The 65,585-nt window shown below is 33.7% G+C and overlaps 3 protein-coding genes across 3 annotated transcripts; 2 read left to right on the forward strand and 1 right to left on the reverse strand.

Annotated features, from left to right (window-relative positions):
• Positions 1 to 49: 49 nt before the first annotated feature.
• On the reverse strand, positions 50 to 6,868 carry LOC132719846 (uncharacterized; the record flags this gene model as incomplete). The annotated part of the gene is given in 6 exon segments (XM_060703779.1): positions 50 to 191; positions 3,704 to 3,736; positions 4,232 to 4,345; positions 4,808 to 4,862; positions 5,694 to 5,774; positions 6,722 to 6,868. Coding segments are annotated over 6 exon segments (467 nt in total), but the record flags the coding sequence as incomplete, so codon positions are not given.
• Positions 6,869 to 13,408: 6,540 nt separating this feature from the next.
• On the forward strand, positions 13,409 to 29,014 carry LOC132719847 (major facilitator superfamily domain-containing protein 6-like). Its single transcript, XM_060703780.1, has 5 exons — positions 13,409 to 13,484; positions 21,431 to 21,551; positions 25,570 to 27,099; positions 28,244 to 28,441; positions 28,729 to 29,014. The coding sequence occupies exons 2-5, from the start codon at positions 21,467 to 21,469 to the stop codon at positions 28,800 to 28,802; spliced, it is 1,887 nt and encodes a 628-aa protein (XP_060559763.1). The 5' UTR covers positions 13,409 to 13,484; positions 21,431 to 21,466; the 3' UTR covers positions 28,803 to 29,014.
• Positions 29,015 to 40,178: 11,164 nt separating this feature from the next.
• Positions 40,179 to 44,171, forward strand: LOC132719848 (major facilitator superfamily domain-containing protein 6-like). Its single transcript, XM_060703781.1, has 4 exons — positions 40,179 to 40,399; positions 41,010 to 42,539; positions 43,597 to 43,794; positions 44,098 to 44,171. Exons 1-4 carry the CDS (start codon positions 40,315 to 40,317, stop codon positions 44,169 to 44,171), a joined length of 1,887 nt encoding a protein of 628 aa, XP_060559764.1. The 5' UTR covers positions 40,179 to 40,314.
• The last annotated feature ends 21,414 nt before the right edge of the window (positions 44,172 to 65,585 follow it).

The following is a 65,585-nucleotide window of genomic DNA, read 5'->3' on the forward strand; positions in this document are numbered from 1 at the left end:
CTTAAGTTTCACTAAAAACTTTACACATGTAATTTCCAAACGAAAAAGAAATCGACAGCTGCGCGCCTGACATTGCCCTTTACAATCGTCATATTGGGTTTCCATATTATACGCAATCACAAGCTCATTTCCGACGACGGCGTCCAGATTTTCAATTGTGTCAAACTCGTTCTGGTAGAATTCACTGCAGTCTGCAACAAATTCAATTATCAAAAATTAAGATCACATAGCAATGTCTGATGAAAACAAGTTACTTAAGAATAGATCGGCTATCTCTCACTTTATTATGCTTAACTCGCCATTTATTTTAAACAACTGTGCCAGTCTGATTAATATAAAAAGTCGATTAAACAGGTTAACGTGACAACAATTGTTTACAAAACACTTGTATGCGCAGTGTATGAGACATATTTGCAAGTGCGTATGCTCACTCATTATTATTATTTTGTAAAATATCAAATGTACATTGTTCACAAGGTAATATTCAAGAACACTTTTATATTTGTGCTTTAAGCTGTGTTCTTTTCAACAGCAAACAACGTACATGTACAATTCTATATAAAAAAAGAAATCATTAAAAGCTGCGAGGAGTTGGTAATGCGTCATATTTCGTTGACATCAATGACGAAAAAAAAAAAGTCAAATTATTTCAGCGCATAGCAACAATAATATTTAAAAAAAAAACAGAATTTAAATCTTCCGCCGTTATTGGCGACGCCGGTGAGCGGCGTCGTCTTATATGGAATACTTTTTATTTTGGCCTATGGAAGGAGCTGTTATTATTAGCAGTTAATTTCATGTTGTGTTAATTATATCTATTTTGATTCGTAAAAATCAAGTAAACAAATATGTTGTTATATTTGTATTTAATAACTTTATATAAAAAGCATGTGCATTGTGATATTATTTTCACGAAATTGCAGGCTCAGATTAAACAGCTTGTCCCTTTGTTTTATTGACAAATACTAAAACCCGGATTTCGAATATCGTTGTGGTCTACATTGATGCTCATTCATTTATTATATTTTCAAAACTTTCCTACAAGAAGAAAGTTCACCTGCAAATGAGTATGTAGGATAGGTAATGGACTGTTGTAAACGATTATCCTATTGATTTTATCCATATTACGTTTATCTGTTGAACAGAATGGCTGTTTTTACAAAGTGTACCAGTATCCGGATGTTGACAGCTATCCGATTTTCTGCAATTACTGCTGTCACATGGCCATCTACTTTTTATGAATACTTTACCATTAATTTGCATAGCATAATTAAAATGAGCCTGCAACATTTATTTAATTTTGATGTTTAGGGTGTTCTTTTGTGTGTTTCATGTTTTCTTTATTTCAAGGGAAGTTAACTTCATGTTTACTAAATTATTTGTTCTTTTCTGTCTATCTTAGGTATTGATTACAATTTTTGTTTTATAAAATTTACCAGTTGTAAGGTCATCAAAAGCATAGATGCCCTGATGAGTGAATATTGATATATATATACTTTTACTGGCTTTATATACCCAATATTTCATATTTATTTAATAGAAACTTGGAATTATTAATGTTATGTGCATACATTTATATCTTAGTATATTGGTATGATGAGACTTATAATATTTCTGAATTTAAAGAGTTGCAGTTATGTCATTATTATTAAAGAGATGAGACTTTCATTTAAAGTTATAAATGATAATACATGTATTGATTGAAAATGTCCTGAAACTTGGATCAAGCAATATAATTGATAAAGCCTCAAAAAATCATGTTCTGAATAGTTATTCTAATTTTTTTCTAACATGTGCATAGTTTGAAAAGGACAGCTTCTGCCTTATCTATTTGTAATGGAGGGACACCGGTCTCAATCTCCAGGTCTCCTGAGTCAACCCCACAACAGACTTTTCATAGAGTAGATTGATACTTGTCCTTGAATAAATTTGTACACTAAATGTTATAGTGGGTGATTTGTGCCACATGAAAACCAACAAAGTACAAAAAGTAACCGGGCGCCAGATGAAAACATGAAAATACAATCTACCACAAAGTGGTTCGTTTGTTGCATTTTCATGTTTTTGCCCGGTGCCCTTGATGTAAAATACAAATCAGCCTTCATAAAATTTCTTATCATAGATATTGTACATGTATTAGCACAGTTATATTTCTCTTTCAAATTGACCTGTTATAAATAATGGCACAACCAATAACTGTCTTAGCCCTTTTTAGTAAAAATAATTATTACAATAATAATTATATAAATTGTTATTTTAATTAAGACTATGAGTATGTAAGGTTTTTTTTTTCTTATTTATTAATTAAGAATTAATTAATTATCTGTTAATTTAAAAATCTAAATATCTGTCACGGTTTAGAACTGTTCACTATTTAGGGGAGAAAATGTGTAAGCGACCAGATAGCTCAATCGCTACAGCCGCGGTACATTATTCTGTGGGTCACAGGTTTGAGTTCTGGTCAAGCTGAAAGTTTTTCTCATCCTGTTACTGCAAATAACCATGAGTTTAATTCACTATGCTCTGTAAACATCAGAAATTCAAGTACATGAATCAATATAGTGGGGAAAAAGGTTTTAGGTTTAGAACTGTTTCATTATTAAAGAGAAAATGTGTAGCCGGCCGGATAGCTCAGTTGGTCTTCTGAAAGTCATGGGTTCGAGTCATGATCAGGCAGTTTCAGTCAGGGTTTAGAAGTGGTTTTTCAACTGACACATGTTTGATTCATTTAATAGATTGCATTTAATTTGAAATGGACAAAGGCAGTTTTGCTTGATACTTTTAAATCTACAAAAAGCATTTGGTACAGTTGATCACACTAAACTGCACATGAAGAAGTTCTTTTTTCTTCTTCTTCATCTCTTCAAGCATCTGCCATATGTAATTGACATTCTTGCATGGTTCAAGTCTTATCTATGATAGCAGCTGGTGAATGTGGCTGGTACTCCTTCTCTCTGAATACCTATGGTGTCCCCCTGATGTTCATTTTAGGTCCTCTTTTATGTATGACATGTCTGCAACCCTAAGCAATAAGCTTTTATTATATGCACAGGCACAAGTATCAGACCTGGGAAGAAAAAATATTACCAGATTGATAAAAAAACCTGTGTTCATCTTAAAAGTGTCACAAACCAAAAAAAATGTAAATGATGACCCCCTTTAAAAACATACTTTAAGTTAATAGTATATTTTTAAAGGGGGTCATTATTTACATTTTTTTTTGGTTTTTGACACTTTTAAGATGAACACAGATTTTTTATTAATCTGTTAATCTGGTCATATTTTTTCTTCCCAGGTGTGATACTTGTGCCTGTCATTATATGATGATGACTCAGGTATCCTTGTATCTGGTAAAGTAAATCTTAAGATTGGTTTATTGACTATAAGTTGCCTTTGCATCTTGGCAAGACAGAGTCTATTCTTTTTGGTTTAAGTTTCAACATAAACTGGGCCAAGCCTCCAGGTCACATGAAATGGTACTGCTATAAAGTACACATCTTTTGTTAAGTATTTAGGTGCAAACCTGGATCAAATTCTTTTGGCGTCGCCCTTTGATGCTTTGCATCAATGCTTTTCTTGTTAGAGCCTGAATCGCTAGTGAATTTATATAACGCACGAGTCATTACAGTCCCTGTCCAAAAACATTTTGAAATAAATTTATTGGAAGTTAAAAAGATAAATAAATAAATGAATAAATGCTCACCTTTATAGAGCGCCCAATTGTCAACGCCACAATCTTGAAAGTTAAAGCAAAACACACATTTTAACACACCATGTTGTTTATTTGATTTGCCAATTTTGAAAATTAGATTATTTAATCAATTAGTCAATCAGTCTGTTATCTTAATAGTCAGTCAACGTTCATTCATTCATTAATTAATTCATTCATTCATTCATTCATTCATTCATTCAATAGTTCATTCATTTAATCAACCAACAATTAATCGTTCATTCATTCAATCAACCATTCATTCATTCATTCATTCATTCATTCATTCATTCATTCAATCAATCAATCTATCAATCAAATTCTATATCATTTTATCATTGATTCAATTTTTTTATTCATTCAATCAAACACTAAATCAACGTTTCAGTTCTATTTATTTTATTTGTTCAATCAAACATTCAATCATTTATTCATTCGTTCATCAAATCACTCAATTATTCATTCATTTAGTCATTCTTTTAGAAACTCGTAAAACTGTTAATTTTGAATGTTAGAAATTACCGCTAGATTCAGGTGCACATTCACAATAATCGCCATAGTAGCCGGCCGAGTTTGAGCAATTGCACGCCGCACTGTTACCGACCCTGTAGCACTCGTCCCTGTGGTTGCATGCGCCTGAAATAAGTAACACACACAATATCTTTAACGGACTTGCCCATCTTTCATTTTTTAACAAAACCATTCATTATTCTAGGGGGCAAAATAAAAATATGTATTGATAGTATATCGAACAGTGCTGACCATGATAGCAGATAGCATGTACATGCCTGAAGATCTTGGTATGCACTGGTCTTATGTGTGTACCAGCTAGCGTGCTAAAGCAATAACTGAATTCTGTACTTGAGCATACACATTTTTGTTAAGTTAGGTTCAACGCAAAAAGAGATGCAGAGATTACAAAGATGTGTCAGAAAAGTATCCTTCTATGGGATGCGTAAAATTATGTGAATCGTGCAAAATTTAATTCATATCGAACGTTTATATTTTTAGATATATAAGTTGGTGACGGGATATACGGGAGAATATAGCCTGAATGACATAGTTATGACCCGAGGCGCTACATGCATATGTACTTACAATATAAGCATATTTTGGCGCCCGTAGGTCCTAAACAATATTTTGCTCCGGGACACTGAAAAATAAATTATTCATTTAAACAATATAACTATTATTGTTATCATAATTAATCATTATCATAATATTATATTTTTATTATCATTATTTTATTATTATTATTATTATTATTTCATTATTATAATTATTATAATTATTATTATTATTTTACTTTTATTATTTTTATTATTATTTTTGGTTTATACAAAATTTATTTTAGTTCGATTGTGTAGGAAGCTATAACCTTATAGACACACTTTCGAATCCGTTCAAGAAACCAACCAGTACTGAGCAATGAGTGTTAAGGAAACAACGACTTGCCCCTGACGGGATTTGAACCTATGCGGCTAGCGATCATGAGATTACTAGTCCGAAGCGTTAACCACTCGGCCATGCCGCCACTTTATTATTATTATCATTATTATCAACAGTTTCAATATCACCATCATTATCGTCATGGTCATCGTCACTGTCATTATAATCATTAAAACAATCATCATCATAATCATGAACATCATTATCATCATCAATACAATCATCGTCAACTTCAACATCCTCCTCATCATCATTATTATAATCATCATCATAATGATCGCAATTATCATCATTATTATCATCATCATCATCATTTTCCTCATTATCATTATCATCATCATCATCATTACAATCATCGTTATCTTCATCATCATCGTCAGCAGCTACAGAAACATTTAAAGTCAGTATTTTGATGCTGAAATGTTTTCATGATTGAATGGACTGTTCCAAATCCAAAACCGAGGACAAATCTTTAGCACAAATTAGCAGGTTTCGGGCTAAATTATCATGAATTTTATAATAATAAAAAACTTACGTCAGAATCCAAAGTACAGGCTTGTAGATTTGGACATTCTGCGTTTGATTGTTGTATGAAAACAACCGAGACTAGAAATAGCTGGAAGAAAAGATAATGAAGTGAATGTGACATTGTAATTTTGTTTAAATATAAATTATCTATTTATATCATGTTACAATACAATTACAACATACAGAATTTTTTTACAATATCATGATAAAGTGGATTGAACTGAAACCTTAAAGCTAAATGATGCACTTTTCCAAGATAAAAATAATGAAATACTTAGTTTTAAACAACACAGAATTGTTTTTCCAATGGAAATAAAAGCTGAAAGCCGCTTCAAGAACACCATTCATTATGACTTCCCGTCTATACATTTCATTTGCCGGTATTTTGTTTATCAATCAAACTGTGTTTTTCTCATCAAGATCGTTATTATTTTTACATATAATATAGTTGCCATACAGTGTTCGTTATTTTGCTTGTTTATGTGCTCATTGACTTAAAAATGAATTTATTGAATGGAATGGAAAAAAGGTCACTGTCTGCTTACACCATGCAACTTATCTAAAACAAATTAACTTCTCAATACACGAGCCTACCGACTTACTAACCCACAAAACCAAAACCAACAGAACTAGTCATCCATTAATCGAGTAAAAAATCTACCGTTTAACAAGCCTTCGAATTAACCAGTTCACTAACCAGCAAACAAACCTACAATCCAGTTCAATAACTAATGATCAAACTAACTAACAAATTTAACCAACGAAAATAAATAATAAAACAGTTCCTCTTCAAAGTGACCAGCAGGTAAACCTCACAACCATATAATAATAAGCCAATCAAATTTTCGGGCCATCAAGCAACTTTGATTATCATTGTTATCTTTGTCTCTTTTATAATAAGTAAATAAAAAATTCAGTATAATCATCATCATCATCATCATTATCATCATCACATGACATTTATATTCATAATTGTTTCAATAACAAATAAACATATATTTTCAAAACAAAACAAATATTAAAACTGTTACTTACTATTGCCAAGACATGAAGATCGAGCTTGTGTATGCTAAGCATATCTTATATTTTATGCAACCTTTCCTGAAAGACTTCCTACAGGAGAATGATCATGTTAAATGTTAAAATAGAAAGCTACATGCCGATACACAATGACATATGTTACATGATTTTAATTATCTTCTCACTTCAAACAGTTTCTCATATAATTTCCTAACTGACAACTTTTAATTACAAAAAAAAATGTTCTAAAAATCCATCATTGAGTGTCAAACAAAGTCTAGGTACCGTGATTGAATTTAATAACATATTTCTAGCATGAATATCTAACAGAACAGAACAGAACAGATATTAGCACGTATACATAATCGATATCAAAATAAAGATACAAAAATAGACACGTCAATTTTATTGTTGGTTTTGAATGCATTTGCAGGTAGGGCTGGTCGTCATCATCAACAACAACAACAACAACAACCACAAATAAAGTTTAATAAGCGCCGATCTATAATGTTATCTAAATTCCCGTAAAAGATGAATAGTTAGAACATTAACGCTTTTTATCAATAATAACGTTTTTATCGGATGTTTGGGGGCATCCGTGGCCGAGTGGTTAAGGTCGAACTTCGAACTACTTGCCCCTCACCATTGAGGGTTCGAAAACCGACATGGACTTTGGATTCTTTCATATGAGGAAGCTATCCAGCTAGGTGGTTCTATTCAGGTGCCCGTTCGTGCACGCAAAGTCACCTGAAGTCTTCTTTCACCAGTTAAACTGGAACGTCGCCACATGACCTGTACTGAACAAACAAACAAATCCGCAGTTTGACGGAAAGGGCCAAGAAGTTGCAATGGATTTAAAATTATGCCCGCGATTATTCAACAGTCAAATAACGTAAATAAAAAACTACTAAGTTCAAATCAACAAGATAGCAAATTTTTGAACACGCCTTTCATGCGATTGTTGATAAAGTGGTGCAAATTCTTGTTAATGTGGGGCGAGTAGTTACGGAACGGAGCGAATATTGGGTGGGTGTGCGGGATCCTGGGATCCGGAAATTATTTGAATGCGATCGAATGCACATGTATTATATTTTCATGATTGATGATAAGCTGTATATGCTTAAGTAAAAATAAATATTTTGTTCTATTCTTTTCTATAAGGAAAAATAATAAACTAATTACTGTACACAGTATTGTGTTGATATTTGTGGTATTAATGGTGATGAAACGTAAAATATTTGATTATATCGAAAGTAGATTTAAACGTAAGATAGAGTTATACTTGAAATGCGGGAATAACAATACATGCACTTACAAAAGATTTATCCTTTAAAATAAGTTTGTTTTATACACGATATAGCTTAGCTTCAGCTAATGTTTTTTATATATAATATCATTTATTTTTAATTAAGATCATAACATATCATGCCTAACAAAGTTAATGATAGACAACCTTTTGAAACATGTCGCAGATGGTGATGGTCTATTTCTGGAATCTCTCTATTTCAAAAACTACCCCGGCTATTCTTAACATTATATGACAGTAGGTAATTAGCGGGATCTCTATATATCTAATACGATTCAATTTTTCTTACCATTTAATGACAAAATGTATCATTTATTTTAAATACTAAAACAAAATATTTCATTTCATAAAGTATTTCGCTATGACCGTCATGTCTTAAGTTGTTTTGTACAAATACTTTAGGTCGGGTATCTCATGTACGCGAAAACCATTAAAGGAACTCCACTGAGGTTTATAAGCCTAAAACATAGTATTTTATTTTTTTCACATAGATAAACATGAGCACTTTAAACAGAAATATAAATAAAATGTAACTAGGAAATATACAAGAAATACATTGAAAATCATATGTTTGTGCTATTCTCAGTCCGATTTTAGTGAAAAGCGTTTAAACGCTTTTCCATTTTGGGTCATTTTTCACTATTATAAAAATTATTCTGGAAAAACGGAGCGAGCTATTGGTCTGAAATTTTGCACATAAGTTATCAGTATAGATCTACATCAAATGTAGTAATAATCTCAAAAAAAAATATTTCCAGTCCCGTCATGTCAAAAAAACCTCAGTGGAGTCCCTTTAAGTAACTTCAATAGAAAAAGTCTATTTTCTAATTTCCTGAAAAATTCTTACGTACCGAAACACATTTGTTACAGTATCAAATTGCAGGACTTAGATGTAATCGATAATTTATTAATGATACCTATGGCAGGTGGTCAATTCCCTATATATTACTATAATACAATCCCAGATCCCGACTTTTCTTCAAGCAATCCTGATTGGGCGACTCGTTTTAATTTCATATTTAGTTGTAATGTAGAACCTTACACGATAAAGATATCTGTACAATAGATCCGGATGTACTAACATGCTTCGCTAATGAAAGGATAAGTTTCACCTTTTCACCTTTGGTATATACAACCCCACGGTGATAGGCCTTCTAAAGGGTTGTCATTCCTGAGGTGTTATCACCGTGGCTGCGTTGCCGAAGGCTATCACAGTGGGTATTCTTGTGATAAAGACAATCTAAAAGGCCATGGGCTGGGTCAGTCTTATTGCATTCAAAGAGGCTCTCAACATGGGTTAACACAAGTTATATATCCGGGAGATTTCCGCGTAGCAGCGTCGTATTTTATAACCGGCTTTCTATTCCTTCTATATATATATAAAGTTTAAAAAAAATTGTACTAAACACGATTCGTTTTTGTACAACTTTGGAGGGTCTTAATTGCACAATATGAGGACGAAAGCAGTAACACAAACATTATGTCCGAGAGATTGCCGTGTGGCATGGTCGTTTTTTGGACCGGCAATTTGTTCTTTCTGTATATAAATCTCGTAAAAAAACACCATATTCTAGAGGCAACTGTTAAACACCATTAATTTTGTCTGATTCTTTTGCAGATTCGTTTTTGTGCAACTTTGGAAGGTCTTCTTTGCACAATATGAGAACCAAAACCCTAACACAAGCTATATGTCCGAAAGTTTTCTGCGTGGCATGGTCGTTTTTTGGACCGGCGCTTTGTTCTTTCTTTATATCAATCTCGTAAAAAACACCATTTTCTAGAGCAAATAGATAAAGCACCATTTGTCTGATTCTTTTCGTGGCTTGGTCGGTTTTTTGCCCGGCAATTTGCTGTTTTCTCTATAACCGTAGATTGGTTGAAATTTTCAAAAGCAACGTCATAGACACGTCAACGCCCTTCTTTAATTTCGTTTTTCATAATTTTGATCCATCACAACATTATAAGAAAGTTATTAAGTGGTGTGTGACAAAAACACGCTTTAGAGCACGTTCTTACATGAATTGACGGCATGCACAAACATTAAAATGAATGATACGTACTTAAAGGAGAAGAAAAGTAATGATCAAGTAGATTGTATTAATTTAGAGGATCGTCCTCACAGCAATATAAGGCTACAACCTCTGACGACACAGGGAAAAGGATAGCAAGAGGGCCGCTTAACATTGTCGCTTTTTGGAACGTCGATTAGTTCTTTCAATAGATAAAGTCATCGAAATTTGGTAAAAAATCTAACTTTCTATAGCGAACTTTAATACACCATTTGTCTGACTCCACTGAAGATTCAGTTTTTTCCCCTTAGTTTAGAATGTCACCGTGGGTGAATTCGCAATAAGAAACCATTCAAAAGGCCTATCACCGTGGGTCGTGTAAGCTTAAGTGCATTGTCTGTCACTGCGGATATGATTGCAATAAGGACATACTACCGTGGGTTGGGTCAGCCTTACTTCATTCCTTGAGACTAGCACCGTTGGTGAATTCGCTAGAAGAACCCTCTACAAGGCATGTCCCCGTGGGTCGTGTGATTTTAACTGCACTCCCTAAGGTTTTCAATGTGGGAATGTTTGCAACAAGAATCCTCTAAAAGGCCTATCACCGTGGATTCAGCCAGCCTTACTGAATTTCTTGAGGCGATAAGAACCGTTTAAACGGCCTGTAATCGTGAATTGCGTCAGCCTTGCAGCATCCCCTGAGGCTATATACCTTGGATGAATTCGCTGTGAGTCTTCTCCAAAAGGCCTATTACCGTTGGTCGTCTGTGTTTTACTGCATTGTCTGACCCTATCTCTGTGGGAATGAATTCTTGCGCTAAGAACCCTATAAAAGGCCTATCGCCGCGGGTTATGTCAGCGATACTGCAATTCCTGGGGCTATCACCGTGGGTCAACTTGCAGTAAGAACTCGCTGGAAGGCATTTCACCAGGAGTTATGTGTGTTTAACTGTATTGCATGGTGCTTTACCCGTTTGTCACTTTGCGATAAGAACTCTCTAGAAGGCCTATCACTGCGGGTTGTGTGAGTCTAACTTTATTTTCTGATGCTATCACCGTGGGTTAATGATTGATATAAACCCTCTCAAGCTTGGGTCTATCACCGTGGGTTGTGTGTGTTTTACTGCATTGCCTTAGGCTATCACCGTGGGTCAAATTGCGATAAGAACCCTTTAAAAGCAATATCCCCGTGGGTTGTGTGTGTTTTACTGCATTACCTTGGGCTATTACCTTAGGTCAACTTGCGGTAAAAACTCTGTGATAGGCTAATCGCATTGGGTTGACGTGTCACCGTTAAAGCATTAATTGTTTGAGGCTATCACAGTGTGTCAAATTGCGATAAAACCCTTGAGTAATGAAAGCTCTACTCCGTTGCCTGAGGCTAGCACCGTGTGTCACTTTGCGAAAAGAACTTTATAGAAGGCCTATCATCGCGGGGTGATTTAGCTTAACTTCATTTTCTGAAGTTATCATCGTGTTGTTTTAACTTTAGTACATTGACTGAGGCTATCAACGTGAGTCAACTTGCGACAAGAGGCATCTAAAGGGATTATGACCGCGCGTTGTGTCACTTTTACTGCATTGTCTGAGGCTATCAGCTTAATTAGATCAGTTTGCGGTAAGAGCCCTCTAAAAGTCCTATCACCGCTATCACTCTCTAAAAGGTGAATCACCGTGGGTAACGTCAGCCTTGCTAGTTAAGGGCCTTTCTCCGGGGGTTGGTTCAGCCTTACTGCATTACTGGTAATTTGTGAGTTTATAAAGATGTCAGTCCTGTGATCAGCATAATATTTCAATGAAAATGGTTGGGGGTGGGGGTAATCCTCTTTGAAGTCATTTTGCCAAATTTAGTTAACCTCCCCTTTATGACAAGCTCATTTATTTTATTTGTCAGCCATTTCGTTCTGCTAGAAATATCATCTCTTTATCATAAAACTCAATTTTAGATAAGGATAAGGGGCCATTAATGATTTCACATGTAATGTATATGGAAAAATCAATATGTGAATCTGACGGGTCTCCCTAATTACCGACAAGAACCGTCATGAACCGACAAGAACGGTATCCACTATTTGTTGATGTAATATGTAGTTATGTTAAGTTCTACCAAAGACTGCTAAGTGGAAATGTTAGCAAATTACTATCTGCTGCCTTTAGTGAAAGTCAAACATTATTTACGGATAAAAAAGTTTGCTGGGTTTCTTGTGTACAACATTGTTTTAAGCATTTAGGTATATTTGATGCTGGTTTAACCAATAAGAACTTAGTAAATGTTGTTAAACTCAAGTTAGTGAAAATGTACCAAACCAACTGGTGTTTGAATATCTCAGGTACTGAAGGGAAACTTAGAACATACTCTTTGTTTAAACAAAGGTTTTGTAGAGAAGTGTACTTTAGACATATTAAGAACAAAGATATAAGAACTTTCTTCACCAAGTTTAGAGTAAGTGCACACAGATTGAATATAGAAACAGGCAGATATAAAAAGATCCCAGTAAATCAAAGGTATTGTAACTGTTGCTCTTCCAATCTTGTAGAAGATGAAATTCATTTTTCCATGTGTTGTACAAAATTTGATAGTAATAGAGAACTACTATTTAGACAAATTGAAATATTAAATAAGAACTTTTATATGATGAATAATAAGCAGAAATTTGTTTGGTTAATGTCCTCGGAAGACCCTAGAATCTTGAATGTCTTTTCTAAATACTTACTCGAAATTTATAATAAAAGAAATCTTATGTTAGGTAGTACTATTAATATTAGTAATAAAAATTTGTCAGACCATTGAATGTATATGATTGTACCTGATTTATTTACTTCTTATTTTAACATTACTATGCCTGTGTTTTTTGTTTTGTTTTTTCCCCAATAATACGAATTAAGCTTTAGTTACTTTATTGTCTTCATTTCTACCATACAATACACAATTTGTTGGTTGATATATTTTGTTTCATGCCATATGTTTTATGCTTGTGATTATATATGTCATATAATATGACCCTTGATTGGTGAAATAAAATTATTCTATTCTATTCTAATAATTATTATTTATTATACGACATAATCTTAATAAAAATAAATTATGATTTAACACTTGTACACAAATTCTTAATGTAATATCAATGATACGAAGATGGCCGAGTTCTTGACGGTGAGAAACTGAGACTGACTTCTTGTCGGTATAGATATTTGCCAATACTGTAAACATGGTTCAGAACGAATTTATTATGTTTTTTATGTAAAAAAATATTAGGAATTGTAATTATTAAATGATGAATTAGTGAAATTAATTCGTATTTTCCCATTTTTACTTCTTGTCGGTTCCTGACGGTTCTTGTCGGTAATTAGGGAGACCGGAATCTGACCTTTATCCTGTCCGAACAACAACAACAACAACAACAATAATGCACACTGGCTACAAATTTGTTTCTCTCCCTTGAAATACTCAGTAATTAGTTATGTAAGTATGAATTAAATGTAAGTTATAGTAAATGTTTGATATAAGGCTTGCTTCAAGTAGTTGTTTTTTCTAAAGGGTAGACGAGATATGTCATTATCTAGATTTCCATTGTTTCATGACATAGTACACGGATGTTCATATTTTAAACAAATACTTGTGCACAGTGATTTCTCCCAGCCAAATGACCAGTGATGACTGTTTCCCACTGATATTAGACACTTTATTGTAATGCTTTAAAATGCTATATTTTCTTCTAAACTGCCATACATGTGTGAGTGATTATTCTAGACATGAAAAAGCCTAGTCCAATAGATTAGACGTTACAGGCTTGTTATAGTTTTATGTTGGTCAAGCCTGACGTCTAATAGTTATTGCTCATAAACGCGTAGCATTTTGAAAAAATTAAAAAATGTCTGTTGACTTGCCTTTCAAGCTTTATTCAAAAGCTTATCTTCTGTTCTTTCAATTGCATGGTCTATCATTAACAAAAACTTTCAAACAATGCACTTATCAATTAAAAATAAAATATAAATAGCAGTCTATTTCGCTCATCGGCCATACTGGTTAAGTAAAGCGTTTTACAGATTGATTCCAATTTTTTGAACGGAAAAATATATTCGAACACACTGGCGGTGCATGGGCAATTATTTCGTTGAAAAAATATTCCGTTAGATTGTTCTGACTCATTTAAACGCTTGCATTTGAATTAGCCAATCAGATTTCGCGCACTGTATGGCGGCCATTTGTATATCGGCTGTACAAGAATTAAATTAAATGAGAGGATATAATCATGACTTTTCGGACGTGACAGTTAAATTATTTTGTTAAAAGGTATTCATTTTTTAGTTTTGTTCATGAATAAGTCAAAATTAATGTAAATACACGCTGTTTTAATTGTTTAAATTCATTAGATCTAAATCGATGTCTAATGTCATTTTTTTTGCTACACGATTTTGCAAAGATCTGTTAAGACCTAACGTAACATGGAAAATGAAAAATGTAAAATATCAGATTAATGAATGATAAATATTAAATAGGTTACGTATAGGTCTTATAATTAGGACTAGAAAAAGCCTAAAAGGGGTGTTACAGCAGTGTGCAGGCAGGCAGGTTAGGTTAAGCAGTTAAGGTCTTCAGCATACCCGTTTATATACTATGATTGACATCACACATCAGATGAAAAACAAAAATGTTAAATAGCGGCTTATAACGTTTTGGAAGCCAGAACTATGTGCAGGCGTAACTTAAGATCTTTAGCGTGAATACTGAAGACAGGCACATAGGGAAAGTCCACTAATAATCGTGCCAGGAATCTGACACGCTCGTTTTCATTCATCAAACATGCCATGAAGTAAAGTGAAGCATATCTTGATAAAACTATCCCCTGGTCATATGTTTTGATTCTCGTCTATTTTGACGTTATCTTTGTTTTGACCTTACTAATACATTTGGTGAAAATAATCTTGAATGACATCATAACTTGCTGACTGCATGTATAATTTACAACATACCATTAAATCATGTGGAAAGACAGAGACCTTATATCAGCTAAAAATACTTCACCTTTATCATATGTGCTGAATTTTTTCATCTTTTTTTCTAATTAATGAAAAAGTCAATTACATGTAATGTTTATGCAAGCTATAATTTTGCAAATACGTCCTTTGGAAAATCTTTACCTATCCTTTTCTATTTCTATCCTCATTTTAAAATGTCTAATGATTGTCATGTGACCAAAAGTAGAAGACCTATCAAGAAACTTAAGACTGATTTAGTTCTTCTCAAACTCTTATACAAGCTACATCAACACGGCTTCCAAGATAATACATTGCAATTGGTCAAATCATTCTTGATACATATAGCTCGCCGCCATATTGTTGTAGTAGATGGGGAAATGTCAGATCTATGAGGTCCCTGTATCATCTGGCGTCTCCAAAGGGTCTGTCAAAGGTCCCGTTCTCTTTCTGTTATATAAAAATGACCTGCCTGAAAATTTAGTTTTACAGGTCCTGTTATTCGCTGATGGCACTGCTGTTTATATAGCTGTCAATAACAAATCCCAAGAGAAGATCTTACAACAAGACCTTGACAGGTTACAGCTATGTTAATAAAGCAAATGGGACATGGAGTTCAACCCCTCTAAGTGTACTATGCTAAATATGAACAAGTCAAAACATCCATTCAAGTCAGCATATAAACTACGAGGGATGATCAAAAATTAACCGGACTTTGTAGATGATTCTTTACCTGTTAAATGCATTTGCATAAAAATACACGGAACATAAATCGGAATCTATCCCCTAAATGATACAAAAAATACCAAGAAGAAATATTAACAAATAAAAAAGTTATGCTGTTATTGGCATGCACATGTAAAGCAATGCGGCGCACGGTATAACTTAAAAATTGACGTTAAGGACGTCACACGCGTATTGTCTTTAACGGAGCAGTTTTAAATCATTCACGAAGTAGACCAATACGTGTTCCATATGTTGTTGATGGTGGCGGATCGACTGCCTATATATATCTCTGTACAAGTCGGTATCATATTGTATTGTAATAGAATGGATGATGATACAGAGCTCCTGTAATGACGCAAAGTCCCGTTCTTACCTTCTGTAAAATAATTGCTGGATAAATCGCACATGCGATAAACCATATTATGTCTTTCATTGATTCATAGTGTTTCTGAATGATAATGTATCATACATACATTCGGGAAAATAAAAGAATAATATAACTAAGAACAAAATTGCCATAATTTTAAAATAAATAAAACGCATAGCCGATTTTAAACCCTGACTGTTAAATTGTTGACACAATTTCTACATTAGACTCTTACTTAAAATAATAAAATAATGTATACAAATGTAAACCAAAAATATAATATATGTTATTAATACATAAGCAATTATCATTTCAAAATCCTTAGTGTTGACTGAACCGTCCCTTAGCTACTGTCGAACATAGTTGAACAATTTCCGCAGTCAATTGACTGTCATTTTTTAACGTTTCGGCGATTGACGTCACCAACGTCCTTGAAAATTTCTTCTTTTTTTGCCTCTCCTTTACTTGTTTTTCATTTCTCTATTACCCTTTCTTAATCCTTTATGCTAATAAAAAACTATATTGTGGCTTCTTGGATCTTTTCCCTTGATAGCCTTAATCTTTTTCTATGATTTAAATAGTTTCTCCCCTTACTTTTGACAAACTTTTCTTATTGATCGATTTTCTAGACGTTCCGACGACATACTTTTAACGCGAGTTTTTCTTTAGCAAGTGACGTTTGAACTGTGATTGCAAATATAAATATGGTTTAAATGAAGTCATGTTTTCTGACAACGTCAAAGATATGGCTCATGACGTTTTGGTGTATTTTGAAATCTAAAAGCGCCATATTGTAAAATATACGCATCATAAAGCGCATGATGTTAGCGCAAATTTACGCACTGCGCCGGGTGTGCGTTACCATGGTTTTTATATTCGCTGTCATGGACAAACTATTTGCGTTATCAGATTAAATATATAATCAGTTTTTAGGTATTGTTTTCCGATTAAGTGTGATATATAACAATAAGTGATAGGATGAAAATTCTTCAACTGACAGTCACAGTCCGGTTTCATCCCTCGTATATTCACTTCATGGCCAAGTCCTATGTCAATGACGCAAAGTACCTGGGTGTCACTTTCTCCTCTGTCAGATCTAAATTGGAACAAACATGTCAATCAGGTTACCTCTAAGGCTAGTAAAACTCAAAACTTTCTTAAAAGAAACATCCTTTCTAAAACTTCAAGCGTAAGGGAATTTGCATACAAAACCTTGGTTACAGGGTGTCCGTTTGACCCTTGAAATGACTCTTTGACCCTTCAAAATTCCAAAAGGCCTGATTTGACCCTCAGGACTTTTACTGGAGGGTCAAAAAATGAAATTTTGTTAACATCATAGGGCTTTTGCCTTGTAATCGGTAAAACTTAGTCAAAATGACCCTCAGGATTTCATGGCTAGTGAATACCCTGGGTTAGACCCCAGCTTCAATAATTATACCAGTTCTCAGACTTCCCGAAAGTTGAAAAAAACTGTCAGACATTCGGTCTGACAAACCATGAAAATCTGTCGGACCGAAACGAAATCTGTCGGACCAAATAAAATTGATCAAAATCAAAGAATAACGTGTGTTTGTATTTCTAAGACACTTTTTGTTTTTAATTTATATTCCTTACAGCGCATTTTCATCTCCTCCCTATCATACACCAAATTCACTGTCTTGCTTCTAATTTTCATTAAATTTTGTCTCAGGTCCTTCTGTTTATCCTTTTACTACTGTTCTGTGCGTTCCTCTGACGTAGAATTTTGATTTTTCCCAAGGTTTGGCACCTTTAGCGACGCCATTTTGTATACATGCGGCTTGGATAAAAGCCGGACAGTCGGACCGATCCGGAATAAAAACTCGTCGGACCTGATCAAAATTTATCGGACATGTCCGTCGGATCGACATATTTCGGGAAGTCTGAACAGTTCTGTCAGGTTACCTTACACTCAGCAGAACATCCACAAAGTTGAAATGGTCCAGCGCAGAGCAAAAAGGGAAAACTGTTTTTTTATGCCACCGCAGCATCTGCGATGCGGTGGCATATAGCGATTCACCTGTGTGTATGTATGTGTGTGTGTTTGTTTGTTTGTGTGTGTGTGTGTGTGTGTGTGTGTGTTATATAAATTATATAGTGAACTTAAAAAATCTTCTTGTGAAAAAACTACTAGTTCAATTTTAACCAAACTTGGCAGGATTGATCCTTGGGTGAAGGGGTTCCAAAGTTGTTCAAAGAATTTCATTCCATGCAGAAATCTGGTTGCCATGCCAACCAAAAGGAATTATAAGAATAAATTTAAAAAATCTTCTTGTAAAGATCCAAAAGGCATAGAGCTTAGATATTTTACATAAGGCATTGTCTGGTACACCTCTACCAAGATTGTTCAAATTATAGCCCTGGGGTCAAAATCGGCCCCGCCCCGGGGTCATTGATTTTCACTATATATACATATAGTAAAAACATAACATACCTCCCTGTAAAGACCCTAAAGGCCTCGAGCTTAGATATTTTGCATAAGGCATTTTTTGGTAGAAATCTACCAAGATTGTTCAACTTATAGCCCTGGGGTCAAAATCGGCCCCTTCCAAGGGGGTCATTGATTTTCACTATATGTACATATAGTAAAAACTTAAATTCCTTCTTGAAAAGACCAAAAAGGCCTAGAGCTTAGATACTTTGCATAAGGCAAAAATGTCTGGTAGACCTCTACCCAAATTTTTCAAATTATATCCCTGGGGTCAAAATCGGACCCGCCCCGGGGGTCATTGGTTTTCCTTATATGTATATTGTAAAAACTTTAAAAACATTTCTTCTAGCAATTGACAAATGCTAGAGGTTAGATATTTTGCATGAAACATTGTGAAGTAAACTTCTAGCAAGATTGTTCAAATTATAGCCCTGAGGTGAAAGTTGCCCCCGCCCCGGGGGTCATTAATTTTCAATATATACATATAGTAAAAAATAAAAAAATCTTATTGTCTGAAGCCTAGAGCCTAGAGCTCTAATATTTGTTAAATGATATCATCTATAGGTACTCTACCAAAGTTGTTCAAATTTTGCCTCTAGTGTCAAAATTAGCCCTGCCCCGGGGGCCATAGGTTTTCCTTATATGTATATAGTAAAAACTTTAAAAAATCATCTTCTCTTAATTTACAAAGGCTAGAGTTAAGATATTTTTATTGTCTGAAGGTACAAGGCATAGAGCTTTGATATTTGGTATATAATATCATCTATAGGTCCTCTACCAAAGTTGTTCAAATTTTTCCCCTGGTGTCAACTTTGGCCATGCCCGGGGGAAGTGATTCTCACTATGTACACATAGTAAAAACAGAAAATAAAACAAATGTTTTCTGAATGTGAGAAAGCTACAACTTAGATATTTGACTTGAAAGGTTGTTTGGTGGACTGTATCAAGATTGTTTTGAATTAAATCCTTGCCTTGCCCAAGGGGACAGTGACCTACTTTATTGTCCTTTGATGTACAGCTATGAAATTTGAACCATGTGCGCAGATTAAGATGTAAAGTGAACTTTGATTTCAGCAAGTGTCTTACTCTGTTGTCCTTTGATGTAGTCATGAAATTTAGGCTGTGTGAAATATGACCTTTGGCAACACCAAATTCACTAGACTCGACTGCATTGATATATTCCTACTCTGATCTTTTATTGAGTTAACAACAGATTTAACCACTTATCTGATATTAAGAATTAGATATGTCAGGGATCTATGCATTATGACAATCTTCAAAATTGTATAGAAACAAAAAAAATCTGTTCCTACACTACTATTTAGTGTTGTATTAATGCGGTGGCATAGCATTTTTCTCAAATGCAATCTTGTTTTCTCCCTTAACTTCTAAGCATATTTTTCTCCAGTATGATTATTCTTGTTGATGTAAAACATAAAATTTTGAAGCATTTGGTTCTAAATTTTGCATTTCCATATATACTTTGAATGTATTATAAAAAATAATATTCAATAATTAATACTTTAGGTAAAAGAAATAATTTAATTTACCCTACCCAAGCTGATATGTTTTGGTGGAGGGAAATTAAAGATATTTTTAAGGTGGGTATTTATAGATCTATGTACTTGCTTTTTTGGGAAATGTACAATAAAAATGTGCACTCAGCAGATGTATAGTTTAACAAAATGTGTATTATGTAAACATAATTGTTTGCTAATGTAAATAGAACATTAAACATTCGAGCATTACAGAAAGTCAAATGACTGTTTAATATATTTACATATTATGTAAACATATTTTTTAAACAGATTGCGAATGTAAACAGAACATTTAATATGCCAGCTTTACAGAAAGTCAAACAACTGTTTAATATATGTACATAATAGAGTTATGATGTATATGAACTACAAATGTACAGTAAAACCTCTAGTCTATAGGACGGCTCTCTGTAATGCAGTTATAAACCTCTGTATAACAACCTTGTCAATATACCAGAAGTAAGACTTGGCAATAAGTGCAACCTTTCTAGAGCTACACATGCCAGCGGCATTCTGAATCTTTATCTGAGGGCAAGTTAACCCATGGTGATAGACTCGGGGAATGTAGTTAAACACAAACAACCCACGGTTATAGGCCTTTCAGTGGATTCTTATCGCAAGTTGACCCACGCTGATAGCCTCTGGTAATGCAGAAATTTAGGCTGACACAATCCACAATGATAGGCTTTGTATTGCCAGCCAAGTTTAGAGACAAGAATACATCTCACAATGCAGAAAAGTTTTGCGGAAAACACTTGAATATTGACTACAGAATAGAAATTTAAGGTGCCAGTGATAAAGTGGTAAAGGTTGTTGACTTCAAACCATAATATATGGCTCTCACTGCTGAGTGAGAAAGCTATCCAGTTGTTCCTCCTCACCCCAACCCCCACCCCCCCCCCTCCCATAGTCATCAGTCTTTATCATTTTACTATGGAAGACATTACCCAAAGGCTAGAAGGTAGCTTTTTATTACAATACAAATATAGAACTATAAATCATCCAGCAAGACTAAAGTCCTTGACTTACAGCCCATTCCTTTTTTATGGCTTTTCCATGTTGCAGATTTATATACATACAGTATAGTACTATAATGTAATAATTGTAGACTTAAATATATGATATCATTCTGGTGTATATTGTTAATATCTACACATCATGATTTCTTAATCAGTTCTTCTTATGTTAAATTTTTCCAAAAGAATTTGCCCTACTTTCAAAGGGTTTTGCTTTGTAGTCTCACAGTCCTACTTCCAAAGGGTGTTGCCGTACAGAGGTTTGACTGTACATTGTACTTTTACACAAGAAGTTATAATAATCATTAATGTGTGCATACATTATTTATTTTGTAGAGTAAGTCTCTGAAAGTTCTACAATTTGCGTTCAAGATGGAAGTTAAAGCAGAAGTACCGTGGTATCATGTGAATCGTGAACTTCTCCCAGTTAAGCTGATTTACTTCACGTTCCTCGCTGGTAAGTTTGAATTGTTTTTGACTGCTTTTAACAGGATAAGTTAAAAATCTATTTCATTCAATTTACAAATACGTGGGGCTGCAACGATTCAAGTACCTTTTTTTGATCCGATTTTGGTTAAAACTTTTCAGATTATAGAATATTTAATTTGAATATCTATATTTTACTTCAAATGATCTTGATTTAAAAGGCCATTTTTAGCTCGACTATACGAAGTATATGGAGAGCTGTCCTACTCGCCCCGGCGTCCGCGTCCAGATTTTAGATTAAAGTTTTGGTGCAGTAAAATATTTTTCACTATAACTTTGTCATTTCTTAAGGTATCAACTTCAAACTTCAAATATATGTTCCTTATCATCAACAACATCTTATGTGACAAGGTTCATAACTCTAGCACCAATATTTTCAGATTTATCTCCCCTTGAACTTAGAATTTTCCTTAAAAAATACTATTTTTTACTGTTACTTCTTTATTTCTTAAGGGATCAACCTCATACTTCAAATATATGTACCTTATCATCATCCCCATCTTATGTGACAAGGCTCATAACTCTAGCACCAATATTTTCAGATTTATCTCCCCTTGAACTTAGAATTTTCCTCAAAAAATACTATTTCTTACTGTTTCTTCTTTATTTCTTAAGGGATCAACCTCATACTTCAAATATATTTAAGTCATCATCATCCCCATCTTATGTGACAAGGCTCATAACTCTAGCACCAATATTTTCAGATTTATCTCCCTTTGAACTTAGAATTTTCCTCAAAAAATACTATTTTTTACTGTTACTTATTTATTTCTAAAGGGATCAACTTCATACTTCAAATATATTTACGTTATCATCATCCACACCTTATGTGACAAGGTTCATAACTCTAGCACCAATATTGCAAGAATTATCTCTCCATAAACTTAGATTTTTTTACTAGAAAAATGTTATTTTTTATTATAACTTTTTTTTTTTTAAAGGTATCTACCTCAAACTTCATCCTTATCATCAATTACATTTTATGTGACAATGTTCATAACTCTTGAAGCAATATTTACAGATTTATCTCTCTTTGAACTTAGGATTTTCTTTAAGAAATATAATAACTTCTTTACTTTTTAAGGTATCTACTTCAAACTTCAAATATATATTTCTTATCATTACACAAATGTTGTGTGACAAGGTCCATAACTCTAGCATGACTATTTCTAGAATTATTCCCCTTGATCTTGGAATTAATGTTAACAAATGTTATTTTTATGCCCCCGCCATGTAATGGCTGGGGCATATAGTGTTACCCTGTTCGGTCCTTCCGTCATTCCGTCCTTCCGTCATTCCGTCCTTCCGTCATTCCGTCATTCCGCCATTCTGTCATTCCGTCATCATCAGTTTCCGTTCATTATCTTAGTAACGGTTGCACATATTCAACTCAAATTTGACATATGGATATGTCATGAGAAAATACAGGTCAAGTTCGAATTTGGTCATGGTTCGATGATTTTTGGCAGAGTTATGCCCCTTTTACTTTGAAAATAATATGAAATTTTCAGTTTCCGTTCATTATCTCCCCAACAGTACAACACATTCAACTCAAATTTGACATATGGATATGTCATGAGAAAATACAGGTCAAGTTCGAATTTGGTCATGGTTCAACGATTTTTGGCAGAGTTATGCCCCTTTTACTTTGAAAATAATATGAAATTTTCAGTTTCCGTTCATTATCTCCCAAATCGTACAACACATTCAACTCAAATTTGACATATGGATATGTCATGAGAAAATTCAGGTCAAGATCGAATTTGGTCATGATTCGATGATTTTTGGCAGAGTTATGCCCCTTTTACTTTGAAAATAATATGAAATTTTCAGTTTCCATTCATTATCTCCCCAACGGTACAACACATTCAACTCAAATTTGACATATGGATATGTCATGAGAAAATACAGGTCAAGTTTGAATTTGGTCATGGTTCGATGATTTTTGGCAGAGTTATGCTCCTTTTACTTTGAAAATAATATGAAATTTTCAGTTTCTGTTTATTATCTCCCCAACAGTACAACACATTCAACTCAAATTTGACATATGGATATTTTTTTGGAATGCCAAGGTCAAGTTTCGAATTTGGTCATGGTTCAATAATTTTTGGCAGAATAATGCCCTTTTCACTTAGAAAATAATATGAAATTTACAGTTTCTGTTCATTATCTACCCAACAGTGTTACATATTCAATTCAAATTTGACATATGGATATGTCAAAAGGAATGGGCAGGTCAAGTTGGAATTTGGTCATGGTTAGATGATTTTTTGGCAGAGTTATGTCCCTTTCACTTTGAAAATAATATAGATACATCTTAGGAATAGGCAGTTTAAGTTTGAATTTGGTCGTGGTTCAATGATTTTGGACAAACTTATCTTTCTTGAATATTGGAAAAATTTTAAACTTTCAGTTTCTGCACTCATACTTTTGTGGACATGTATGTAGCCATTATTTTGGCTACAAATATGAAATATGTTATTTTCAAAAGGTTAAGACTGAATAATTTCAGTGCCTTGAACATTGTATGAAAATGGTTTGTGTTAACATTGAAAATTTTTAAGGGCTTTGAACTTAAAATGAAAACAATAATTTGTGCAAACAAATTTGGAACTAAATATTATAACATCTGAAATTTTGGCTGCATGCGGGGGCATCCGTGGCATGATGACACATTTCTAGTTTTTACTATAACTTAATACATAATTATACATAATGGATTTTTCTTTCATAGTTTTGTCCTCCTTACTGTGTCCAGTATTTTATTAGTCGAGCTTCGCTGTCTCCTGTGACAGCTCTTGTTGTGTCGCCTCTCCAGAGTAGTGGTGACAGCCGCGACATATAGGGATCATTTCACCGTCGTCTGTCTGTCTGTCCGACTATCCATTTGTACAAACCAGAGCTACATTATGGGGTTTGGTCTATTGTTCTCATAACAATAGATGTCTTTGATGTCATTCATTCCATTTCTCTTGTGGGGTTATTTTCTGCATTGTGGGGTTAAAAAGAACAAAAGAAATAACAAAAGAAAACCCCATAATGTAGCTCTAGTAAGAATGTCTGTCTGTCCCTCCGACTTGTCCGGACTACTCCTCATAAACTACTGGTGCAATTTCATCCAAACTTTACAGGAATGATCAGTACCAAGTTTAGTTGTGCATATTGTCAGCATTTTCCGGTTCAATGATTTTTGTAAGAGTTATGGCCCTTTAATAATTTTTATTTTTGAAGTTTGTCCGGACTACTTCTCTTATACCACTAATGCAATTTCAATGAAACTTTACAGGATTGATCTGTAGCTCAAGTCCTTGCGCATATTGCATGGGTTTTCCGGTTTAATGATTTTTGGCAGAGTTATGGCCCTTTGATAAAAAGGTGTTTTTTTCTGTGTGTTGCCAGATACACAAAAGCTTGTCCGTACTACTCCTCATAAACTACTGGTGCAATTTTATCCAAACTTTACAGGAATGATCAGTACCAAGTCTAGTTGTGCACTGTCCTGTCTGTCTGTCTGTCACAAAACTTGTCCCAACATGAAATTGGCCATCATGAGGCGACACATGTGATCACTGATCGCTCTTGTTATTTCTGTTTATCTGCTATGTTGATAATTTTGGTGAGGACTGATTGGATAATATGACATACTGAACTGAAAAATGAAAAATCAAATTGGATAACCGATTTAAAGTAGGGCATACAGATGTATCCGAACTTCGGTAAATCGTGGCACTCTACAAATGTATATACTACATGTATTAGTAGCATTCAATGGACGAAATTGTTATTGCATAGGGACAAATTTGTTAACTTGTGACTCTGTAGTCTTCTTTTCATTTTATTTGGAATAAATATTTCATATTATTTGTGATTTGTTGTCTGTTACTTGAACAAGTTTAGGACTCTGATAAACCATTCACTTATTTTCATGCATAATGTTTAAGTTGACGCTCAGAAACTAGATCAATTAACATTTTGCAATTTTGTTTTAGCTGTTGGCGATCTTCTACCATTCATCCCTATATACATGAAACAACTGGGACTATCATCTACAGAGGCTGGAATTATATACGGAGTGATGCCATTTATTGCCTTCTTTGTCCGTCCTCTATTTGGTGCAGTAGCGGATAAGTTAAGACGGCACAAACTAGTGTTGATGATTTGTGCGTTCCTGACGGGTGTACTGTACTGTTTGCTGCTTGTAACTCCAGCAAAAACTTCAAATGATGAAATGAACAATAAAATGTTCGTACATACGCAGATACAATGTAATCCAATAGACTCGTATGTGGTGGATTGCGAGAAGGTGAAGAATGATTCAGGTGTGATTGTTCTTAAACACTGCGATCAAAGTTTAAGGGCATTTGCTAAACAGCTGCCTGATAATTCTAGTCAAATCAGTTGTTCTGTGTCATGTGGAGTAAGTATAGCGCCAATGAATTTGTACGCATGTTTCACAGACGATGTGACGCCTGGTGTTGATGAAACATGTGTTGACAGGTGGAATGACACTTCACCGGGTGCAAATTTTGAGATTTCCATCAAAGATCTTTGGGGTGTAATTAGAAATGAGGTTGACAATCCTTATTTTATGCCTGTGTATGACGGGCAAGTTTGTGGAAATTATGACCTCAAAAATGTGACATTCAGAGGACGAGATTTCTGGCAGTTTACTTGTAGCGGGGAAGCAGTTTTTGACTGCAAAATGACATGTGATGAAGACTTACACAAAAAATGTTTGACTGTTACTAAAGATGAGCTGAGCACAACATTCTGGATATTCTTTGTGATTTTTTTGTTTTGTAATATCTTTATCTCACCAGTGATAAGCCTTGTGGATGCGATTGCGTATGATATTCTCGGTGAAAAGCGTGGCCGTTGGGGCAAGCAAAGACTATGGGGAAGTGTTGGCTTTGCCATATTTGCTATAACGTCAACATACATAATGGATGCTCTCAGTAAATCAAACAAAACAGTAGACTATTCAGTGTCTTTCTACATATTTCTTGCTTTAACTACAATCTCAACTGTAGTGACTTATTTCTTGAAGTTTTCAGAATCGATTCATTGCCACCAGATGTTTCAGAATATAACGTTGCTTATACGGTATCCAAGGATAATGGTTTTCCTCATCGTTATCACAATCTTTGGAATATTTAACGGTGTGATCGAAGCATTCCTGTTTTGGTATCTACAAGATCTCGGCAGCACTCAGATTATTTTAGGACTGTGTCTGGTTTTCAGCTGTACGCCAGAGATTGTAATGCTGCTCTTCAGCGGGAAGATAATAAAAACATTAGGCCATGTGACATGTCTATATTTAGCTCTTGGTGCATATTCTCTAAGGTTTTTCTGCTACTCATTCCTGACAAATGCATGGTATGTATTACCAATAGAACCGTTACATGCATTGACCTTTGCTCTGATGTATGCGGCCGCCTCTTCGTATGCCAGTATAATCACACCAGAAGGAATGTCTGCTACAGTTCAGGGACTTATGGGTGGACTTCACTTTGGATTTGGTTTGTGTACTTTACATTATATCTTTGAAAGTTTGTAAACCTAGACCTGCTGAATTTGTGTAATGGATTTGCCCTGCTTTGAATTTGGAATAGTCCATTTTAAGTTCCAAGGGATTTCAACATTAATATACAGAAAATGAAATTGAGATACCAAATTATTAAGAGTATAGTGGCAGTATACATATGTGCAGGATAGCCTGGCTCTATACTGGTGACAAGGATTCATCACTTTCAATTCAAGCAGGTTTATTAATATAAAGTTAAAATAGGACTATATTATTAATAGATGTACTGTAGAAAATAATTCTAATTGTCCAATTCTACACAAGTCTTTCTGTGATTTTTGTGGGTAAATGCTTTCTATTTGCTCTTTTAGAAGAAAAAAGATGGAAGTATTTTTATTACCCACTTATCAGAGTTTACTTTTTGGTTAACTTTTTGCATTAAAATGATTAATGGACATTAGCTTCATTACTAACAAAGGTATGACAATGAAACTTCTTATGTGGGTGAACGTTGCTGAAATCTACCTGTCACACCAAATTTATGGTCAATGGGTAAAAGTCATTAACATCTTTATTAAAATTATAATAGGTAATAGGTTATTTTTGACTTTCATTTTTTTTGCCATGGTTTAACTTTTTGTTAAGGTTAATAACTCGAAATTTATCAAAGATGTTCACTTAAAACATGTAGTTCATCTGTAAAATTTAGAGATAGCAAACAATTTCATACCTTATCAGCATTTACTTAAGTACATGTATGTGACATGTATATATGGTAAGTCATTATTTGAATTATCAAGCAAACACATTCACATAAGAGCATGATTGTACGAATCACATATACTAAACTTGAAAGTTATTGGTGATGGACAGATGGATGGACAAGTTTTTAAAATTGTGGTATAATGTTATCTTGCACGTATGTACATATTTTGATATTACACAGAAAATGGCATCAGTAATGATTCAAACTGACTAAGTCAGTTTTATTTGTTAATGCACCTTTTACTGTTGAACTATAGAAATTTTAAGTCAGTTTTATTTGTTAATGCACCTTTTACTGTTGAACTATAGAAATAGTTGTACATAATTACATGTTTGTATGCAATGAAAATTTCTTATTTTTTTTATTGTTTCAGGTAAGGGAATTGGTAGTCTAATAACTGGTAAACTATTTGATCCTGTGTCGGGCCTAGGGGAAGTGTGGACGTTCAGATTTTACAGCTTCTTTGCACTGTTCACACTCATTGTGTACGCTGCTGTACAGTATTTTTTCTTCAGGGAACCAGCAAAATCTGGACAAAACCCGCAGAACGGCAACCATATTTCTGATCAAGGTTTGTTCAAATCGGAAACAAATTTAGTTTCAGAAATAAGAAAGTCATTTTAACAGATGATGTTGTTTGCTTTCCATGTAATATTATAACCAATTTCAATTTGATTTGTAGTAAATTTCTTTTGCATAAGTTTCCATTTTAAAATGTCCAGTTGATCTATTCATTTTTTAAATGTGTTTGGACCCCTTTAATGGATAAAATCTTAACTTTGTAACTCCATTTATATAAGGAATTTAGCAATTTAAAATGTTTAAATTTACATGTATTTTTATTGTCATTTTGTTTAGATGATGAAATGGATAAAGCCGAAGACCAGCTCTTGGGAGCCAATACTGTCAATAATGAAAATGCTGAGGTCTGATATGATGGGAACCAGATATTGCTGAAAAGTGAAGGCATCATGATCATAAGCCAAGTACCAGTATTTTGAACATACTTTCGTGATGAATGTGCTATGCTCTGAATCAACAGGGAACAAGTATATGATAATTAAGAAGGAAAAAAGGATGAGCTTAGAACCAGATACAAATATGTTTATTCACTATCACTTTCAGTTATGATAATTACCAAAGCTACATACACTGGAGCCGCGATATAGCGCTCATGTTGGGGTCCATGATCTCAAGACAGCGTTGTAACGAGTAACTTTTTATAACGCTCATTTTGTAATTATAGCGAAAATATCGCATTACCCCACCCACCGCCGAAACATATAACGCTTGTTAGTGGAATTGATTGTTTACTTACCTTCCAATGGATATCAGTCCAAGCTTTTTTATATATCATTATTAATTATTTTGTAAAGCATTACTGAATATCTTTAATATAAACATGAAATTTACGAATTAAAAATATAAACCACGAATGAACGTTTATAAATTTCCAGTAAAACAGCGGTGTTAACGTGAGTTATGTGTGGTCATGAAAATTGATACCTAGTGGATGGGACTAAATTAATCGTCTTTCCTGCTGTCTCTTGTGAAAAAATCAGTCATCCTCAACAACTTTTTTGCAGAGAGATCGAAAGTGCATGCTTTTTAAAATTAATTGTATGCTTGGGTGATTTACTTAACTCGTCGGTGTTTGCATGTCTTAGCTAACAGTTTGATACCTGACTGATCAACAGTTCAAAATGAACAAAAGAGCGGATTAACGCTTACCTGTGTATGACTTCACACCTTCTTATCATGAGTGACGTAATTATGACTGTTTATTGCACTCGACTGACACATTGAACAAGCGTTATAGTGGATAAGGTGCGGTATTGATATACATGAAAAAAAATTATAATGGGCGAAAAATACGATTTTTTTTTGGGGAGCCAAGGCATATGAGCGTTCTACTGAGATAAGCGCTATACCGATGAGCGCTATATCGCGGCTCCAGTGTAATATATTAGTAAAATAGGAACCAGACATGCTATGTTATTAATATAATATTGTAGTAAATACTGTAATTGAAGAAACAAAAATTTACTTTCAATCAGTCGGGAACCAATGCATATCTATGACATTTTAAGTAAAAAACCTTACTGATAACAATCTGTGTATCAGGAAATAGAACCAGTAACCAGTGACTGGTTTTCATATTGGTTATTAAAACAGGAACCAGTCAATTCAGAAGAAATATTGAAAGAAAAAACATTTTGAATTCACTAACTAGGCAACATGACATCTTTCTACAAAATACTGCCCAAATCCAGACCTCATATTTACAGTCTAAAAGACAAATTTTTTGTAGTGGTTAGTAACTCATTGATAGGTGTAAAATGTTAAGTGTATATAATTATGTACATGTTTATGTTTTGTGTTATTTTACCATTTACTGTTAAGAGTCTTCATGTTTAAGTGATTAATGTCACTATTTGCTTTAAGGAGTCTTCATGGTTGAGTGATTAATGTCTTTATTTTCTATCATAACTGTCACTGTTGTGATTTGCATTCAGCAAGGAACATATAATTCTTCTATGTAAGGCAGTTGTCCAGCTGGGGGCGTCAGTGGTAAAGGTTATCTTCAAACTGCTTGCCCTCACTGCATTGGGTTCGAATCTGGTTTAAGGACTCTGGATTTTTTCATGTGAGGAAGCTTCGACTAGCTTATGGAACATTGTTGGTTCACTTGTCTGACCCTTAAATAATGCACAAAAGGGCACATCTTGAAGTAATACTTTTCTAGTAAAGCCGGAAAGTCACAATATGATGTTTGTTTGTTTGATTGGGTTCTACGTCACACTGACACAGTATAGGTCATATCGCAACGTTCCAGCTTTACTGGTGGAGGAAGTGACGGTGACGTCAGGTGCCCTTCTGTGCAATATTTCAGGCATGAACGGGCACTCGAGTAGAGCCATTGACGTTCCACAAGCTAGCTGGATAGCTTCCTCACATGAAAGAATACAAAGTCCCTGTCTGGATTCAAACCCACAGTGGTGAGGGGCAAGTGGTTTGAAGTCAGCGACCTTAACCACTTGGCCATGGATGGCCCTCACAATATGATAAGATGTTAATTAAGCACAATTGTATATCAAATGAAATAGAAGCCTTATTATTAGTTTACAAAACAGTTTCAATTTTTGGGGCATTTTTATTTTTTTGTTATTTAAAAGGTGCAATATTGTATTTTTTAATCTCTATACATTTTTAACCATGACACAAATTTTTGATATTAGAGGCAAAACCTTTTGCTCCACAAGGTGACACAACATCACCTAAGTGCAATAATTGATTAACTTCTATTACATTTAAAAGAACTTATTTCGTTACTGCACTAAGGTGAAGACAAATTGTTGTTTTTTTAAGCCAAGATTCATAAGTAGACACAAATTGTTGTTTTTTAGCCATAACCTACTAGCCTTTGTCACCAGTATAGAGCCTGGCCAGCCTGAACCTCCATGTGGCCTGACCTCCAGGCCCTAAATTGTTGCTAGATTAATTTACGTATTTTCATTTTAAAATCCCTCAAGTTTTGAATCGACTGTTCAATATTAGGAAAATCCATTACACAATTTAAGCATGTTTAGAATTAATAATATTTTATTTTTTAATTTACTTACTGAAACAATTTACTAACTGAAACAGTTTTCAGAAATCCATCTCATTGCCATAACATTGTTTTACTATCTATGTTTTATTAATATTTAAAAGGGAATGTAGTACAGTGGTGGGGCAAGTGAAGGGGATCCTCTGACTTGTTAATTAATACCCTACTCATGAAATATTTATTTTCATACCACTCAATGAAGAATCTTTGGATTAACTTTGATGATAGGTTATAAGCTATGTAAAGTTAAACCAAAACTTTCGATTGAAATGATATGTTGTATTGTTGTATAGGGTATATAATATACAAATAATTGTTGGCCAGTTTATGCTTACACTTCTGAATCCTGCCACTTAAACAAACAAAAAATTGGTAAGAATATTGAATTTTTGCTGTTTTCATGTGTTCACAAGTGCACTTAGATATACTGATTAAATATTAATTTGAATAAGCACACCAATAATTTTTAAAGTAGAGCCTTGTATTTTATTTACATAGAATTCCAATATTTTTATAAGCAAAAGGAACTTGTTTTACTCTTATATTATAGAATGTGTATATTACCTTGCTTTAAACCCAGAACTGCTGGAAACAAAAGTGGTTTGTCTGTGCCACCAGTATAGAACCAGGCCAGCCTACACATTTGTTCAGCCTGACATGGCTCTGTATTGTTGTAGCTGAATTTTTGTATTTTGATAATAGAACTTGTTAAAACTTAAATTGACTGTTTACAACTCAAAAACCTTGCAAAAAATTGATTTTGGCTCCAATCTGCTGAAAAAGATTGTTGTAAGAGTTAAAAATACATAAACTTTGACATTTCCCCATGAACTATTTGGTAGATTGTGATGAAACATTCAAAATTGCTCATATTGTGCATATCTGTTGAACAAAATGACTTGAGATAAAAACAGAAAAAAGTGTTAAATGACATCATGTCCTCAATCAACCAATAGATTTTGATGAAACTTTACAGAAATGATCATTTGGCAGTCCAAAAAGTTGCTTAAATTGTTCCAGTCTGCTGAACAAGACAGCAGTCTAAATTAAAAATTGTTAAGGTGCCCCATATACTCAGATGAGCGATTAAGGGTCATCATGGCCCTCTTGTTTGTACATGTTTTGAATTAAATAGTTTTTTTATCAAATTTTTGTGACATTATATTTTTATGTGAGTTAAAAATTTTATATACATGTGGTTAATATATATATATATATATATAATTTTTATGCTCCCCGAAAAAATTTCGGGGGAGCATATAGTCGCCGCCTTGTCCGTCCATCCGTCCGTCCGTCTTTCCGTCCGTCCGTCCGTCCGTCCATCCGTCCGTCCCCTTTTCTTGTCCGGGACATAACTTTGAAACAACAAGAGGTATCAACATGAAACTTTGTAGGTAGATAGATCTCATTAAGTAGGTGTGCAGTGCACAAGAACCGTAACTCTGCCTTGCCTAATTTTTGAATTATTCCCCTTTGTTTATTTTTACACTTTGAACTTTGTCCGGGACATAACTCTAAAAGTATAAGAGGTATCAACATGAAACTTTGTAGGTAGATAGATCTCATTGAGTAGAAGTGCAGTGCACAAGAACCGTAACTCTGCCTTGCCTAATTTTTGAATTATTCCCCTTTGTTTATTTTACACTTTGAACTTTGTCCGGGACATAACTCTAAAAGTATAAGAGGTATCAACATGAAACTTTGTAGGTAGATAGATCTCATTGAGTAGAAGTGCAGTGCACAAGAACCGTAACTCTGCCTTGCCTAATTTTTGAATTACCCCCTTTGTTTATTTTACACTTTGAAATTTGTCCGGGACATAACTCTAAAAGTATAAGAGGTATTAACATGAAACTTTGTAGGTAGATAGATCTCATTGAGAAGAAGTGCAGTGCACAAGAACCGTAACTCTGCCTTGCCTAATTTTTGAATTATCCCCTTTGTTTATTTTACACTTTGAACTTTGTCCGGGACATACATGTAACTCTGAAACAACAAGAGGTATCAACATGAAACTTTGTAGGTAGATAGATCTCATTGAGTAGGTGTGCAGTGCACAAGAACCGTAACTCTGCCTTGCCTAATTTTTTAATTATCCCCTTTGTTTATTTTACACTTTGAAATTTGTCCGGGACATAACTCTAAAAGTATAAGAGGTATCAACATGAAACTTTGTAGGTAGATAGATCTCATTGAGTAGGTGTGCAGTGAACAAGAACCTTAACTCTGCCTTGCCTAATTTTTGAATTATCCCCTTTATTTATTTTTACACTTTGAACTTTGTCCGGGACATATTTCTTAATGTATAAGAGATATCAACATGAAGCTTTGTAGGTAGATAGATCTCATTGAGTAAGTTTGCAGTGCACAAGAACTGTAACACTGTCTTGCCTACTTTTGGAGTTATTGCCCTTTGTTCATTTTGACACTTTGAACTTTGTCTGGGACATTACTCTAAAATTATAAGAGATATTAACATGAAACTTTGTAGATAGATAGGTCTCATTGGGTGGAAGTGCAGTGCTTAAGAATCATTACTCTGCCTTGCCTTATTTTGAAGTAATTGCCCTTTGTTTATTTTTACTTTTTGACTTTTGTCCTGGACATTACTTTAAAACTATTAGAGATATCAACATGAAACTTTGTAGGTAGCTAGATGTAATTGGATAGAACTGCAACGCTTCAAGAACCTAAACAAAGCCTGGTCTAATTTTGGAGTTATTGCCCTTTGTTCATTTTTTTTTTATACTTTCCTGTGTCCAGAACCTTCTCGGGGAGCATCACCCGGTTCAACCGGTTCTTGTTTTTTAATTTTTATTATTTTAAAGTTCAGAAAACTCACTATTATTCATGACATTGTCTATTTAAATTTTGATATTGAAAATGCTAGGCATACGATTTTGATATTTGTGTTACATTTTTGATGATAAATACACTTTTTAGATTTCTTGTAATATCCATATGTTTTATGATACAGAGATTTTTGTATTGATTTATATGTAATATTCTGTTGATTTACATGTAAGAAATTTGTTGATTTACATGAAAAAAAGTTTTACATGTATTCTAAGTTTAGTCTATAGAAGTAGTATTATATTAGTTTTAGAAGTTTTGTAAATTTAAAGACTAAAAATTAGTTATCTGATGTGTATCTTGGCCTTGTGCCACAGGCCAGAAAACACTTAATATTTTATATAGACTTACAGAGATAAACGTTGAAATTCTTACGTGTAAAAAATCACAAGGCGTCATATAACTTTGATGTATAACATGGTCAAAGAGACCGCTACTAAATTTGACTAAATAATGACACTTGTACCCTAAAAATGTTACCATGTGATAAATCATGGCTCTGGTCCCATTTTAATGTATATATATAAACACAATGTTGTGATTAAATCATGGCCTCGTTGTCCAATTTCAGTGTAAATTCATGATGAAATCATGACCCTGGTCCACTTTCAGTGTTAACACATGATCAAATCATGGTCCTGGTCTCGTTTTAGTGGTAAAATGTGATCAATCATGGCACTGGTCCCCGTCCATTGGTATATTGTGATCAAATCATGGCCTTCGTCCAATTTTAATGTTAACATGTGATCAAATCATGGCTCTGGTCCCGTTTCAATGATCATTTGTGATCAAATCATGGCCCTGGTCCCGTTTTGGTGGTTAAATGTGATCAAACCTGGCCCTGGTCCCGTTTTAGTGGTTAATTGAGATCAAGTTATGACCCTGGTCCCGATTTAGCTGTTAATTATGATCAAATCATGGCCCTGTCCCGTTTAGTGGTAAATTGTGATCAAATCATGGCCATTGTCCCCATTCATTGGTATATAATGATCAAGTCATGGCCCTGGTCCCGTTTTAGTGGTTAATTGTGATCAACTTATGGCCCTGGTCCCTTTTCATTTGGTCATTTGTGGTCAAATTATGACCTTTGTTCCTTTTAAAGGTCACTTATGATCAAACCATGGCCCTGGTCCCCTTTCATTGGTTATTTGTGGTCAAATAATTCCACTGAACTCTTTCAGTGGTCACCTGTGATTATATCATGACCCAGGTTCTCTTTCAATGGTCATATTTTTATATGAAATATATTGTCCAAAATCTCGACATTTGGTAAATGATAATGCACCTTTGCTGTTTCAAATCAGTTTCTTCTGTTCACAGGTGTCAAAACAATTTTTTTTCTTCTTTTATAATGTTTTATATATTCAAAGATTTCTGTAGTTATCATGCTGATACAACTATATCTTTTTTACGGGGATCAAGGTCACTGACACTTAATTTAGAATTTAATCTTCATTCCATTGAGCGATAAAAAAGGCCAATTGCCACATTGTTTATCTATTTTATAAGTAGTTATGCAACCGCAGCATCAATAACAATAGAATAACAATATATTTAACCACTAATCTGATAATAAGAATTAGATAGGTCAGGGAGCTATGCATTATGATAATCTTCAATTGTATAGAAACAAAAAAAATCTGTTCCTACACTACTATTTAGTGTTGCATTAATGCGGTGGCAAAGCATTTTTCACAAATGCAATCTTGTTTTAAGTATGTATTTATAAACATTTGTGTTCAGTAATATGCTTTGGTTGTGAATATTTTGAAAAATGGTAAATGAAAATAAATTTGAAAACTATGTTATTTCTTAAGGGGAATATAAGTTTTCTTTCGTTCTAATTGTAACAATAACATACATATAAAATGTTATATATGTAAAATATTGAAATAAAAACGTTTAAACTAATGGGGATTAATTGTTGGTTCTTGTTGTTCAATAATAATGCCCCCACTTAGAAGAAGAGGGGGTATATTGCTTTGCACTTGTCGGTCCGTCCCGTCCGTCGTTCTGTCGGTCCGTAGACCAAATGGTTTCCGAGTGATAACTAAAGAACCCTTAGGCCTAGGAACTTCAAACTTGGTATGGTGATTGGTCATGACCAGTAGATGACCCCTATTGATTTTGGGGTCAAAGGTCAAGGTCACATTGACCTTGTAGGCAAAAACGGTTTCCGATCAATAACTAAAGAACCCTTAGGCCTAGGAACTTCAAACTTGGTATGGTGATTGGTCATGATTAGTAGATGACCCCTATTGATTTTGGGGTCAATGGTCAAGGTCACATTGACCTCTTAGATAAAAACGGTTTCCGATCAATAACTAAAGAACCCTTAGGCCTAGGAACTTCAAACTTGGTATGGTGATTGGTCATGACCAGCAGATGACCCCTATTGATTTTGGGGTTAAGGGGTCAAAGGTCAAGGTCACATTGACCTTGTAGGTAAAAACGGTTTCCGATCAATAACTAAAGAACCCTTAGGCCTAGGGACTTCAAACTTGATATGGTGATTGGTCATGATCAGTAGATGACCCCTATTGATTTTGGGGTCAACGGTCAAGGTCATATTGACCTCTTAGATAAAAACGGTTTCCGATCAATAACTAGAGCCCTTAGGCCTAGGAACTTCAAACTTGGTATGGTGATTGGTCATGACCAGCAGATGACCCCTATAGATTTTGGGGTTGAGGGGTCAAAGGTCAAGGTCACATTGACCTTGTAGGTAAAAACGGTTTCCGATCAATAACTTAAGAACCCTTAGGCCTAGGAACTTCAAACTTGGTAAGGTGATTGGTCATGACCAGTAGATGACCCCTATTGATTTTGGGGTCAAGGGGTCAAAGGTCAAGGTCACATTGACCTTGTAGGTAAAAACGGTTTCCGATCAATTAACTAAAAACGCTTAGGCCTAGAAACTTCAAACTTGGTATGATGATTGGTCATGACCAGCAGATGACTCCTATTGATTTTTGGGTCAAGGGGTCAAAGGTCAAGGTCACATTGACCTTGTAGGCAAAAACGGTTTCCGATCAATAACTAAAGAACCCTTAGGCCTAGGAACTTCAAACTTGGTATGGTGATTGGTCATGACCAGCAGATGACCTCTTTTGATTTTGGGTTCAAGGGGTCCAAGGTCAAGGTCACATTGACCTTGTAGGTAAAAACGGTTTCCGATCAATAACTAAAGAACGCTTAGGCCTAGGAACTTCAAACTTGGTATGATGATTGGTCATGACCAGTAGATGACCCCTATTGATTTTGGGGTCAAGGGGTCAATGTCATATTGACCTTGTACTTAATGACGGTTTCTGACCAATAACTCAACAACTCAAGTTGATATTTTTATATTAAACTAAAAATGCTTTTGGTATACACATTTGAAGGTCTTATGTAATATAACAACTTGGCTGTCATTAATGAGGCCTACATGATTCATAAAATTTATGCATATATTATTTGGTAAGATTTGTAATAACTTAAATTGCTGCACACAACCTATGGGGTCACAATAATTATTACCTTGTGACTAGTCATGACCAGTAGATACTAGATAACTGATAACCCTTATTAATTGTTTGTTCACTGGGTCAGAAGTCATGCATAATAACTTGATCACATGACTAATTGGCTGCCGATAGGGGGCATACATGTTTTACAAACATATCTTGTTTAGAATGATCTGAAATAACAAAATCCATTCTGGACAGATTCTTTTTGTTAACTTGCGCGTGTAGCCTGCACTTTAATAAGCCTGGCATTGCCTAGTGGTTAACGTTGCTCACTCCGAATCAGTTGTTCAAATATCGATCTTCCCAGATCAAATACAAAGCATGCAATGTGAATCAAAAACAGTTATTAGGATTACATTTCAATTCCAAGATCAAAGAAATTTAAATGAAATCATTAGTTGTATCAATTGCAACATATGTAACATATTTTTTTCTATTAATTTCCGAGAAATTGCCAAACAATTTAAGGCAATGGCATTGAAAACAAATCTTTGTGTGACTACTGATTAATTTAAAGAGAAATTCCTGAAAATGGAGTTCGAACATAGATGAAGAGAAATAACTTATAATGCGTGATAGACGAGCAACAATATGAATTATCTCCCCTAACCTGTTATACTTTTATGTAAATTTATCATTTTAGAATGATTGGGGAAGGTTATATTAAAGTATGGCAAGTGGAAATCGAATCTGCAACTTTTATTTAACTTTACGCAGATACATAGGCGTATTCGTGTATAAGATTTGGCCATTTTTATCAGGCATATGGTGTTTATATTTTCGCAACCCAAATTGAGGAGGTATATAGATTTTGTAGCGTCTGTCGGTCCATCACTTATCCGAACTTTGTCCAGTCCTTTACTTTGTGCAGAGGGCGTCCGTGACCGAGTGGTTAAGGTCGTTGGCTTCAAATCACTTGCCCATCACCTCTGTGGGTTCGAATCCCGACAGGGACTTTGGATTCTTTCATGTGAGAAAGCTATCCAGCTAGGTTACGGAACATTGGTGGTTTTACCTGAATAATGCACGAAGGGCACCTGAGGTATTCCTCCACCAGTAAAGCTGGAACGTCGCCATATGACCAATACTGTGTCGGTGTGACGTAAAACCCAATCAAACAAACAAACCATTACTTTGTTATTTATGAAATGGATTTTAAAATAATTTTGTACCAATGTATAACATATTTGGACAATGTGTTATATGCAAGTTCTATGACTTAAGGTCAAGGTCACACTCTGACTTGAAAGACAATATAAACCCACTGATGTTCATGTCCTCTCAATAATTCTGTCATAGATGGATTTAAAAATTCAAAACACAATTCATATCATTGAAAAATCGCCATTAGTAAGCAAAACAAAAATGGGCCATTCCTTCCGTAATTGAGATGACTAGTACATAAAAACTATTTGACTGATTTAGATACTCCATTGACTTGAATTATAATTTGAATTATTTTAAATATTCAATGTTTTGGGTCTTGGCTAGGCTACATATTTGTGTTCACAAAAAATGCAACGTCACTCTCGCATTATCATAGCGGGACAGTACAGAAGTTTAATATATGTACATAATTATGATGTATATGAACTACACATGTACAGTGAAACCTCTATAGAATGGCATTCTGTAATGCAGTTATAAACATCTATACAAAAACCTCGTCAATTCTTCCTGAAGTAAGACTTCGCAAAAAATATAACTTTTCTAGAGATACACGTGCAGCGGCATTCAGAATCTTTTGTCTTAGGCAGTATATTGCCAGGCAAGTAAATGAGAGACATTAGGATACATTTCATAGTACAGAAAGTGATAAACAAATAAGTTTTGCAGGAAACACTTTTTGACTACAATAATGAAATTTGGGGCGCCAGTGCCAAATTGGTTAAGGTTGTTGACTTCAAACCATATAGCTCTCACTTCTGTTAGAGCCTCTCCAGCACCTGTGGATTCTTTTATGTGAGAAAACTATCCAGCTACATTATCTTATGGAATGTTGGTGATTCTACTCTGACAGATGCCCCTTTGTGCATGAAATATTACGTGCACAAAGAGGCACTTGAGGTTGTACTCTGCCAGCTAGCTTGTAAAGGTGGAAAGTCACCATAATTGGCTTACTCATGTAATGTGTTGGTGCAAAACGTATAGTACTATAATGTAATAATTGTAGACTTAAATATATGATATCATTCTGGTGTATTCTGTGTTAATATCTCTACACATTGTGATTTCAGAGTCAGTCCCCGTATATTTGTTGGTAAGATCAAAATTAATCTGAAATAAAATCCATTTTGAATAATTATCCAGAATGTACTTTTGGTTGTTTAAGTTACAGCCCTACTTCCAAAGGGTGTTGCTCTACAGAGGTTACACTGTACATTGTACATTTGCGTGAATACTTAATGTGTGCATACATTATTTATTTTGTAGAGTAAGTCTCTGAAAGTTCTCCAATTTGTGTTCAAGATGGACGTTAAAGAAGAAGTACCGTGGTATTATGTGAATCGTGAACTTCTCCCAGTTAAGCTGATTTACTTCACGTTCCTCGCTGGTAAGTTTGAATTGTTTTTGTCTGCTTTTAACACGATAAGTTGAAAATGTACTTCATACAATTTACAAATACTTGGGTCTGCATCGATTAAGGCACCCATTTTTTGGTCCGATTTTGGTTAAAACTTTTCAGATTATAGAATATTTAATTTGAATATCTACATTATACTTCAAATGATCTTGATTTAGACGGCCATTTTTATTTCTGTTTATCTGCTACGCTAATAATTAAATGGTGAGGACCGATTGGATAATATGACATACTGAACTGAAAAATGAAAAATCAATTTGGATAACCGATTTGAAGTATGGCATTCAGATGTATCTGAAATTCGGTAAATTGTTGCACTCTACAAATGTATATAATACATGTATTTGTAACATTCAATGGACAAATTTGTTATTGCATAGGGACAAATTTGTTAACTTGTGACTCTGTAGTCTTCTTTTCATTTTATTTTGAATAAATATTTCATATTATTTGTTATTTTTTGTCTGTTACTTGAACAAGTTTAGGACTCTGATAAACCATTCACTTATTTTCATGCATACTGTTTAAGTTGACGCTCATAGAAACTAGATCAATTAACATTTTGCATTTTTTGTTTTAGCTGTTGGCGATCTTCTACCATTCATCCCTGTATACATGAAACAACTTGGACTATCATCTACAGAGGCTGGAATTATATACGGAGTGATGCCATTTATTGCCTTCTTTGTCCGTCCTCTAGTTGGTGCAGTAGCGGATAAATTAAGACGGCACAAACTAGTGTTGATGATTTGTGCGTTCCTGACGGGTGTACTGTACTGTTTGCTGCTTGTAACTCCGGCAAAAACTTCAAATGATGAAATGAACAACAAAATGTTCGTACATACGCAGATACAGTGTAATCCAATAAACTCATATGTGGTGGATTGCGAGAAGGTGAAGAATGATTCAGGTGTGATTGTTCTTCAACACTGCGATCAAAGTTTAAGGGCGTTTGCCAAACAGCTGCCTGATAATTCTAGTCAAATCAGTTGTTCTGTGTCGTGCGGAGTAAGTATAGCGCCAATGAATATGTACGCATGTTTCACAGACGATGTAACGCCTGGTGTTGATGAAACATGTGTTGACAGGTGGAAAGACACTTCAATGGGTGCAAATTTTGAGTTTGCCATCAACGATCTTTGGGATGTAATTAGAAATAAGGTTGACAATCCTTATTTTATGCCTGTGTATGACAGGCAAGTTTGTGGAAATTATGACCTTAAAAATGTGACATTCAGAGGACGGCATTTCTGGCAGTTTACTTGTAACGGGGAAGCGGTTTTTGACTGCAAAATGACATGTGATGAAGACTTACACAAAAAATGTTTGACTGTTACTAAAGATGAGCTGAGCACAACATTCTGGATATTCTTTGTGATTTTTTTGTTTTGTAATATCGTTTTCTCACCAGTGATAAGCCTTGTAAATGCGATTGCGTATGATATTCTGGGTGAAAAGCGTGGCCGTTGGGGCAAGCAAAGACTATGGGGAAGTGTTGGATTTGCCGTATTTGCTATAATGTCAACATACATAATGGATGCTCTCAGCAAATCAAACAAAACAGTTGACTATTCAGTGTCTTTCTACATATTTCTGGCTTTAACGACAATCTCAACTGTATTGACTTATTTCTTGAAGTTTTCCGAATCGATTCATTGCCGCCAGATGTTTCAGAACATTACGTCGCTTATACGGTATCCAAGAATAATGGTTTTCCTCATCGTTATCACAATCTTTGGAATACTTAACGGTGTGATCGAAACATTCCTGTTTTGGTATCTACAAGATCTCGGCAGCACTCAGATTATTTTAGGACTGTGTCTGGTTTTCAGCTGTACGCCAGAGATCATCATGCTGCTCTTCAGTGGGAAGATTATAAAATTACTAGGCCACGTGACATGTCTATATTTAGCTCTTGGTGCTTATTCTCTAAGGTTTTTCTGCTACTCATTCCTGACAAATGCATGGTATGTATTACCAATAGAACTCTTACATGCATTGACCTTTGCTCCGATGTATGCGGCCGCCTCTTCGTACGCCAGTATTATCACACCTGAGGGAATGTCTGCTACAATTCAGGGACTTATTGGTGGACTTCACTTTGGATTTGGTTTGTGTACTTTATATTATAACTTTCTAAACTTAACCTCCTTAATTTGTGTAATGGATTTGCCCTGCTTTAAATTTGGAACAGTCATTTAAAGTTCAAAAGTGTACAGACTGGCCTGGCTCTATACCGACGCGAAAGGCTAATTTATCACTTTCATTTCCAGCAGGTTAAGGTTTAAATACGATATATTTTATTAATTGATGTATTGTAGTTAAATCCTACTTGAGAGTCTTACTGTGGTGTTTGTGGACAAAATGTTTTTATTAGCTCCACTTTTCGAAGAAAAAAAAAAGTGGCGGTTTTTGCCATGACCTACTTGTTGGAGTTGGTTAACTTTTTCTGATTAATTTAGTGTTCATGGACTTAAACTTTTAATAATAACAAAGGTATAACATTGAAAACGTCTTATGTGGATGACTACATGTACCTTGAAATCTACCTGTCACACCAATTTTAAGGTCAAAAGATCAAACACACTGTAGCCTTTAAAAAGGTAATATGTTCAGGTCCATTATTTGAGAAACTAAGCTACCCGATGTATTGACTTTAAATTAAGTGTAATTGTTATATTATCAACATGTGATGTCAGTTCTTATTTTGCAAAGATATGCTCAATTTGGACTTTTTTTTACCTGTTTAAACTTTTTGTCAAGAAGGTTATTTTCTTGAAAAACTATCAAAGATATTAACTTAAAATATGTAGTTCATTTGAACTTTTGAAATTTTTTATCAGTGTTTACTCAATTTAATGTCTATATGGAAAGTCATTATTTGAATAATGAAGCAAACACATTTATAAGAGCATGTAAGAAATAGATCTTAATCTTGGAATTAATTGATGATGGACCGACAGATGGACAAGTAATTACTGTATAATGTCATCTTGTACATGCACATATTTTGATACAGAAAATGACATAAATGGTTCAAACTTACAAACTCCGTTCTATTCGTTAATACGCCTTTTACTCTTGAACTACACAAATAGTTGTACATAATTACATGTTTGTACAAATGTATACAATGAAAATTCTATTTTTGTTTTCACTTGTTTCAGGTAAGGGTATTGGTAGTCTAATAACTGGTAAACTATTTGATCCTGTGTCGGGCCTAGGGGAGGTGTGGACGTTCAGATTTTACGGTTTCTTTGCTTTGTTTACACTCATTGTGTATGCTACTGTGCAGTATTTTTTCTTCAGAGAACCAGCAAAATCTGGACAAAAACCGCAGAGCGGCAACCATATTTCTGATCAAGGTTTGTTCAAATCGAAAACAAATTTAGTTTCAGAAATAAATAAGTCATTTTAACAGATGATATTGTTTGTTTTCCATGTGATATTATAACCTCTTTCAATTAAATTTATAGTAAAGTTCTTTTACATAACTTTCAGTTTTTAATGCTATATAGTTGATCTATTTAATATTTTGAGGTTTTTGGACTTTGACAGAGGAGTCCCTTTAATGGTTAAAATCCCAACTTGGTTACTCAATTTATTTAAGGAATTTAGCAATTTAAAATGTTTAAATTTACATGTATTTTTATTGTCATTTGGTTTAGATGATGAAATCGACAAAGCCGAAGACCAGCTCTTAGGAACCAATACTGTCAATAATGAAAGTGCTGAGGTCTGATATTATGAGAACCAGATATTGCTGCAATGTGAAGGCATCATGATCATAAGCCAAGTACCTGTGTTTTGATCCCAATACTTTCAATGATCTGAAAAAACAGGGAACAAGTATATGATGTTAGAAGGAAAAGCAATGATGAACTAGGAACCAGATACAAATATGTCTATTCACTATCACTTTCAGTTATGATCAATACCAAAGCAATTAGTAAAATAGGAACCATACATGCTATGTTGAAATATTGTAGTAAATACTGTAATTGAAAACAAAAATTCACTTTCAATCAGCCGGGAACCAATAACTTTTTGACATGTTAAGTAAAAAACTTTACTGATAACAATTTGTGAATCGGAAAATGGCACCGGTAACCAGTGACTGGTTTTCATATTGGTTATTTAAACAGAAACCAGTCAATTAGAAGAAATGTTGAAAGAAAAAAACATTTTGAATTCACTAACTAGGCACTATGATATCATTCTACAAAATACTGCTGAAATCCAGACTTCAAATTTACAGTCTAAAAGACAAATTTTGTGTAGTGGTTAGTAACTCATTGATAGGTGTAAAATGTTAAGTGTATATAATTATGTACATGTTTATGTTTTGTTTTATAATACCATTTACTTTAAGGAGTCTTCATGGTTGAGTGATTAATGTCACTATTTTCTATCATAACTGTCACTGTTGTGATTTGCATTCAGCAAGGAACATATAATTCTTTTATGTAAGGCAGTTGTCCAGCTGGGGCGTCGATGGTAAAGGTTATCGACTTCAAACTGCTTGCCCCTCACTGCATTGGGTTCGAATCCCGCTTAAGGACCTCTGGATTTTTTCATGTGAGGAAGCTTCGACTAGCTTATGGAACATTGTTGGTTCACTTGCCTTTTTGACACTTAAATAATGCACGAAAGGGTAATTGAAGTCATATTTTTCAAGTAAAGCAGGAAAGTCACAATATGATGTTTGTTTGTTTGATTGGGTTCTACGTCACACCTACACAGTATAGGTCATATGGCGATGTTCCAGCTTTACTGGTGGAGGAAGACCTCAGGTGCCCTTCCATGCATTATTTCAGGCACGAACGGGCACCTGAGTAGAATCACCGACGTTCCGTAAGCTAGCTGGATAGCTTCCTCACATGTAAGAATCCAAAGTCCCTGTCGGGATTCAAACCCACAGTGGTGAGGGACAAGTGGTTTGAAGTCAACAACCTTATAACCACTTGTCCATCGATCTCTGGAATTTTTCATGTGTGGAGGCTTTCCAGCTAACTTATGGGGGATGGTTGGTTCACTTGTCTATTTGAGTCTTAAATAATGCACGAACGGGTAATTTAAGTAGTTAAGTGGGAAAGTCACCATATGAAAAGATGTTAATTAAGCACATTTGTATATCAAATGAAATAGTAGCTTTATTATAAGTTTACCAAACAGTGTTAATTTTTAGGGCATTTTTTTACTATTTAAAAGGTGCAATACTGTATTCCTAGAAAAGATTTCGCGCATTTTAAGTTAGCGGTTTTCGCGGTAGGCATGATTCCGCGAATCTTTATAGCCGCGAATATGTCACTTATAACAAATCCGCGAACATTTCTAGCTTCAGCCAAATATAACATAAAAAGTGCAGAATATTTACCAGAACTACTTACACAAAAAACAACATATAAACACAGAATCTATAGAAATGTGTAAAGAATAATTTATGTATGTTATTGATACTAGTTTGCACGCTGAAAAACAAAATATCAATTATTAGTAATTATCATGCTTATTAACGTTTTTTGCTAGTCACAGCGTTGACAAACGCATTTACAGTTTGCGAACATTGAATGATTGGATTTTATTTGCTTGGAGTAGGTGTAATCCTTTGTTAAAAGTACAAAAGCGATAAAGTGCTACATTGATAAACAGCGTTTATGTTGTTATAATAAAAGCGATGTACAGTCCGATTAATGTGTAAAAAAAAGTATCGACATTTTGAAGATAAAGTCAGTTAGGATTCAAATGAGAATAAAAGCTAACGGGTCTGACTAAATCTTACTTAATAACATAATGAAAAAAGGTAAGGAAACATGAAAGTGTTCACGAAACAACCGTCCTTGTTCAACTAGTCAATATATGAAAATGAATCGAGTAACGTTGCGCTTTAGGCGCGACTTGTCAAAAAAATAAAATAATTAAAAGCACCCAACAGGCAAGGTTATGCATCAAAAACGTAGCCTCTAAAAGCTGTAATTTAGACCGTAGCGACTTAACATTCGCGGAATTCGCGGTTACTACATATCCGCGAAAGTTTGTCTCCGCGAAAATGCCGACGTTGTGAAAAACGCGAAATATTGTAGCCGCGAACATTTCTAGGAATACAGTATTGTATTTCTTCTATTAAAATTTTAACCATGTCGCAAATTTTTGATATTAGAGGCCAAAACATCGCCTTAGTGCAATAATTGATTAACTCCTATTAAATCTAGAAGAACTAATTTTGTTACTGCACTAAGGTGAAGACAAATTGTTGGTTTTTTAAGCCAAGATGCACAAGGAGACACAAATTGTTTTTTTAGCCATAGCCTACTAGCCTTTGTCACCAGTATAGAGCCAGGCCAGCCTGAACCTCCATGTAGCTTGACCAAGCTCTAAATTGTTGCTAGATTAATTTACGTATTTTCATTTTAAAATCCCTCAAGCTTTGAATCGACTGTTCAATATTAGGAAAATCCATTACACAATTTAAGCATTTTTAGAATTAATAATATTTTATTTTTTAATTTACTTACCGAAACAAGTTACTAACTGAAACAGTTTTCAGAAATCCATCTCATTGCCATAACATTGTTTTACTATTTATGTTTTATTAATATTTAAAAGGGAATGTAGTACAGTGGTGGGGCAAGTGAAGGGGAGCCTTTGACTGGTTATTAATACCCCACTCATGAAATATTTATTTTCATACCACTCGATCAAAGTAAATCCTGTATTTATAGAAAAAAACTTGAATATCCTCTATGTATTGTCATGTTTGTCATCCCATATTGGTGTATATATCAGCAATATGCTTTGATGTGAATCAATGACAGTTCTAATTGGTTATCTTTGGAATAACTTTGATGATAGGTTATAAGCTAATGTAAAGTTAAACCAAAACTTTTGATGGAAATGATATGTTGTATTATTGTATAGGGTATATAATATATAAATAATTGTTGGCCAGATTATGCTTACACTCTTGAACCCTGCCACTTAAACAAACAAAACTTGGTAAGAATATTGAATTTTTGCTGTTTTCATGTGTTCACAAGTGCACTTAGATATACTGATTAAATATTAATTGGAATTAGCAAACCAATAATTTTTAAAGTAGAGTGTTGTATTTTATTTACATTAAATTCCAATATTTTTTATAAACAAAATTAACTTATTTTACTCTGAGTACATTGTATATTGCCTTGCTTTTAACCCTGAACTTGCTGGAACCAAAAGTGGTTTGTCTGTGCCACCAGTATAGAATCAGGCCAGCCTACACATTCGTTCAGTCGGACATGCCTCTGTATTGTTGTAGCTGAGTTTTTGTATTTTGATATTAGAACTTGATAAAACTTACATTGACTGTTCAAAACTCAATAACCTTAAAAAACTAAATTATTCGGTAAATTTTGATGAAACTTTACACGTCAAATTGCTCATATTGTTCTTATCTGTTGAACAAGATGACATCCAGAGCTAAAAACAGAATCAATGCGTTAAATGACATCAAGTCCTCAATCAACCAATAGATTTTGATGAAATTTTACAGAAATGATCATTTGGCAGTACTTAAATTTTAAGTTGCTTTACTTTTTCAGGTCTGTTGAACAATATGGTTGTCAAAGCTATAAATAGATTTTGATGAATCTACATGAGAATGATCCTTTGGTGGTCATCTGTCGATCTTGTTCAGGTGTACCATGTACTCATATGAGCAATTAAAGGCAATCATGGCCTTCTTGTTTGTACATGTTTTGAACAAAATAGTATTTGATCAAATCTATGTGACATTTTATTTTATGTGAATTAAGCATTTTATATACATGTGATTTAGATTTAATTATTGTTCTATTATTACCGGTATTTTTAAGTTTAGAAAACTCACTATTATTAATGACATAGTGTATTTAATTTTAAAGATTTTGAATATGCTAGCCATACGATTTTGATATTTGTGTTACATTTTTGATGATAAATACACTTTTTAGATTTCTTGTTAAATCCATATGTTTTATGATACAGAGATTTTTGTATTGATTTAAATGTAATATTCTGTTAATTTACATGCAAGATATTTGTTGATTTACACGAAAAAAATGTTTTACATGTATAGTTTAGTCTATAGAACTAGTATTATTGTAGTTTTAGAAGTCTTGTCAATGTGAAGGCTAGAAATTAGTTCTTTGATGTGTCTAGTGCCACAGTTCACTAAATATTTTATATAGACTTACATAGATAAACGTTGAGATTCTCCTTTGTAAAAATCACAAAGCATCATATAAGTTTGATGTATAACATGGTCAAATAGACCTCTACTAAATTTGACCAAATAATGACCCTTGTACCCTTAACATTTTAACATGTGATAAATCATGGCTCTGGTCCCCTGGTAGTGTATACATAATGTCCCATTTCAGTGTAAACATGTGATCAAATCATGGCCCAGGTCCCATTTCCGTGTTAGCACATGATCAAATTATGGCCCTGGTCCCATTTTCGTGTTAGCACATGATCAAATCATGGCCCTGGTCCCATTTCCGTGTTAGCACATGATCACATCATGGTCCTGGTCCCGTTTTAGTGGTTAACTGTGATCAAATCATGGCCATTGTCCCCTTTGCCAGGTTCTCTTTCAATAGTCACTTGGTTTAGTATATATTGAATATGAAATATATTGTCCAAAATCTCAAGATTTGGTAAATGATAATGCACCTTGCTTTTAAAATCAGTTTCTTCTGTTCAAAGGTCTCGAAACAAATTGTTTCTTCTTTCATAATGCTTCATATATTCAAAGATTTCTGTACTTGTCATGCTGATACAACTATATCTTTGCTACTGGGATCAAGGTCACTGACACTTAATTTAGATTTCTTTCAAAAAGGTGACAAAAATTGTATGCCTCCCTTTGAAGAAGAGGGGGTATATTGTTTTGCTAATGTCGGTCTATCTGTCTTTCTGTCGGTAGACCACATGGTTTCCGCTGATTATCACAACGTCCTCATATTTCACTTAGTGATTGGTCACAACCACTAGATGACCTCTATTGATTTTGGGGTCACTATGTCAAAGGTCAAGGTCACAAGGGCCTTAAATGTCATAATGGTTTCTGCTGATTATCTTGAAAAGTATTCATCACAAAGTCTTCATATTTCACATATAGTTTGGTCGTAACTAGTAGATGACCCCTATTGATGGTGGGGTCAAATGTCAAGGTCAAAAGAGCTTTAAATGGTTATATGATTTTCGCATATTATCTTGGTTACTTTTTATCACAAAGTCTTCATATTTCTCATATTGATTGGTCATAAGTATTAGATGACCCCTATCGATTTTTGGGTCACCACGTCCAAGCTCAAGGTCACAGGGTCTTTGAATGGCAGTATGAATTCAGCTCATTATCTTGAAAGATATTTACCACAAAGTCTTCATATTTCATAGTGATTAGGCATGACCAATTGATGATCCGTATTGCTTTTGGGGTCACTAGATCAAAGGTCAAGGTTACAGGGTCTTAAATGTCAGAATGATTTCTGCTGATTATTTTTAAAACTATTTTTCACAAAGTCTTCATATTTTACATTCTGATTGGTCTTAACTAGTAAGTGACCCCCTATTGATTTTTGGGTCACTAGGTCAAAGGTCAAGATCACAGGGTTTTTGAATGTTAGTATGTTTTCCGCTCATTTTTTGAAAGCTGCTCATCACTTAGTCTTCATATTTCTAATATTGATTGGTCATAACTATGAGATGACCCCTATTGATTTTGGGTCACTAGTTCAAAGGTCTATGTCACAGGGACCTTAAATGTCTCATTATCTTGAAAACGATTTATCAGAAAGTCTTCATTATTTTTCTTTTTTCCATAATTGAACACTTCCGTGTATCCATTTATGGCAAGTATCTCTAACAAAATTACCAATAATGAGAGTGAAGGGCTAGAAGGGCGTGGGGGGCATATGTGTCGTTCAACATTATTTGTTAATCTTCATTCCATGGAGAGATAAAAGGGGCCACATAATACCCCCTTGTTTATCTATTTTATAAGTAATGTTAAGTATATATATTTATAACATTTGTGTTCAGTAAAATGCTTTGGCTGTGAATATTTTGAAAAATGATAAATGAAAATAAATTGAAAACTATGTTATTTCTTTGTCTTAATTTCAAAGGGAATTAATTATTGCATAGGTATAATGATCTGAAATAACAAAATTCATTTTCGACAGATTCATTATTGAACCCTTTGCCTGCTGGTGGCAAAAGTGACCTGCCTTTGGCACCAGTATAGAGCCAGACCAGCTTGCACATCCGTGCAGTCTGACCAGGCTCTATACTGGTGGCTGGATGTGCAGTCTGACCGGCTCTATACTGGTGGCTGGCCAGTTTTCAAGTTCTAATCTTGATATCCCCTAAAAATGATAATGGAATACTGGAAAAGTCCATTACAGAAAATTCAGCAGGCTGTAAGGGTTAAACTTTGCGCGTGTCACCTGGCACTATGATTTACCTGGCATTTTGCCTAGTGGTTGCTTACTCTGAATCGTTCAAATATCGGTCTTTCCCAAGTTCCCAGAATTCAGATGCAAAACGTGCAATGTAATCAATAACAATTTCTAGTTTTTTTTTCTAGTTACAATTATATTTCAGTTCCAAGATCAATGAAATATGAATGAAATCAATTATTGGACCATGTGCAACATATGTAACAAATATTTCTTTTTTTATTAATTTCAGAGAAGGTGCCGAAACTTTTAAGGCAATGGAATTGAAACGAATCTTTGTGTGATTCTGATAATCAAATGAAAATAGAAACATTTTAAAAAGGCATCAGGGACATAGATGAAGAGAAATAACTTATAATGTGTGATAGCCTAGCAGCAATATGAATTATCTCCCTTAATCCATTACCCGATATACACGCCTTTTAACGCCTTTTTCATCCCCCTTTATTGTTGTCTCAAATGGTGAAAAAAAATGCCTTATTTAGGCCCCAATACTTGTTTTTTTTGAGAAATGTTTTTTTAAAAAATGACCCCTTTTTTTTGGGGCGGCCCCCAACCCAAAAAAACATCAGGGGTTCCAAAAAGGGGTGTGCCCCCTTTTGTTTGGGGGGTTTTAAAAGGGGGGGCAGTTCCCCCCATCCCAGGGAAAATTTTTTTTTGGGCCCCCTTTTTGAGAGGCTAAAAAAGACCCCCGATCGATATAATTTAAATTAAAAATATCGATCATAAGGAACATGTAACTGAAACGCCCTTTGACTCTATTTTTCAAAACTATTGAGAAGTTGCAGCCCCTTTGAAAAAAAATGTTAGAAAAAACAACGCAAAAAAATGATTTTTTGGGAATTTTGGGGATGGCCCCCCCAGTTTTCCATGTACCTGGGCATGTTGGGAAAAAAACAATGGTCCAGTCAAATTTGTCCAAAAAAATGCTCATGAAAGTATTGGGTTTTACCCTGAAATTTTTTGTATCATTTAAGGTTTTTTAAAATAAAAGTGCAAGGGGAAATGGAAAAACGAACCTGCAAAAATATTTCCCTTTAACCGGGATACTTGTGTATTTTAAAATTTTGGGCCCTTTTTTTTAGGCCCTTTCCCATCCAAAAAAAGAAAGGCATATGGGTTTTTGAGGTAGGGCCCAATTTTAACCTATCATCTTTCCTAAACAAATTCCCAATTTTTTAATTTAATTCGTTTATTTTTTTACAAATAGTTAACAAGTCATATACAAATTAAAAATTTTTTGGGGGGTTTTTATTGATTTCGGAAATTTTGCCCTGATTTTACGCCGGGTTTTCAAAGTGCTATATAAGTATTTGGTTCTTTCCGGGGAAATAAAAAACTGGAAAAAATTTCAGATTTTAAAAATTTCCTTAATGTTGAAATAAGCAGGAACAAACTGCATAATCATACAAACATTTTTTATGCAGATATTGATAATAAAATGTTTGACAGTTTACTTATAATAATGCCCGAACAAATCATATTTGAGCAAATTGGATTATCCAGTTTATCTCATTATTTTGAAGATTCAATTACCCTTATTGTTTTAAATTGAAATTTATTCCAGTTGTTTTTTCTTTGTCTTTTTATTTTTTTTTTGAGAGAAAGAAAGGCTTTAGTTTTGTGACATATATGTTGCTTTGTTTTCTGTTTCTAATTGCTTGGTCTAATCGACAGTTTTGCATTTCAGTAACTCTCAATCTACTTATCAAAAGTTTAAAATGATTTACTTTTTCAGTCCGTCTAAAAACTGCTTCATAATACATAGTAAAACATTCATTTGTGTCTAAGTAATGGATCATAAAAATGCATTCATTGATACAAAATTAGAAAAAGCCTGAGTTCATTTAGTTCATATATTTTATTTATTAGATTTTTTAAGCTCAATGGAGTAATAAGATGGTGTTGTCTGATACTATTCAATAAAAATGTTTCTGCAGTGTTAATTACATTGTATAACGCTTGTTTATTGAACTGAGAATTTTTAAACTATTGCATTTTTAATTGGTTACAAAAGTTACAAACTACATGTTTTTTTTGTATTTTTATTTGTTTTTTATTTATTTTTTTATTATTATCATTATTATAATCATTTTTATTTTTGGTTGCTGTTTCTACCCTGCAGATCCTGTTTACCCAGACAGGTATTTATTATTTTGTCAGTTTGAACAATTTATACTGTACCCCTATACAGCATGTACCCGATTAACAATTTTCTATATATAGATTATTTGTAACGCCATAATTGAAATGAAAATCAGAAATTTGTTACAAAAAGTCAGCAAAACAGAAAGAAAAGTAGAAATTCTTAAATTATATTATATACAAAATCAATTTTTTTTTCGCAGCAATATATGTTCATTCTCCAATATACTGTAAATCTTTGAATTATATCATGTGTTTATCTATTTATAATATTTGATATGTGTAATGTAACAAGATACTGTATTGTATACGTTACGAAATAAAATTTCTGTTCTGTTCTGTTCTGTTCTTAAATTATTAACAAAAATAATTCGACTCTGTAATGTGTCCACGAATTGTGTCAGTGTTTTATACTTGTACAAAATCGAGGCATTTCTGTAGCCAACTAACTCTATTCTAACCGTTTAAGTTAGTACATTGAATTAAATATCCACAGTCACCGGACCAATTTTTCACAAACTCGCAAAAAGATCAAACCTTTTTTTGTGCAATGCTAGGCCTTTCAAATTCACAGTCAATAAACAATTTGAAATGTTGGTTGTTAATAAAATTATTTTACTCGTTTAACTTATAGCTGTATGAGAACTGAACTGAAACGATTTAAATGCCTATACATACATAGACTTTATCGACCCATTTAAAAAAAATATATATTTACAGATATATGGAAGACCCCGAGGACCATTTTAACTTGTGACCAATAACTTATCAGTAATTAAGTCTATTCTTTATTTTACGTTTTATTTATTTCTTATTTTATTTATTTATAGATATATATTTTAGTGATCGCTTTTCGTCTGGCGTCCGTCCGTCGTCCGTCCGTCTGTAAACTTTTACTTTAAATGACATCACCTCATAAACCACTAAGCCAATTTCATCCAAACTTCACAGGAATGTTCCGTTGGTGGTCACCTGTAAAATTTGTTCAAAGAAATTATTCCATGCAGAACTCTGGTTGACATGGCAATCGAAAGAAAAAACTTTAAATATCTTTAAAAAAAAACAACAAAAAGCTAGAGCTTAGATATTTGGCATGAAACATCTTCTAGTAAGTGTCTACCAAGTTTGTTCAAATAAAAGCCCTGGGGTTAAAATTGGCCCTGCCCCAGGGGGTCATTGATTTTCCTTATATGCATATAGTAAAAACTTAAACAATCTTCTCTTAAAGAACCCAAAGAGCTAGAGCTAAGATATTTAGCATGAAACATGTTCTAATGGGTGTCTACCAAGTTTGTTCAAATAAAATCCCTGGAGTCAAAATTGGCCCCGCCCCAGGGGGTCATTGATTTTCCCTATATGCATATAGTAAACACTTAAAAAAATCTTCTTTGAAAAAACCCAAATAGCTAGAGTTTAGATATTAAGCATGAAACATCTTCTAGTGAGTGTCTACAAAGTTTGTTCAAATAAAAGCCCTGGGGTCAAAATTGGCCCCGCCCGGGGGGTCATTGATTTTCCTTATATGTGTATAACAAAAACTTAAAAATCTTCTTTAAAAAGAGTTTAGATATTAAGCATGAAACATCTTCTGGTAAGTGTCTACAAAGTTTGTTCAAATAAAATTCCTGGGGTCAAAACTGGCCCCGCCCCAGGGGTGTCATTTTTTTAACTATATGTGTATAGTAAAAAACTTAAAAAATTCTCTTTTAAAAAACCCATTGGGCTAGAGCTTAATGTTTAGCATGAAAACATCTTCTTTATGGGTTGTCTACCAAGTTTGTTCAAATAAAAAAAAAGCCCTTGGGTAAAAATTGGCCCTGTCGGGGAGGGGGTTAGGGTGGGGAGGCAGAGGTCATTGTTTTTCATTATATGTGTGAAGTAAAAAAACTTAACATCATGAAACATCTTCTAATGGGTGTTTTCCAAGTTTGTTCAAAAAAAAGCCATGGTGTTAAAACTGGCCCCGCTCCAGGGGTCATATACAGGTGAGCGACCTCAGGGCCATCATGGCCCTCTTGTTTCTGTTTGTTCTTTGTTCTTGTTGTTGTTTCACAAGATTCTTTAAGCATGAACATGTAAGTATATGTTTCAGTTAACAATATAAATGATAAATTGGGAGTAGTAATTTATTACTATGTCTGAATGACTTATTTGATTTACGTTTATGGTTTTCTGACCACATTTTGTCCTAAAATTGGTTCTGGCACAGTAAAATGTTATAATTTTCAAAACACCTTAACAATTTTTCAAACGAATGTAGATTTTTCGTAGGAATATTACATCGGAATCCCTCCGACAAATTTTGCTATTTTGAAATACCGATTTACATTCTTTGATAGTGCCATTCAGACTATATCTAATATTATAATAATCAAACAATTGTTTGTTTCATATAATTGTCAAATGAACAAATAAAGTAATATGAGCTAGCACAAAACACGTACAATCCATATAAATTACTTTAAGTTATTGATTAGATTTATAAAACGGACAATGTTTCAAAAGTCATAATTGTTAAACCTATTTATACTCTAGCCACAAATACAAAAACGTAAGAAAAGGTATAATCATCTAAATACATTTCTGAAAATTTGTTCAAAAAATAAATGGAGGTTTACCATCCGAATTTAGTACAAACATTTTAAGTTGAAAACCTACCCTGTTTTAAGTCAGAGGTATATATTAAACTACAAATATTTCTTAACTAATGATTTCTCAAGATGATATAAAAGAAGAAAGAAGTAAAAAAAATCGAGAAAAAAAGTTTGCCTACAGTGGGGCTAAACCCATCCCTACTTAAAACTCTGTTTGCTCACTACATGTAGATAAATACTCTTAAAAGAGGTTCTTTATGAGGCAGTATTACAATGATATACGCAACTAGGGACTAACTTATAAACAAAGCCAACAATCATTTAGATCAGTAGCACTGAAGCGATTCCGACATGTATTTAAAATATTACACTTTTTCACGGCTGATTAATTCTCTACACTTTGGAGCCGGAAAAAAATGAAATACACACTCAGTTTCAATTCAAAGTTTATTGCATACATTGCCTATAGCACACTATGTATTTAAAATTCCAGTTGGATCGCTTCAGTGGTACTAAATCATCTGTGTATGATGGCTTTGTTAAAAGCTATAAGTCCCTTAATTTGTTTTAATTGGCGTAATTATCATCGTAATGCTGCAAGTTTTATTGCGCTAGCTTCTTCATGTATTATCTCTTTGTTCCACTTGATAAAATATTAACTATATATCTGGAAGACTTTTTCGTAATGAAATCGTTATTTCAATACAGAGAAATTTGTCGGAGGAATTCTGACGTATTATTCATGGTGTGAAATCCACATTCGTTTTTGTTAATTGTTACTGTGACCGAATCAATTTTAGGAAAAATTCAGGTAGGAAAACCATATTTAATATTTACAAAGACATTCCAGACAACATGTAGCAAATTATCACATTAAACATGTAAATCGTTAAAAATTGTTGCGAAAAAGTTAAAACTGGTCGATACAATATTGCCAATTGCCTATTTTTAGAAAATTTACAGGCGTTTACAGTTTCGGTTCACAAGAAGCTACAATAACAAATTTAGTATGAATTTAATTTGCACTTATTTCAGTCCCGCACCCCAGGAATTTTCAAAATATTTTTTTTTCTTTTACCTTGTTTTTTTTTTTATTGAAAGCATATCACCATTACTAATATCAATAATTAGAAATATACATTTACTTATAATAGGATAGATGGAATCGGGTTATTTTATTAATGTTAACCAATTGAAATGGACCTATATAGTTTACTACAGGCAAAGACAACAACAACAAAACTGACACAAAAAATTAATGCATTGACACAATTCGCAGACATTTTATAGAATCGGGTTTTTATAAATATTTGAGAATTTCTACTTTTTACTTTGCTGGGAAGTGTAAAACCTAACTTTGTCATCAGGTTTTCCCCTTTACCGATAATCTATTTTTAGAAAACTTGTCAATTGGGTATATTATATAAATACTAGTCCAAACCAGCAGAAAATCAAATCGGGCCTAAGATAACAGAACCTGCAAGGTAAGAATTTCTTAAACTGTTTACATACGCCTTTATTTGCTAAAAAAGTTCAACTTTATTTCATAAATACTTTTGTTAACATTATTCGAACAAATTATATAACACTTAAATAAATTTCATTGAAAAACTTTTTAGAAACGCATCCGACGAGGCCATTAAATTATCAACTGGAGCTAAATTTAATAAAAAAAATTAAATAAATAAAATATGAAAATAACATTTTAATTCGGTTAAGTGTATTTTAATGATCCATTACCGAGACTCAAATGAATGTTAACTGAACAATAGAAATTGAAGGTATCACAGTCTACTATAGGAAACTTTACAGTCTTATATCAAATATCCGAGTAAAAAGTTAGTTTTATGACCACTTTAACCAAAAATATGATTTCCTTCTTCTCATGAATTTGTTCTTCATTTTCGATTTTTTTTATTTATTTATTTATTTATTTATTTATTTATCTATCTATTTATTTATTTATTTTAGTTCATGTTTTTTGATATTCCTCTCAAATATAATTTCATACATTAATTAATTTCTAAGTGATAAAGTATGAACATTTATAATGATAATAATTTGTTCTAGGATCCCAATTCATTAACTTGCTATATGAAAATCTTATGTCATATCAAATTCCATGTATTTTACTCTTGCCCAAACAACATCTATACATAATTATTTCGTGGTTTGTTGTTAAAAATTATTTGATACTAAAACTATCAACGATTCAACGTAATTATTTATTATATAACATATCTGCCATTAAATACCTATTCACTTTAGGACAGGCTTTGGTTTTTCCTTTGCAACTTGTTGCAACTTGGACATTATACTGTGTCAATTAAAGGTGAATTTATAATATACAAGTCATAAAATCAAAATAATTTTAAATGCTTAAATTAATCAGTAAATAGATAACTATTTTTCATTAATAGATAACTATCTAAATTGATAATTATAAAAATAACGAACGAACGAACAACCGAACGAACGAACGAATGAATGAATGAATGAATGAATGAATGAATGAATGAATGAATGAATGAATGAATATAAGTTGATTCTTTCTTTCTTTTGCAGAGATTCAATAACAAAAATGGAGAATAAACAGACGGCATCCCAGCTCACGTTCAGCTTAGATCTATTGCCACAAGTAGCAAAGCACATCGAGTTTCTTGAACATGTTGCAGAAGTTCAGGACCTTAGAAACGAAAATATCCTGAAACATGCTGCATACAGATACGAATTATTGGCTTCCCCTTGCTGCTGAACATCCGAAACGAAATGTCTTGCAGCCCCTGTAGACATTGAGTGGATCTGGCTGTGCCACATGCTATTCACCAAAGCAGTACGAGAGCGACTGCCTTTCCCTCGTTGGAACCGTCATTAATCATACATTTTTACAGTGGACAGAAAGACAACAACTCCTCCAAGTTACCGAGAACCACTGGCTTCAGATGTATGGACCAAAATGAGGAACCGTTTACTATGGAACCACAGAGCATATGTAATGAAAATACCACAGACACCACTACTTCACTGTCATATGATGTTGTTGCTGCTGCCTTGAGACAGGAATCTTTCTATGATAAAATATCATCAACTGAAAACAGAAATGGAGAGGACCAAAATAGCAATTTAGACAGGTACAAGCAGTTTATTTATTTATGTAAACTGCTTCCAACGTTATCTTTCTCTCCGCCTATTGACGTAGATCTGCTTTGGCACACCCACCAAGCGAATCCACAAGCTTACAAGTCTGACATGAATAGAATTCTTAAAAGGCTGCTCCATCATGATGACACAAGCACGAATGATAAAGAGTTCAACGAAGCAAATGCACTAACGGGGGCACACTGGAAAATGTTTTACAGGGAACCCTGTCTTGCCGATTCATCTGAAATGGGCACGTGCTTCAATCGTTGTACAATCAAGTAAATCAAGTCATGCAAAGCGTTGAAACGGCGAATATTTGTAGTGACAAACAATAAAAAATCGAAGTGAAACAATATAAACAAATTTACCGGGTTGCTTATTATAAAATAATTATTTTCGAACATTTTACATTATCTCACATGGATGAACTAGATTAATTGCATGTTTTGTATGGTTTACTGCCAATACACTGTTTATCATGTTTAGGGTATATGTTATCACACTATAAACACAGATATTATAGATATACTTGAATGGTCTATCTTTCTCTCTCACCATTACTATTTACCGGAAGGATAAATTATAAGCAAAATAAAATATAGAAGAAAAACAGTTTTTATTTTGTAATTTTAATATTATATAGTTAAAAATATCGCCTGATCCATAACAAACGTTCACTGTAGATTGTTTGTAGACAGAAAGAAAACTGGTTCTTAAGAATTATTAAACTTTGTTCGACTTATAATATGATAACAGAAATATTTTAGCGTCGATGATCTTTTCTGACATCCCTCTACCCTTGTCCTGCTGGATCATTTTGCGATACAAAAAAATAGTCCGGTATATTCCTGCGCATCACAGCGGAGGAATAAATTGGATTTTCCTCATAGGGTAGAGTTTTTACCCCAGATCTATGATGGTCCAAAAGTCAAATTACTTTTTTTTTTATCTCGGTGTAATTAATAAGACAAGATCTACGCACAAGTACGCGTAATCGGGACCAAAATACAAAGAAAAGTAAAATTATAATCAAAGCATAATTCACGTCAACGAAACATCTCCATCAGTCAAAGAATTAAAATGTACTGTCTTAAGAATATACGTTTTGTTATAAAAAGGAGTGTCCCATAGTTTTGTATGCATTTGATGCTATTTCATTGTCATGAATGGGGTTTAAATTATTTTCAACATATATTTCTTAAATTTGAATCCTGTTTATGCTAAGTGCCCCTCCTAGGAATTTGTGAATTTGAGAGTTTCAAATTTTTAATTAGCACGATTTGTGCGTTAAAAAAATGGCCAAAATTTGACTGTATAAGGACTACGCCTAAGCATCTGCTAAAAAGGTTAAAGGTCGCAGGCTCGATTTCCGGTATGGTCGTCCTAGACATCATAAATACAACACAATTGTGCATGGTCGCTTATGTTTCAACCCCGAGAAAAGGGAAAGTCGTTGTTTCCTTGAACAAGAACAAGAAATTTTACACTCATTGCTCAGTACTGCTTGGTTTCCAGGAACGGATTCGAAAGTGTGCCTATAAGCTTATAGCTTCCTACACAATGAAACTAAATTAAGTTCTGTATATACAAGATACAACACGACAAAAGAGCGCAATTCTGACTATTTCCTAGTAACTGTATCAAACTGAACCTCTCAAAGGTGTACCTAATTTTCTTATCCCTTTTTTAAGTATAGGAGATCGAAAATGTTCAGAAAATGTTTCACTTAGGTTTGGACAACTGGTCCACCCCTTTATATTGTACTCCTCATATGTTTTGAGGGTTGAAGAAAATGTTATACTATGCACTTTTTTGCCCTACGCAGATTGCGCATGCGCGGGAAAATACTACTTCCGATCGATTTTTCATAGCAACGGACCGTGTCGTTAAAAGGTCTATAGATTATTTTGACTCGGATTGTTTTAATTCGGAGGAAAACGAGACTAAACTGATAAGAATGGATCAAGTATTGCATAATAGGCTTTCATGGCAATTAATTTATTTTTATTTTTTAAAGAAGACTTTGTGACATACATGTTGCTTTGTTTTCTGTTTCTATTTGTCTGGTGTAATCAACAGTTTTGCTCTGATTACAAGTAACTCGTAACTCTAAATCTACTTAACAAAGGTTTAAAATGATTTATTTTTTCAGTCCGCCTAAAAACTGTTTTATTATTCATAGTGAACATTCATTTGCGTCTAAGTAATGGATCATAAAAATGCACTTATTAATAATGCAAACTTAGAAAAAAAGCCTAAGTTCATTTAGTTCATATATTTTATTTATTAGATTTTGTAAGCTCAGTGGAGTAATTAGATGGTGATGTCTGATACTTTTCAATAAAAATGTTTATGCAGTGTTAATTACATTGTATAACATCTGTTTATTGAACTGAGAATTTTTTAACTATTGCATTTTTAACTGGTTACAAAAGTTACAAACTACATGTTTTTTTTGTATTTTTATTTGTTTTTTTATTTATTTTTTTATTATTATCATTATTATAATCATTGTTATTTTTGGTTGCTGTTTCTACCCTGCAGATCCTGTTTACCCAGACAGGTATTTATTATATTGTCAGTTTGAACAATTTATACTGTACCCCTGTACAGCATGTACCCGATTAACAATTTTCTATATATAGATTATTTGTAACGCCATAATTGAAATGAAAATCAGAAATTTGTTACGAAAAGTCAGCAAAACAGAAAGAAAAGTAGAAATTCTTAAATTATTAACAAAAATAATTCGACTCTGTAATATGTCCACGAATTGTGTCAGTGTTTTATACTTGTAAAAAATTGGGGCATTTTCTGTAGCCAACTAACTATGTTTTAACCGTTTAAGTAACATTGAATTAATTATTTATAATCACTGACCAATTTTTCACAAAATCGCAAAAAGATCAAACCTTTTTTGTGCAATGCAAGGCCTTTCAAATTCACAGTCAATAAACAATTTGAAATGTTGGTTGTTAATAAAATTATTTTACTCGTTTAACTTATAGTGAACTGAAACGATTTAAATGCCTATACATACATAGACTTTATCGACCCATTTAAAAATATATATTTACAGATATATGGAAGACCTCGAAGGCCATTTTAACTTGTGACCAATAACTTTTCAGTAATTAAGTCTATTCTTTATTTTACGTTTTATTTATTTCTTATTTTATTTATTTATAGATATATATTTTTTTATTAATTAGTGATCGCTTTTCGTCTGGCTACCGTCCGTCGTCCGTCTGTAAACTTTTACTTTAAATGACATCTCCTCATAAACCACTAAGCCAATTTCATCCAAACTTCACAGGAATGTTCCGTTGGTGGTCACCTGTAAAAGTTGTTCAAAGAAATTAATTCCATGCAGAACTCTGGTTGCCATGGCAATCGAAAGAAAAAACTTTAAATATCTTTTAAAAAAAAACAAAGAGCTAGAGCTTAGATATTTGGCATGAAACATCTTCTAGTAAGTGTCTTCCAAGTTTGTTAAAATAAAAGCCCTGGGGTTAAAATTGGCCCTGCCCCAGGGGGTCATTGATTTTCCCTATATGCATATAGTAAAAACTTAAACAATCTTCTTTTAAAGAACCCAAAGAGCTAGAGCTAAGATATTTAGCATGAAACATGTTCTAATGGGTGTCTACCAAGTTTGTTCAAATAAAAGCCCTGGGGTCAAAATTGGCCCCGCCCCGGAAGTCATTGATTTTCTTTATATGTGTAAAGCAAAAACTTTAAAAAATCTTCTTTGAAAAAACCCAAATAGCTAGAGTTTAGATATTAAGCATGAAACATCTACTAGTGAGTGTCTACAAAACTTGTTCAAATAAAAGCCCTGGGGTCAAAATTGGCCCCGCCCCGGGGGTCATTGATTTTCCTTATATGTGTATAGCAAAAACTTAAAAATCTTCTTTGAAAAGAGTTTAGATATTAAGCATGAAACATCTTCTGGTAAGTGTCTACAAAGTTTGTTCAAATAAAATTCCTGGGGTCAAAACAGGCCCCGCCCCAGGGGTGTCATTTTTTTAACTATATGTGTATAGTAAAAAACTTAAAAAAATACTCTTTAAAAATCCCATTGGGCTAGAGCTTAGATGTTTAGCATGAAACATCTTCTTATGGGTGTCTACCAAGTTTGTTCAAATAAAAGCCCTTGGGTAAAAATTGGCCCTGTCGGGGGGAGGGGGTAAGCGGTGGGGAGGCAGAGGTCATTGTTTTTCATTATATGTGTGAAGTAAAAACTTAACATCATGAAATATCTTCTAATGGGTGTCTTCCAAGTTTGTTCAAATAAAAGCCATGGTGTTAAAACTGGCCCCGCTCCAGGGGTCATATACAGATGAGCGACCTCAGGGCCATCATGGCCCTCTTGTTTCTGTTTGTTCTTTCTTCTTGTTGTTGTTTCACAAGATTCTTTAAGCATGAACATGTAAGTATATGTTTCAGTTACAATATAAAAGATAAATTGAGAGTAGTAATTTATTACTATGTCTGAATGACTTATTTGATTTACGTTTATGGTTTTCTGACCAAATTTTTCCTAAAATTTCATTATTTTCAAAACACCTAAACATTTTTTCAAACGAATGTAGATTTTACCGTAGGAATATTACATCGTAATCCCTCCGACAAAGCTTGCTTTTTTGAAATACCGATTTACATACTTTGATAGTGCCATTCAGACTATAACTAAAAATAATTATTATAATCAAACAATTGTTTGTTACATATATTTGTCAAATGAATAAATAAAGAAATATGAGCTAGCACAAGACACACTTACAATCCTTATAAATTACTTTAAGTTATTGATTAGATGCGCAGGCTGGTGTGGATCCATGCTGGTCGCAAACCCATTATGTTGATTTTGTCGTGACGCGGCTCATTTCTGAAAATGTGTGCAGAAAAGTAAAGGGAGGTTTACCATCCGAATTTAGTACAAACATTTTAAGTTGACAATCTACCCTGTTTCAACTCAGAGGTATATATTAAAGTACAAATATTTCATAACTTATGATTTCTCAAGATAATAAAAAGAATAAAGACGTAAAAAAATCGAGAAAAAAAGTTGGCCTACATTGGACCCATCTCCACTAAAATGTCGGTTTGCTCACTGTAGATAAATACTCTTCAGAAAGGAGGTTCTTTATGAGGCAGTAAATCACAATAATATACGCAACTAGGGACTAACTTATAAACAAAGCCAACAAGCATTGAAGATCAGTAGCACTGAAGCGATCCGACAGGTATTTAAAAATATTACATTTTATCACGGCTGATTAAATCTCTACACTTTGGTCACAAACACGGGAATGCATTTAAAAATTCTAGTTCAGCTTGGATCGCTTCAGTGCTACTAATCAACTGTGTATGATGGCTTTGATTAAAGAGCTATAAGTCCCTTTGTTTAAATTGCGTATATCATCGTAATGCTGCAAGTTTTATTGCGCTAGCTTCTACATTGTTTTATCTTTTTGTCCACTTGATGAAATATTTACTTTTTATCTGGAAGACTTTTTCGTAACGAAATCGTTATTTCAATATCGGAGAAATTTATCGGAGGGATAATGATTTATTATTCACGGTGTGAAATCGACATTCGTTTTTTTTCTTTTTTTTTTAATTGTTACTCTGACAGAATCAGTTTTAGGAAAAATTCAGGTCGGAAAACCATATTTAATGTTTACAAAGACATTCAGAGACATACATGTAGCAATAAATCATATTAAACTTTTCATTAACATCTATTGCATTAAAAAATCTTGAGAAAATAAACAAATCACCACTCGTAAGTCAAAATGACCAATATATATTGCTCATAAAGTTTCGTTTAAAACTCGGTCGATATTTACAATACATTTTGTATATCCAATTGCTATTTTTAGATATTTATAAAGCGTTACAGTTCGGTCCACAAGAGCTAAATAACATTGCAATATCACCTAATTGCACGCAAGTTTTCTTTGTTTGTTTCTTTTTTTTAGTCCCCCACTTCAGGGATTTTAAGGGTTTTTTTTCTTTTACTTTGTTTTTCTTTTTGAAAAAATATCATAAAAACTTTCAAATTTTAATTAGCACAATTTGTGCGTAAAAAAATGGCCAAAATTTGACTTTATTAGGACTACACTTAAGCATCTGCCAAAAAGGTTATAGGTCGCAGGCTCGATTTCCGGTATGGTCGTCCTAGACATCTTAAATACTACACAATTATGCATGGTCGCTTATGTTCTAACTCGAGAGAAGGGAAAGTCGTTGTTTCCTTGAACAAACACAAGAAACTTTACACTCATTGCTCAGTACTGGTTAGTTCCATGAACGGATTCGAAAGTGTGCCTATAAGCTTATAGCTTCCTACACAATGAAACTAAATTAAGTTCTGTATATACAAGATACAACACGACAAAAGAGCGCACTTCTGACTATTTTCTAATGACTCTATCAAACTTAACTACCTAATTCTTATCCCTTTTTTAAGTATAGGAGATCGAAATGGGGCTTATTTGAGTACAATATGGATATAATATAGATTATGTTGACTCGGAATTATATAATTCGGAGAGAAAAACCAAGGCTAAACTGATAAGAATGGGCCAAGTATTGCATGATAGGCGTTCATGACAATAAATTTATTTATTAACTTTTTTTAAAGAAGACTTTGTGACATACATGTTGCTTTGTTTTCTGTTTCTATTTGTCTGGTGTAATCGACAGTGTGTTAAAGTAACTTTAAATCTACTTATCAAAGGTTTTTAAAATGGTTTATTTTTTTTTCAGTCCGTCCTAACAACT

The sequence above is a fragment of the Ruditapes philippinarum genome, unplaced genomic scaffold, assembly GCF_026571515.1.
Source record: "Ruditapes philippinarum isolate M1 unplaced genomic scaffold, ASM2657151v2 ctg4872_1_1_1_1, whole genome shotgun sequence".
Classification (NCBI taxonomy): domain Eukaryota; kingdom Metazoa; phylum Mollusca; class Bivalvia; order Venerida; family Veneridae; genus Ruditapes; species Ruditapes philippinarum.

Excerpts from the sequence above, each read along its gene's own strand:
- LOC132719847 (XM_060703780.1), top strand. The coding sequence starts at position 21,467 with ATGGAAGTTAAAGCAGAAGTACCGTGGTATCATGTGAATCGTGAACTT. Across the intron at positions 21,552-25,569 it reads TTACTTCACGTTCCTCGCTG|CTGTTGGCGATCTTCTACCA; the intron begins GTAAGTTTGAAT and ends ATTTTGTTTTAG. Across the intron at positions 28,442-28,728 it reads CAACCATATTTCTGATCAAG|ATGATGAAATGGATAAAGCC; the intron begins GTTTGTTCAAAT and ends CATTTTGTTTAG.
- LOC132719848 (XM_060703781.1), top strand. The coding sequence starts at position 40,315 with ATGGACGTTAAAGAAGAAGTACCGTGGTATTATGTGAATCGTGAACTT. Across the intron at positions 42,540-43,596 it reads TGGACTTCACTTTGGATTTG|GTAAGGGTATTGGTAGTCTA; the intron begins GTTTGTGTACTT and ends CACTTGTTTCAG. Across the intron at positions 43,795-44,097 it reads CAACCATATTTCTGATCAAG|ATGATGAAATCGACAAAGCC; the intron begins GTTTGTTCAAAT and ends CATTTGGTTTAG.